The 72,089-nt window shown below is 42.3% G+C and overlaps 1 protein-coding gene across 2 annotated transcripts; it reads left to right on the top strand.

Moving 5' to 3' along the window:
• The first annotated feature begins 14,852 nt into the window (after window positions 1–14,852).
• Window positions 14,853–70,181, top strand: fbln2 (fibulin 2). 2 transcript variants are annotated; one of them, XM_030052642.1, is made up of 17 exons: window positions 14,853–14,921; window positions 17,717–19,706; window positions 38,885–39,014; window positions 40,276–40,405; window positions 41,679–41,865; window positions 45,491–45,700; window positions 47,639–47,755; window positions 49,711–49,812; window positions 55,060–55,194; window positions 57,040–57,177; window positions 58,335–58,478; window positions 59,466–59,594; window positions 61,459–61,584; window positions 62,536–62,652; window positions 64,929–65,057; window positions 66,274–66,397; window positions 68,794–70,181. In XM_030052642.1, the coding sequence occupies exons 2-17, from the start codon at window positions 17,825–17,827 to the stop codon at window positions 69,152–69,154; spliced, it is 4,161 nt and encodes a 1,386-aa protein (XP_029908502.1). In that variant the 5' UTR covers window positions 14,853–14,921; window positions 17,717–17,824; the 3' UTR covers window positions 69,155–70,181. The 2 variants fall into 2 exon arrangements, with proteins under 2 accessions (XP_029908502.1, XP_029908503.1); XM_030052643.1 differs by lacking the exon at window positions 55,060–55,194.
• Window positions 70,182–72,089: the final 1,908 nt, after the last annotated feature.

Genomic DNA, 72,089 nt, shown 5'->3' with positions numbered 1-72,089 from the left:
CACTGCTGTTCAGGACACACTTTGTATTTTGTTCTTAACTTTTGATTCATCTCCTCCTGTGGGCAGAGAAGATTTCCCACCAGTATCCATATCTGACACCAGAATTTCATTTGGGCAAATAGGCTGAATCAACAGCATTTCAATTAGGGAGCATGAGGCGCTCCTCTCTATTGTAGCCCTATTTGTGGTTTAGGCTGACAAGAGGCGAATATTTTTCACATCAAAATCTTGCCTTCTGCAGCTTCAAAGTCATCTGGCCAAATTGAGATTTTGTTTCAGTATCTACTCTGGTTTAAGACTCCATCTTAAACTTCCTGAGGCTAATCAAAGGATAAAAGAATGCAGGTAATTGAAAGAGCCATGGTGTTGTTCATTTTAAGGAGGGCAGGGGGTTTGGATTCTGCAGCTTAGACTCAAAGGTCGATTACCTGACCCATTAAAAGTGTTCCTCTGGGAAACCGGCTGCTCTAGCAGTCTAGACAAAAACAACAAAAAAAAAAAGTCATGTTTTAGACCTCATTTGATCGGCCTGCTGTTCAGGCTGCGGATGGGAGCCAGGCGTTTTTATTCACCACCCCAGACGACGCTGCCAGTGAACTCCTCTCTGAAATCGCCATGCACAAGTGGAGCAACTACAGTCCACATCCAAGCTGCCACAGCCAATTAGTGCTGCAGATTTGGGAAAACAATAGGCCTTTCATAACAAGGCACAGTATATTATTACCAGTATTATGCTTCTTTAGGGTTTTTTTTTTTTTTTTTTTTTTTTTTTTTTTTTTTGGAGCCTTAGGAGTTGCTTTATGCTTCAAACACTGCTGCTTTACTGTGGAAACTCAAGATGCATCTGTGGAAAAGCTTGTATGGTACAGCCACAGTTTCATGCAGTCATAACATCCATTTCATCTGTCTGGGCAGCTTCATCATCTGTGGAGTCTTTATAGAGGCCAGTCAGAGGTCAAATCTGGTTTTCTCTCACTGGGTAATCATCATGTTTATCCAATACAACAGCAAAATGACTTGTAAAAACAGTGCAATAATGAAAGTTACCTGAGGCTGTGGGAATGCAGGTGAAACTTATTACATATTCAAACATTGTATTCATCCAGAGTGGGCTTTTGTTGGAATTTCTGTTCATTCTTGACACTATTAATGTTGTATTCGCAAGAGTCCTTGACTGTTAATGAGACAGATTGCTTTCAAAAGTTCTTGAAGACTTTATAAGGCAGATAATCCTGTAAGTCCCACATTTGTCGGTGCCTCTACTACATTAAGATGGTAGCCGAGCATTTGCTCTAACGCATCTTGTGCTTTAGTTTGAATAATTCAAGCTCTGGCATGACAAAAATCCCACTTAACATTTAGGATGTTCATGCTCTTACAGTTCGAATTTTTTTGGTTTGGTGATAGCACATCAAGGGATGAGACAAACACATCCAGATGGTGCCGCCTGGAGTCTCCTCTACACTCCTGCTGCTGATTCGCTATTTCCCCGACTTCCCTCTCTGTCTGATGTTCTCAAAGACCAGGCAGGAATCTTGGCAAGACAAAATAGAAAACCTGGGAAAAAAAAAGAAACTGAAGTGTGATGAATTCAAGCTACAGAATGTCAAGAACTACAAATGATTTGGAGCAGAGCTCAGACAAGAGGATTTATACGCAGGCTTGCATTTGCAGTTGAATACATGCTGAGTATCGGGAGATTTCCATTTCTTAGGGATTTTATCAAAGGTCAAAATGCCACTTCAAAATGTGTCTATACAGGCTTCATGGTGGCTCAGTGGTCTATGGTGCACACTATGTGAATGGCTTGTAATGCCCAGGGTTCAGATCTGGCCCTTAGGCCTGGGACATGTCATTTACATCTCTGTCACATCTTTCCCTCACTTTAATTAAACTATATATCACATAACAAATGACAAAAAAAGAAAAGAAAAAAGATCAGGTTCATATGTTGACAATAGTTGCATGTTTAGGTCCTGTTACTTGGCTTACACTCCCAGTCTGCACTTGTAAACATCCATCAAGAGTCAGTAATGAGAGTAGCTTTATATGCAGCTTGTAGAAGATATCCAATTTGTTCCCCTAATAGTGCTGACAATCCTCATTAGATAAAAACAAAATAGGATGGTCAAGGGAGAACAAGAGAGGTCAGCATTCAATATGACACCTTAACCCAGATGAGATGCAGAGGCATATCCACACGTTTGAGGTTTCAGTCTGTCTTCATAAACACCAGCTTTATCCATGTAGTACTGTCTCCAAATACATCTTTGCAGATGAATTGTGATAATGGACATCAGTGCTTCTTTCTGCAGTCCCTGTGAGTTCATTCCTGTCAGTGTATCATAATTTTCCCTCCGTGCCATTTCTGGTGCATAACTCATCAGTTCACCCAAAGGTTTTTCTGAGATATGAGCCTGACAATTCTCAAATTAGATTAAATCAAAGCTGCATAAGGCAGCTGATTGGGGCTACTGTTAATACAGGCGACAGCTGGGGAGTATTTTTTACTTTATTTTGCTGGAGACGGAATGTGCCAGCGGAACTATTTCACAGCTATATATTAAGGAAGAAATGCAGCAAAAGGCGTTTTGAGAAACTAAAAAGTAGTTTCAGATGCAGATTCTTCTAGTTTGCGTAAACATAATTTTTCACTTGTATACTTCCTTCATTAAGTATGAAACAGGGATCAAACAGCAAAATTGGTGTGTTCCTGACTCAGCTGCCACCGTCTCCCTGCAGTGAGACCATAAAAGCAGCGCGTGTATCCTGCTGCTTCTGCCATCTCTGAAAAATACCCAATAATGGCCAGCATAAAGGGACAGCCAGGCGCTTCAACAGGGGCTATCAAAGTCAGTGCTGAGGGCTGAATACCTTTAAGGAAGAGATCAAATGAGAAGGCATGTGCTTTTGTTCTGTAAATGCAAAGCCCTGAGAGCCTTTGTCATTCTGCGACATATTCTCTTGGTATTTTGAACTTCCCTTTGTACAGTTCCTCCCTGCTGCATCACACTTTCAATAGACAGCAGACAGGTTAAAAGATCCATAAAGTTTTAGGAGAACAAAAAAGCTGCAGATGGCCTATGTTGGCTATCTATTGACAATCAATAAGGTAAAGCAGATGTGTCCGGAAAACAAGCATTACTTTAGGGGGCAATAACACTTTAAAGATAGGAAAATAAACCCCTAAAGATGTCCGATGTATTATTCTTCCAGCTGGAAATTTGGAGAAAGGAAAGTCTGTAGAGAGTACAGGAAGTCGAGAGCACTGATTAGCTGCTAAGACAGATGGAGTTAGCTGTGTTTCCACATGAGATCCTGCAGATTGCCCACAGCCTCGGCTCCCAGGGGTCTCAGCAGGGCCCGGGATTACACAAGATGGAGAAAATGCTCAAAGGCAGTGTTTCCCAAAGTGAGGACCAGATACCTCCAGGGGTCCTTAAGGAGGTTCCAGGTGGCCTCCCCCAAAAAAGAGGGATTTTTAGTTTAATATCCCTCCAGCTACTTCAATCCTTTGAAGTTATGAGAGGATGATAGAGGAATGTCTGTTCTGATCAGAGGCTTCACTTTCCCCAATGTTGTGTCTAACTCTCCAGTATAAACAGTTGTTTAGTACCATACCAGCTCATATACCGTATGGATCTAATGCCCCTTTTCCACTGCATGGTACCGGCTCAACTTGAATATAATCTGTTTGACTGTACTCACTCTACTTTTCTTGATTTCAACTTCCCCTGCTGGTACCCCCTCACGGTGAAGTCCTGGATGTCACTTGTGGACACGTTGACTAGTCTTTCCCTGCTTCTCTACCAGCGATCCACACAAGTGCTTTATTCTCAAAAAATAACATGACCAACTCGAAATGGCTGCTTCTCATAAACAATATTTGTGTAACAAGGAGATTCACTAGAAAAAAACAAAAGGTTTTACATGGTTAGATTATCAACTACGATACAAGTTCCATGAGTCTCACTTTGGTACTTCCTGGTTGTAAACGCAGCTGTTCAATTTCTCTCCAACCAATCAGTGGTCTGCAGTTTTTTCATATCACCTTTTAGTATCAGCTCAGCTCGCTTGGAAACTCAATGAAGATGGTACCAAAAAAGTACCAGATACTGTCCCCAGCTTTGGCCCAAACAGTCATAGGAGTCGACTTAAGTCAAGCTGGTACTTTGCAGAGGGAAAGGGCCATAATAGCCCTTTTAGTCAATAGGAACATAACGAGGGATGCTGTGCTCTGAATCCTATTTGACGGATTCCACAATTGTTTCTGTTGGCTGCAACCTTGTTCCAGATAAAGTTCCTGGAACCTAATTTTGGCCCTGCTCAGGGTGATGCAAAAACTGGACCACAAACATTTGGGAGAGCAAGTGTCGCTGTCGATCTTGATTGGTCAAGCAGTGATGTGATGACACTGTAATCATTCATTCATCTCATATCATTGATAATCATTGGACAAACAACAAACTGTAAAAACAGAGGGCAAAATGATGGAAACAAGTTGGACAGACAAAGAGGTGGAGGCTACAAGCATTTGGTGAGAAGAAATGAAAAAGTGTATTTTAAATTTTAGTAAGTCATACCCTTCACGGTTGGTTCTTCTTACAGAGGAAACTGAAACAAAAGTCAATCACTGATCTTAACAGGCTCTGAAAAGTTCCAGGCTCAGGAAACTACTGGATTATCCATGGTCGTCAAAAAGAGCCATGAGGGTGATGGGGATCTATTTTGAGGGATCTTGACCTGAAAATATTAGAGAAAAGAAGCCATTAAGAGCACATAGAGACCCAATCTGTAATTGTTGAATGTCACGTCCCATTGAAATGTTGTCACCCCACCACTGGATTTCAGACATTGCGATTTATTAGAAAAAAACTTTTTTTTTTTTTTAATTATTTTTTACATGAAAGAGAGACGTGGTGGATTACAACAGCCTAAACAAAGCTCAGATTTTTAGAGCTCATTAAAAACTTGTTTTCATTCACTGGGTTTTGTGAACTCTGTGTTTGACAAGTTCTTTTATGCTCTGTTTCTCTTATTTTGTGGCATACCCCATCGTCTTCTTTCTCTTACCTCTTGGGCCATACTGTACCTGTTTTTCCCTGTTTTATAACCCCCATACTGGTACACATTGTTTATTTTTTATTTTCCTATTTCTTTTGAGCTCTATATAAATAAAAGTGACTTGAATATAGGAAAAATGTTGATTTTTTTTTTGTCAACTTTGTGTTTTATGTTTAAATAACCTTCCCCACCCCCAGACCTGTCATCAGCCTTTCCCCGGCAGAGCAACCAAGGCAATTTCATTAAGACACGAAGCCCTGGGAAAAGCTGCTACATTATATGGTGCTGAAACACACGTCAAAGCCAAGACTGTTTCTTTTAAACCAACTGTCAGGGATCTTTGCCTTTAACAAGATCAGACCTTGTTACTCTTGAATTTCATTAGGTAACTCTCTGTACAGGCGAACATTTGTGATTTGAGAGGTTTTACAGGCAATCCATAATGTTTTAAACTGTCGCACGTACTTAGTCTTGCCGAGCCTGCCTTGTCAAACCCGAGTGACATATTATGAGGGGTGTATAAAGCCGTCTTCATAATGTAACACATGGTTGGCAATCTGCCTCAGGCTCCTGCCTCTGGTTCAGCAGACATGCAACACACCACTTCCATGAATGAGGACCAATGGAGCTACCCTATGTGTGGAGAAGCTTTGATGTCTATATACATGACTGTCTCTAAATGTAGGTTATTGTGACACTGTTAACTGTTTTGTCTTTAGCCAATAATCTCTACTTTAGATTACCGGTAACAGTTGTAGATTGAGTAGAATCAGCAGAGTTAACTGTGTGCAGCAGGCTCATCTATGCAACTACTTGGTAAAACTGCTAGATATGTTAACGTACAACCTGGATCAATGCTTTAACAACTCAGAGATGATTATACGGCATCCATGGTATGCTGTAATTAGTGTCTCCCCATTTGCAAATAGTGTCACAGCAGCATACAACCGGTAATTATGGCGAAGAATCTAAAACCTCTAATATCCGACCAGGCAGTATATAATGCATAAGTATGCGGAAATGGCAGCATTTCAAGAGTCACACCCCACTCTTTAGGTAAATAAATTCCAATGTAATGCTTAGCTTTTGTCCATTTGCATGCTTGTCTTTAACCACAAATCAGCTCCACCAGACAGAAAACTGAACATGTATCTATTTTGTGTTCAATTAAGGGTTTAATAATCATAATTAATTACAAAACTGCCTTTTGATTTAGATACAAACAGGTCCTGTTCAACTTCCCAACCACCCTGAAAGCTTGCAAGTAGATAGATAGATAGATTTATTTATGGATTAAGACGAATAAAACAGCAATCCATCGGATGACATGCAAAAGTACAAAACTTATTTCCAGCATGGTCCTTGGTGTTACATACAAGAAACAAAATAGACAAGAAACAGACAAAGTCAAGACAGAGGTCATACAAAAATAGGTGGGAACAGAAGACATCCCAATAAAACAAATAAACAAATAATAACAATTAAAAAGCAGAAAAACTATCTAGAATCAAGGCACATTCACCTTCTTCCATAAAAGCTGCTTGACCTGCCTTTTAAAGGCAGGTCAAGCAGCTTTAAATGTTAGGAGTCTTATAGCAGTGGGCAGACAATTCCATGCCATGATCCCAGTGTAGAAAAAATAATTTTTAACTGCATTATTACGCACTCTGGGGACAACACAGGAGCGGATACTGGCCCTAGTGTTATGACCATGGTGTGTGTGGACCATGGTAACACCAGAGCATAAGTATTTGGGAGCCTGCCCATTTACAATGCGATGCCTCTACCTTCCTCTCCATAAGAGGATGAGCATTAGCTGACCAGATGGTTTACTGGCTAACAAGAAGACATAGTCTAAATGCAAAGGTGTATCAGTGATGAAATTATCAGTTCCCAGGCAAAAAACAGCACAGACCATGACTACTGGTAGATAAACTTAATTGGAGGGAGAACTTGCTCATCCACCAGAGAGCACAAGTCAGATTTTACTTCTTAAAGAAACAGATCTTTTGATGTAGGCTGTGTGATGAGACGCTGCTTGTGCGCTACTGTTACTGAAGAGCTGCGGACCTCCGACATGGATGCCAGAGGGTGCGTTGCATCACATAAGCCCTCTTTTTAAAAATTGTTTGAACATGTTGTAACATCCTGGAGCAATGATGTGATAGCGACATAATTTGAATTCACATTTACACACAGTAAACCTTGCAGTGTGCGGCCTACATTACCGACATAATGCATTTTCTCTGGGTTTAGACAGATGTTTTTTGGGTTTTTTTGTGCACTCGTGCTCAGTTTGTCTCCTCATGTGGGATTTTTGATCCGGCAGAGACGGCAGCACACCATGCAAATTGTGCGCATCATTAAGCCAAACACAGACCTAGGTTGGCCTGTACAGCACTGGACATGCAGAATTCATCTGGCCCATTGGGTTTCATTGTGAGTCGCTAACAACCCTAAACCTTATGCCTTGCATTTCTAAATAGTTTGAAAAAGTAATGCACAGCATGCCAAATGAACAGCGGTTATCTGGGGAGTTCAGGTTTTTGCTCCATTAGGAAAAGTGATGCAACATGATCACATGCTGATGGTGTAATAACATGGCTCTTGGCTTTAACAACAGTAGTTTTAACAGAAGACATTGTTGTTTCCCCTTGTTTCCCCCCGTCTTTTCCCTGGCAGGCAGGAACACGACACTTGAGGCTGAGTCTTGTGGATCTGCTGTCCATATGGCAAGAAAAAATCCTTTGTCCTTTCCAAATACACAATCACTGGCCTTTCAATGGCCTTCGGAGGTACATAAAACAATAGTGCAAGGTCAACAATCAGCAGTGTTGTTGATTGGATTGACATTTGCAGGATTAAAAGACGACTAGTTTGAATGCTAGGTGAAATGAAATGAGCAAAGGGGGGTGGATAAATAAACGGTTTTTCACTCACTTGCCAAAGAAGCATTGTTTCATTGTTGCTATTTTAAGCAGGACAGAGATACCATGACTGCTTCAACAGCTTTTAGCAAATCAATATCACTATTCAATAACACTCATTTATATTTTTTTCTATATAATAAAGTAACTGGGTGCAGGCTTTGGAAACTCACAGAGGGAATTTCTCAGGGCAAACAGGTTATATCTGACACACAGCTTGTCCTACAGTGATGACCTTTTAACGATCTTTGGTTTAATTCAAAGCAAAGGTCAAAGTGCTATGAAGTTTTCCACACTGCTGTGCTGCTGTTTTGTGCCGACAGATACCTTGTTGACAGAGGGAACAGATAAGACTACTCCTGGTGGGTTTTTTTCCCCTCTTGTTTTAAGGCTGCCTCTTTGTCCAGTGGCTTTCATGGGCTCAAAGCGAGATGTCAACAGAGGCCAAGGATGCTCACTTTACTTGGCGATCTGTCTGTTCATCACATCTCACAACTGGAATGCAACCCCCTGTCAGCGCAGGGGATTGAATCAGCATCGTTGTGGCCAGCCTATCCGACCACAAGGTAAAAGGTAACAGAACATTTTAGGAAATGTGCAACTCTTTATTTCAGTGTGAAACTCTTCCACTGTAATGCCATGTTGTCATGATTGCAGTTTTACAGCTATAATACTGAAGACACGGGGAACCAGTTTTGGAGTATTGCATAATTTGGATGCCTCCTCTGCATCGAGCAACCTCCCCTGGAAACTAAAGATCCCAGCTGAGTGCCTGCAGGTAGCACATGCATATTTCATGAAATCAGAGGCTGATTAACTGAATGGGAGCAAATAGTTGCATTCAACAAAACAATCCTCCAATGGGGAGAAAGATACTTTTCAGTTAAAATACCGGTGTAATTAACTTACGGATAACGCTTTACATGACCTCAGCTTTTAAGGCATTCAAAATGCCCAAAAAGAGCTTCATAACACCTACGTGGCACACTGATGAATGTTGATTCAATCATTATGTCAGCTCTGAGTGGGTGTTCATACATTGAAGCTAGTCAGTTTACAAATTCAAAATAAAAGTCCTCTTGGAAATTGCTGTTTTAACTGAAAACATGCCATGGGGCTGGGTAATTGAGGTTCCAATCTCCATCTCCTCGAGTGTTTTGACCGTGAATGTGAGTCCCGTGGCTGCTAATGCCATGTTAAGTGTTGCAAAACTGTGTGCAGTTCTACTTCAGACCTACCTATTCAAAGCTCATACTATGAAATTTAGAGTCTCATCACCTTAGATTGTTTACATGGTAAGGATCCCAGTCAGTTTGAAACTAAATCATGACCAACATTACCATCACTCCGAAGGCCTGATCTGGCAGCACTAACTGAGCAGTCAAAACTATTAAACTAAAACTGAGCTAAAACAGAGAAAAAGGGAGGAAAGAGTAACTACCAGGATGAGAGGGACAGTGTTTTCACCAGGCAGAGACTACAGGTGTCATTCATGTGAGGGCGTTTGTCTTCAGTCCTATCCTAAGGACTGATCTGTCAGGCTAGTGTTATACTGTATCATATAAAAGATTTTATAACCATTAGAGGAGTGACTGTAAAAACGTCAGGCGTCCTTAGAATATACAACGCTGCTGTAATTGGCCTTGCCGAGTTTCTGTGATTCAAGCACTCGTTCCATTTTTCCATTGTATATATTGTAGTTAATGTCTCTTCCTTTCTTTCTGTTCAAATTATTTTTCCAAGAAAACATACCTGGCTGAATACCATGCTGACACCCACTTAACTAGACTGCACAATGCACGATATACCACCAAATCCCACATACATGGCATGCAAGCAAGCGTATTTTGTTTTTATTTTTATTTGCTTTAAATGCATGTAATTTTTTGCTCCTTAATTATTATGACTCGTTCGGCTCTATTCCATATACACAAACTTACAAGTTGCCCCTAAACAGCATAACAGTAAAATCCCTGTGTGCTTGTTTATTTCTCCTGTCGGTGGACAATAGGCTATTTGTCTTAAATCAGTCCGTAGAGGATAAAAGCCTCCTAGCATCCTGTTGACTGGCATGTGGAGCAGTCAGAGGACATGTCTGTCATAGCCCTGCTCTTTGTTCACTCTGCTCTGTCCAAACATATTGTGCTGCCAAACAGACAAGTCAGCCGCTAACTAAGTCAGCCTGACACGCTGGCAAACGCAGATTAGGCACTATGACGTACATTTCCCTACTTTGACAAATCTTGCTGAGCCAAATAGCTTGAGATTCGAGACATATTTGGTTAGGCGTGTCACAATTTTGAATGAATTTAAGTGGAAAAGCTAATTCCATTTTGCTCTCTGTGTATACAACCGCCTGAGGGCAAGAAGGTGATCATGGCATGAGGCTTTTGTTTATGCATCCAGGTACCGGTTTTGATTTAACTCTGGCTTTAATGTTTGTACATGTGCACATGAGAGCGATGATATATGAGTGCAAAGCAAATGCAGATGGAAAACAGCAAGGATTAAGTTTGAATAGGGCCCAGTTGAGTCTTTGAAACTCTGACTCTCTGACCATATTATTCTTATAAAACGGGACATTGAAAATATTCTTTTGCATTTGCCTTTGAAAACCCCTTGGTTACCTGACACAGCGTTAAAAGAGTCACTGACACAGGGCAGGGCTGCTCTATCCCCTACGGTGCTGGGCTAATGGAGATTCCAGAGCACGACACCACCCACTTCCCCTCTCTCTTCAGGCTTCACTTTTGTCCTGCTGTATCCCCCAGATAACTCAGCAGGCCAAAGCCCATGTGACGATCACTCTTCTCCTCGCCTATGGAACAATACACAAGAGAAAATATTTTCTCTGCTTCTCTGTTAACGGGAGTTCATGAGTTTCTGTGTCAGTGATCAGTGGTGCTGCGTGGATGCTTGACCAGGTATGAACATTTGAAGTCTCGAACTTCTCAGGCCTTTTAACCTCGGTGTCCTGTGCTCCACAGGAAAATGAAAAATTCGCCATTTGGCCGGTGCCAGAGGTTGATGGTCACATATCCAAGTGATTCACAGAGAGGCAGATATTTTTTTTCAGTCTGCTACAGGTAGTTACTGGACGTGCAAAACCATATTCTTCATTTCCATGCACTCCAACCCTCCCCAACATACTTCATTAGCTGTATATTGAATGAATTCACTTAACAGTTTGAATAAAGTTAGCCTCTAGAGCAAACTTGGTATATTTATTGGCCAATAATTATATATGCCAACACAAACTAAAACCAGAACATTCCAGAAATAAAAAAACATAACTATAACAGAATGTGAGGCATTCAAGACAAAGCAAATCTGAATAGTTTTATGCCATGTTTATATGTGTATGGATATTTTTGACAAAGGAACTTAAGTTCTCTGTTTTTAGAAAAGAGAAAGAAAAAAACATGTTCACAGAGGTGTTGAAAATGTCTGTACTGACAAAAAAATCCCTCAAAAACAGATGTTCCTGCTTGTATGAGGATGCACAAAGAAGCCGAAGACTAACAGGAACAGTTTGTTCACATCACTGAGTTACAAATGCAAATACAAAATATGTTTAAAGACATACTCATAATGTCTGAAACTGTGTGGAAAACTAAGTCAGATGACAAAGGCAACAAGAGTGTCGGCTCAGCTCAGTTAGATCAAGTCCCAGCTGTGTGAGGTCAGCGTTTCCACTATGAGCAGCAAAGAAGCAAAGTCACAGCGGTGACATCATCATTATAAATACCTGTTTCACTGTCTAAAAAAAAAAAAAAAAAACATAAGGAAAAAGTTTTCTGTGACCAAAAACTACATTTTCATGTGGACAGGAGGCCAAAATGGACAGAAAAAGTTTATTTTCAAGGGAAAAAAAATGTCATTGTGTGGATGTGTGGACTTTGGCCGAGTTATGCAATGCATTATTATACTGTCTAACACAATCTGCTATAATGGTCTCCTCATTCAAAACTTGAGTTGTGACACATTTCAATGTGAATGACTGTACAGACCATTAGAATTACAATTTGCAGGATGTTTGCGACTTGCCGACTGTTCAGATGAAGGTGATCAGCTGCCTGCGGATGCTGTCCCTTGGTACAAAGCAAACTGTGATTGATGTGACTCAGCATCCAAACTTAGAGAGAGGGAGTTGCATCATTTTGTGCCTGTGTCCTGTCCTGTGTAATGAAGGTATTGCACCATAAGATGGCCACTGTGCTCTGCCCTGTCCTGCTGTGTCTTTCGTATCCTGTCCATTTCTTGTCCTTGATTATGCTTTCGAGGTAAATGCAGAATTGTATATTTGAGCAGCTGCATGCATGAAGTATTAACACTGGTTGCTTTACTAAATTAGCCTGCCACTGCAAATAGTTGGCTAACTAACAAACCTAAAACTTTAAGTTAGGGCAACTGAACTGAATCTTTGCAACAACTGAGAGTGTTTTACAATTGAGATTGGGGCTGAGGACAGTTTATAGTCACTGTAGTCTTAATTTGGAAACAATCTACCATGTCATAATATTCTCTTTCATGTAAAACATTACTGAAATTACATCCATTACACAGCGGCCTTTTTCAGGTAGCGTTTATCTCTTTTTCTAGCCCAGCCAACGCAGTCATTATCCACATACAGCCAATTTTCCGATACGCTTCCATGACGGCTGCAGAGATGGTTGCTAGGACATTTCTGATGAAACTGCAAAGCCTCTGTTCATTAAACTGTAGAAGGATACCAGTGAGTTTGAGCCCACAGATCCCCAGTGACCCCACATATGAAGCCCGCCTCCGTGGGGCCTCCCTGGCTATTTCAAAGGCTCGTCTGTGTCTGACGGCTTCCCCCGGAGATCACACCGAGATTCCACAAATCTCACCCATGCGTTGTCAATCCCAGTCAGTGTTTTATTGCAGGGCTGAGCCTGATCCTGTTACGCACATGCAAAACGCTGCGCGCCAAAGTTTGTTCATCACAGCATGGTAACCCACTCTGATCTTCTTGTCCTACGCTGTGTCATTTCTGCCACATCCGACAAAACTGCAGCTAAGTGCAACCATGAGGAATGCTGTCACAGCTAAGCACTGCCTATGTTTTTTTGTTTTGTTTTGTTTTTTTGTTTGTTTATTTCTTTTTGTGCATGAAGATACAGTGCAGCCGGCGGATTTAATAAAACATGCAGCGCCGCGAGCAAATTTTGACATGTCCTTCCACTGACCCAGTACTGTGCACCCCCCATGTGAGCCCACCCTATTGTTTTACCTCATCTCTCATCTCCAGCTGAAAGGCAGCCCTCTCCTCTGGCAGTGCCCTATCTGCGATAACAATCAGGCGCAATCTGTTTATCACAGCACCGGCCACCGCTTCACCTCAGGGCCTGGCAGCTCCTCATTAGGACGTTTATATACTATGGTCTAGTGGGGGGTGAGAGGGGAGGGGACAAACCACTGATCAGGTCACTTTGGTCCATGATGAGTAACTCCGCTGAAATCCCTTGCACACCGTATTTCACTCCAAGCAACGCTCAATCCCAGCATTCTTTTGAACTTAAAGGTGCATGCAGGGCAAAATTTACGATGCCCTCAGAAGGGGTTACTTCAAATAAAGGAGCGGGTGCTGTGCTGTTTAAGGCACCGTGAAACTGAGACACGAGTCTGGTCTCAAGTCGTAAAGCAAATGAGTAAATAGTCTTTTTGCCATTTGGTGTTCTGGGGCCATGCTCCCTCAAACAAAAGAAAACAAAACAAATAATAGTAATAATAATAAAAAAACAGTAAATATACTAAGATTACTGCAAGACATGTTGAAAGCAAGAGAAGAGTCTTCCTCAGCCAGATGCTTATGGGCAGATGGGGCTCACTTGAAAGACATGCCTCTTTATCTCTCCAGGGAAAAGGGCTCAGTATGGCATTGGGGCTGATCCCCAGATATAGTGTAATCTACACATAGATAAAGGGATCAAAAAGGTAATTAAAGACAGGCCTGTATGTGAAGGATTTTTCTTTTTTTTTTTTCGTGCAGATGAGCCAGACCACGTCCTTGTGTGGTGCACGGCAACTGGCTGGAGACAGAGACGGCAGCGTGAGAAATGCTGCAGGCGCAAGGCTCTTGTTTAGCCAAGGTTATGGCCTTCCACTTAAGAGCTACATGCAAGATCCTAAAGAACACAGTAGTGGACAACAGCTTAAGTTTACCCTGGGGTCCTTTGACAGGGGCAACAACACGGCTGTAAAGGAAATAAAGGGGGGATGCCTGAGCACAGGGGTTGTGGCTGTATGCATAAATATTCAATACAATAAATAGTAAGCATGTAGGCCAGCGGTGTACTGAAATTTTAACAACTTTATTAAGTGGAGACATAAATCTTATTGAGGTTAAAAACAGGAAAACATAACAGTAGGCCTCTTCAGGATAGTGGTAGGAAAACATGGTGTTTATAATAAGACATATATTTTTTTAATGGACTCAAGGTCAGTGTCTACACCTTTTTAATTAACTAGGCTATTTATAGTAACATGGTATTTGTGGATTGGTATGAGTTTTTTTTTTTTTTTTTTTTTTTTTTTTTTTTTTTTTTTTGGTAAACGTGCATGGAGTACTTTTTTTTTTTTTTTTTTCTTTTCGTTTCATTTTTGACATCAAAACCTGTCAGCAAATCGTGGAGATTATATGCAGTTCAACAAACAAATCCACCAACATCTGTCTCTCCATAGCACCGGGGCCGGTGTTTGTCATGGCCCCGCCAACAGAGAGCCCCCCTCTCCAGCATGAATCATGATGGGAAACCTTCTGCTGGGGAAACTCCTTCGTACCTCCCCCTCCGTCTGCCTTGCAAGGTCCCAGCACTGCGATGGTCAAAAAAGTTCAGACTTTGCCTTGCGACGCACCGTGGACCCTGTCGGCGCTCCTCCAGCCCACGGCAACACATGCAAGTCCAGGTAACGGCGGTCTAACCCGGTGTCTGTAGGCGTTATTATACCGTTAAAGTGCGGGCAGCTCTCTGAAAAAAAAAAAAAAGTCCTTTCGCCTGCGTTTAACGTGCAGAACTCATTGGATACTGTGCTAAGAAGTTTATGAGCAGCTCAATAGTTTTACAATTGAGGCCGTTTTATTGATGCGGCAGTGCGTGCGGCTATCAAAATGCGTTGCAACCCGGCATCAAATAAAATTAAATTACTTTTTTTTTTAGTTCTCTATCCACTTAGAAAGAAATGGCATGTTGCAGTGCAAAGTGTGGAAAGGACACGCAAAGGGCAGGCTGCAAAGACTCCTATAATCTTATATTGTCTAACTTATTGCAAGTTGTTGCAGTTAGTTCTTTAAATACTTGGACATCTTTACATTTACCTGTGTAATAATCCAGGTGGGACAGACTTAAACTGAGGACTATTCCCTGCAGTCAACCCGGTGAGACAAGTACAAAGTGTTTGCAGTGCAAAATGTTGAATTTATGGCCACTTTAACTTACAATACTTTTATTTCATTTCATTTTTCAAATATTTATTATGCTATTAATATACTTTCCCTGTAACATTCCCAGACATCATTTTTTACATTTGCATTGCATCCTTCTACAAACTGTCACCGTGTTTCTTTTTTTCATAAAGGGATCTCAGTATAAATCTTCCTATTTGCCAGATAGAGAGAGAAGTATTTGCAGTGTGTCCATCTCACTTGGCAGAGCTCCTTGACATCGGGGATGAGTTACTGTAGAAATCAGCTGAGTGTGTCTGTCAAGGCGCAGAGAGGGATCCCTCATCCCTGCTGTTATAGGAAGGACCAGGGTTTTTACTGGAGAGGGGAACCACTCAGTTTTCATTCTCTTGCAGCCATCACCTGCCAGCTTCTGTCATGTCTGCTGTGTTATAGTAAGAGTCACTTTCAAATGTCACTTTCATATTTGCAGGGATCCTCACAATCCCCTGGGCTTTAAACAGTCCTCGTTTTGTGGTAGAAAGCGCCTATGGGCAGGCTGAAACTAGTGGTCACCCCAGGTAATTTGTCACAGCAGGAGGCTTAACTCTCAAACTTCAAGGTCTACAGCAAAAAAAAAAAAAAAAAAAGCCAATTATACATCAGTTTTCTTTCTTAAAAGAGCTTTGCTTGTTTTAGCTCAAAGCTCCTCAGTGCAATAACACCCCAAGTTCAGCTATCATTTTAGGCTAAATGGCAGGGATATGTTCCTTGGCGCTGTGCTGTGTACACAAATACTCGTTCTTTTATAATGTGAAAAGTAAATGTCACCGATCTGATGATTTTGGTGCGATTCATTGTGCTGGCTAATATTAATTTGGCATGATTTACACATTCAGAGCCACTAAAGTCATAATTAGTTGTACAATTTCTCTGCAGAGCATGATTTACTGTAGATACACAGTGAAAAGGTGCCTACATTTTGGCTTGTTTTCAATAGGGGCATGGTATCAAACATTTTCAAGGTGTTTCAAACAGTTACCAACAGTTGTTTTTCATAAATTATGACAGAATAATTATTCCTTTTTTTTTTTTTTAAGACAAGTCATTAATCTGTTTTTCAGGCTACAGCGCATCTCAAAAAATGTCCAATACTGATATGTACTTCTATGAGTGTGACACCGAGGCCCGGTCTCCTCAGGGAATTCACTGGTCCCTCCTGTGAATGTGTAATTAGACGATAAGAAAAGCACTGCCGATCTAGGACTCCTGATTCAATGATATTCACCTCAAGGCAAATTGATGTTACTTCCAACACTCGTTTAGACACTTCATGAATATTAGCCCAGGAATAGAGCAATCTATGAGATGGATGCAGGGGAGTTTGTTTACCTGCAGAGACAAAGAAGACAAGCTAGCATACACCGCCACAGGAAAAAATATGTCTAGCATCAGTGGTGATGAATTAGTCTGTCCAAAAACATCTTGGCAGTGAGAGAAACTCTGCTTGTGTTAGTACAGCCGTTTTCTGCGCGTATAGATTTCTACGCTTGATATCACATGACATAATGAATTTACTTTTTGTTGTCTCAAATTAAGCCGAACAGAAAGGTTGGGAGCGGGGGGGAATTTGTGTGAAGTATGCGGGCTTTGATGCTTTAGTGGCTTCGAGTTCCTACAAACAAAACTGGATTTTACTCCTCCCTGATGGTGAAATGAACCTAATACAAGAGCTAATGAACCAACTATGTTGCTGTGTAATTCCAGTCACTCTGGGTCTTAAACCGCAACCCTTATTAAAGCAGACACACTGTTGAAAGTGGCGACCAATACTAAAGAGGAGACAGTGCCGTTTGGCCACCACTCCACTAATTACTTCAGAGAGTGCACTTTCCACAATGTGTAATCAACTGCCAACAAACCCCAGCTGCCAAAGCAACCTGAAGCAATTATCTTCAGCAGTCAATCTCTTAGAGTTTAGAGTCGATTGTAATTCTGATTGTTATGGCAATCTTTTTTTATCCTGGACGTCGTAGAATTTTAAGACTTGGACGGTTTCCATTTAGGAAGTTTCATCATTACAGTGTGCATAATGATACAGGAACATTGCGCTGCAGTTGATGTTAATGAGGAGCTTGTAGTCATAATGTTAGGACTCTGGACGACCATGAGGCTGTAAAAGCAGGACTCACATGAGAGGCTGAGCTCAGCTATGAACCCAGATGTTGTCTGGAGTCAGAGACTGCTTTCTTTATGTGTAATAGGCCTCTCTCTCTCCCTTTCTCCCTCTCTCTCTCTCTCTGTATCTTGTGTCTTTCAGGTTCAGCATAGAGGAAATTCAGGAGAGCAGCAGAGTCCTTGAGAGATAAATTAAAGGCTGTGGACAACTTCTGATTTTCCTCTGATTGTTCTATGTTTCCCCGGTGCCATGGCCTGTCTCTCGAGAGCTGAAGTGACATTGCTGAAGTGTGTCCTGCTCTTCCTCTACCTGAGTGGCTGTTTGTGCCAGCGTGACTGCACCGGAGTGGACTGTCCTTTGCTTAACAACTGCATCGAGGAAGTACTGGAGAGCGGCGCCTGCTGTGCTACGTGCGTGCAAACAGGGTGCACGTGCGAAGGTTACCAATACTACGATTGTGTCAATGCTGGATTCAAAAACGGCAAAGTTCCCGAGGGAGACTCTTACTTTGTCGACTATGGCAGCACAGAGTGCTCCTGCCCTGAGGGAGGGGGCCGGATAAGCTGTCACTTCATCAGCTGTCCGGACATCCCGCCGAACTGCATCGAGGTCTCAGAGCCTGCAGACGGCTGTGTGCAGTGTGAACGTATTGGATGTGTCCATGATGGGCAAAAGTATGAGGCTGGTCACTCCTTCCACATAGACCCCTGTCGGGTTTGTCACTGCCCCACCGAAGGGGGAAAGCTGATGTGCTACCCTGTACCCAACTGTGACCCACGCAAAGTCCATAAACCCATGTTAGCCTCGTCCACAGAGGACAGTGCCACCAATAGGCACTACAGTGATCTGCACAAGTTTGACCATCAAGGCCCTGTGGATCGCTTCTCCACACCACATCGTCTCTCATCTAGTGGGAGTATTCCTCTTTTCAAACCTCCGTTGGATAAGGAGGAGATGGAGGAATATGATTATGATGCGACAGACGTTCGAGAGTCCTACCCTGACTCTCTGGTCTTCCCCACCCAGGCTTACCCCACCAACAAGGTCATCTCTGTGTCCCGTGGTGCTGACCGAGCTGACAGAGCCTCTACACGTCACAGCCTTGACAGAGAAACCAAGCAGGAGTTGAGAGAGCGCTACGGAGTTCATGTGCATCCCACAGACAGAGAGGAAGTGACAGAAAGTCCCGTGACGGCAGTGCAGAGTACTGTCAAGACAACTGTCCAGGAGGACACCACCACAGCTTGGTGGAGAAGCAGCTCAGAGGGTGTAATGCATGCGCAAAGTGGCTCACAGAGTCATATCAGCCCACACACAGGCTTGGAAAGTGCAATGCATGCGGCGAGCAGTTCGGATAGCGTCATATTTCCTCGAAACCGAGGTTCAGGAAGTGAAAAACACCCAGTTTATCCACACAGGAGTTCAGCAACTCAGCAGAGCAGACCTGTGAGTAAGACACATAGGCAGAATGTGTCAGATAGTGTTATACTCCCACTGCACCCGCTAAGAGGTTCAGAGAGTCACATGTACTCAGTTCATCAGGCGAGAGGTGCACAGAGTCAAGGCCAACTACAGAAAAGTTCAGATTGGGTGAATTTTCCACTGCATCCCCAGGCAAGTTCAAGGAGTCAAATGCAATTACAGGGAACAGTCGCACCAGATGATGAAGAAGGGGTTGATGAAGAAGAGTTTGAAGAGGAGGAGGATGAAGAGGAAAGAATAGTAACACTGCAGAATGTTGCTGAGGGAATGTGGCCTGAGGGAAGGGATGTACTATATGATTTACAATCAGTGCAGCTGGAGAGAGGCCACGGGGAATCAGATCACAGCGATCCAACCAGTACCACCACCACCACCACCACCACCACCACCACCACCAAGACCACAGCTGAGCCCAGCACCCGCTCCCCCAGGAGGCCTGAGACCCAAACAACTCCCTTACTCCGCTTCACCACCACAACCCAGCCGCCAGTGCACATCACACCAGATGAAAGACGATCTGGGAAAAAGCCTCTTCAGACGCTGCTAAACCTCCACAGCGAAGACGCAGATATGGAGGAGAAACAGGTGGAAGAGCCAGAGGAGGAGAGGACAGAGGACAGTCCTGTTTTCCTCCTCAAGCCTGACGGAGGTAAGTGAGAGGCACACTGCAGACTTTGAGCTCCGTTCAGAATGGCTGCTCATCTCGTTTTTTTTTGTTTTTTTTTTTTTCTGGATGACTGTTCATTGCTATTTCAGGATGTAACCCATATGTGATATGTGCAGTCTGATCTGACACTGATGCCAAAACACGTGTGAGTAAAAATAACAAAAGACATCGCGTCTGTTTTTGTGCCTCGGCTTCTCCCGCTTGTTTCAAACACGTTTTGGTGTCACCATGTGGCCTTTAGTTTTGACTGAGTTGAGGAATTGCCTCAAATTCCAGTGACGTTTGTTTTTCTTTCCTTTGTTGCGTCTTGTTCTCCATGATAACGCGAGCTCAGATAAGAAGCCATTGCACCGAAATTATGACTCAAGTCGTCTCAGCTGAAGTGAAGGAAGGTTTTCGTATTGCTGTGGCAATGCTCAAAAATGTAAATTCAATGCAGAGTTCAGTTTGAGTGCACAAATACAAGTCATATGAGGGTTACATGCCTTGGTATTTAATTTTGTGTGACATATCCATGTGGGTTATGTGGCTTAATAATCATCATCATCATTATTATTATAATAATAATCATTATGAATACAACTATTCACACTTAATCATCAGATCTAATCATCATCAGGAAATCATCAGATCTGTGTCACGTGTTAGGGCAAAAATTCATAATTAGGACATTTTAATCTGCGGTTTCAGTATAGTCCAAATGCCTTTTCTGCACTACTGTAAACACTTGAAGTCAGTTTTCTTTCTATGCACCACTTTCCCACTGTATTTTGTTGACAATTTGTCGTGCCAAGCCTTACCACTCTCCACACTTTGTTTTCACTGTACTCAGCACTGAGGAATGATCTGATAAAACCCATTTTTGAACTTGGATAGTGTGAAAAAAAACAACTGTGGTTCATCTGAGTCCATGAAAATGCTGTGGTGACATTGTCTTTCCAGAGAGTCAGTGGGAAATATTGTGGAATTGGCATGCATGCCCGAGAGAGAGCCTTGACCCGTAGTGATGGCTGTGTGCAGTCAGCAATGGATAAATCTCCCCCCCAAAAAAAAATCAATCCAAGAAAATAGAAGTTCATCACCTCTAAATCATCACTTTACTGAGAAAAGAAACAAATAGTTATGAGTCATGTGATACTCATGACCTGCAAGTCCTGTTTTGCAGAGCTAACTTAATATCGCAGACGCTAAAAGGAGATGGAAAAGAATTCTGTCATCAGTGAAATTATGGAGCGCTCGATTTTACTCTGTCTTGCATTTTCCCATCATCACCTTTGTTGTGTTCTGCTTTCAGCTGGGCTGTTAGATTTGCTGATGTTATTGTACACTGAAGAAGGATTTTGAAAGATGTAACCCAGTGCAGTCAAAGGGGAGCGAGCGGGCCAAAAAGCAACAGAACCAGTTGGAAAATATGGAAGTGGCTAATATCTGCCGCACTGGACGATTCGACAGCACACAGCAAAAGTCAATATATCATTATGTATTCAAACAGTCTTTGTAAACACATTTTTGGAAACACCACCATCATCGCTGAGGACATTTATGACATCCAATTATGACACTGTCGAATAGTTAAAATCTCATTTCCCACGAGAAAACAGAGAAAACATAATTTCTGTTCCGAGCATCTTCATGGAGATCAAACTAATGAATTATTTTTCAACAAGCGGTGTTTACCAATTTGCTGCAGCGACAGACTGAATACAGAGGATATCTCCAGCTGAGATTGACCAAATTTGTTTGTATATCTGAAGATGATGCATACTGTATAATTGCGTTGTACTCGTCCATAAATCTTGGTTCTGTGTTTCAACACTCAGAATTAAAACGGGCAGCCCTGATACAATACGAGGTACTCTCAGTGTTCACAGTGTCTAATAGCTACACAACATTGTTTTCACAGAACAGTGTTCGCTTTCTCTAGCTGTTTTTAAAAGCCGAGTCATGTTTCATGTAAGCACGTAAGGAATGGAGACACTCGCCGTTCCCCGGGTACCTGAGAGATGAACATAAATAGTGAGCTCAGGGCTCTGTCTGGAGCAGGGAGTCAAGTGCTCCTCCTGTGGTGAACGTCCTGTCAGAGCAGTCTCACAGGCCAGTCACCACCATCCGTCACCTAACACACACACAAGACCTCACCACTATTTTTTTTTTTTCTCTTCCTGCGCATTATCTCCATTTTCCCTTTGGAGAAAGCCAAGCAAGCCAGGGAGTCTAGGTTTTGGTGATAAATCTTCTCTGACTTCCAGCACCTGTAACAGAAACAGGCTGGATCTCCACATTCTGAGCCAATACACAAGACATTCTGCATGTTAACCATCAAGATGTTGCTGGAACTGGTGCAGCCAGGTGACTGGTTCACCATTAGCTTGAAAGACATGATTATCTGGGAGTTGTACTCGACTAAGCCAAGCTATGAGCTCTCCAGTTGGAACCCAGACGGACAGCCCTTCAGCAGACTGTAGGGGTTTGTTACAGCAGGGGTTAGTCATGACCGCTCTGACTGTCATGCAGGTCTTGGGGCTCGTGGCAGCAACCCACCAACAAAGAGGGTTTGCTAGTCTAGGCTTGGATGCCACGAAGCACAAACACCCCATCAGTGCAGTACAACCTGCAGTTCCACAGCACTGGTCGATGGGAACACTGATGAGTTGCTCCTGTACCGCTTGCTGAACAAGGTTATGGGTGTCAGAGGCTTGCTACGCAGCATCATATACTGTCCAGAACATGCACGCACTAGACAGGCCGTGCTGACTGGCTAACTGTGCTTATGTAAATTTTCAGCAAGCTAGTCCATGCATATGATTTGAAAAGAGCTACACCCATAGAGAGTCCAGTAGACAGCTCTGCCAGTGCTTATAGAGGTAGTGTTACAATATCGTCAACTTTACTCTAGCTCTAGGCTATTTATCTCAAACAAGCTGCTGTTGCTGATGCAATACAAATCTCATCATTTGTTGTGCAGCAGGATTTCCCCAGGAAACACCTAAACCTAACACCATGTTTAGCAAAAGCGTTCACAAACTCCGTGTAGGCTGAATCACTTGTGTAACAGCAACTGGCAGTGAAGAGCAGCAACAAATACATTATTTAGATGAACATGTCAGGGATCATTACTTTTAACTTTTGCTCTACATGGTGGAATGTGTGCTTGTACTTTGACTGGGACACTGGAGTTATATGATACATTGCTGGCGCATCAAAAATTTCCTTTTTTAAAGAAGTATGCCGAGAGAGAAAGCGAGGCTACTGTAGCAGATCCAGATGTTGGTGCCCTGGGAGCTTGGATATACAGACAGTATGTAGGTTAAATGGTAGACTAACATATAAGGCTCTGCTCCAAAACAAACATAAGATGCGTACGCTCAGCACATTCGGCCATAACACTCTTCAAATAGAGCATGCGGATGGTAATGTGATCCAGTTCTTCATCTATTAGGGGGCTAGTCACAATCAATTAATCTCTTGATGAAATAATGTAATTACACAGTCACTATGTGCCACATTTGATTTATTCTCTGGCCATTTGCTCATTGATTCAGAATAATAAGGGAGGACTTTTGTGCAGTGGAATGGCTGGAGAATCGTGAGGTTTCAGAGGCGTTTCCTAAAAATGACACCTTGCCCTGTCCTGTGCAGAATAAGCATGAGGATAAGTGGAGGATGACTTATCTTGCCATGTGGCAGGGAGGCTCTTCTTTGAGATAAACCGCTTTCTGCAACACTCTGGACTACAGACAGGTTGCCGTTCACAATCTTAATGTGGAGATAGAGGGGACGGGGCAGGCTGAGCCTCTCTCCAAGCTGCTGATAATGAAGCAGGACAGTAGTTTATCAGTGCTGATGGTGCATAGCCCAGGGATGGCACCAGCCAAGCATGTGATGTTTGACTTCTAGCACTTTACCTGCTGACACAAGTGACCCAGTTTACTGTAAAATGGGCTTCTCTGTTACCTTTTGAAGCACTTGTTTGTCTCATGCTCTCTGTTTGAAATACATCCGCTTATGGCTCGCCATTACTGATTGTTTCTGCAGTTCTTTTTAAAAAAGATTTTTTTCGTATTTTTTCCTTAATCAAATAGATTTTGGCAGAAAAAGGCCGTGGGGATTGGGGTGTTGGAGGAAATGCAGTCCCAGACTGTGTGAATCCAGGACATTCTCAGCAGGCATCTTAGACCAGGGATTTTCAAATCTTTTTCATTTTACACCCCCAAGTCGATTTTCATCAAGCCACAGACCTTTACTTGAACTCACTCGCCTTAGGGACATTGATATGAAGAGATATTTTTTATGTAATTGTTGAGATATCACAACCAAACAGTCACAAATAGATTAAAAGTAAGGCGATTAAAACAGTGTCAAATTAATCAAAAGTGTCAAATTAATCACTAATATGTTTTCTTTTTCTTTTTTCTTTTTTCTTTTTTTTTTTTTTTTGTATTGCAGCAATTTCTAAATTAAAATGTAGTGACATTAAGCTGTTGCTGATTTGGCTAAGGGGCCATCTAGAAGTTCCTCAGGAACACCCAAGGGTCCCTGGACCCCACTTTGAAAACCACCGCCTCAGAAAACTGCACGGCCAGATCAGCCACAGTTTCCTCTCCACACAGCGCGTATTTAACCCCTCATTTGCCGACAGTGATCCATATGATGAACGATGCTCAGACAGTCAGATATCCTAAACATCCTGTCACTCTGAATCAGCGTCTGTTCAGTCAAGTGAGGATGACTTGTTTGTCACGTAGCTGCTTCAAACTCTCAGCCTCTGGACTCAGGTGAGTCGGGCCTGAAGTGGCTTTCAAAAGGATGGTGTCATGATAAATAACACATGATGGGAACAGCTGCAGACTGAGGCCGATGCATGGTTCAGATTTTCATCTGTTACATACCTCCGCTTTGAACTTTTTTTGATGGACGCCTGTGATTCCTGTGAACCTGTGCACACACACAAAAACACTCTTTGTTCTCAGTTTTATTTGCTGGTTCGCAGCTTTGAAAACCAAATCAGCATAAAACTATTCTTCGCTTTTGTTGATATAAACTTTTTTTTTTTTTTTTTATCTAACTTTTTAAAATTTCTGATGTATTTTATAGATTTTGTTTGAGAAGTTAAAAGAGCATTTTATGATCTATGACTTTTCTCACCTTCTGCGATCAAGCGAGGAACGGCTACATCGTAAGATCCGGCGCTGCATACAATGGCTTGTTCTCGATAATTAATGAAGTCAGATTTTTTACACCGGAGAGGAGTAAGCTAACAAATTAGAACAGAGACCCAAGAGAAAACGTGTAGTGAAGAGGTAATATATCACCATGCTAAATACTAGAACAATAATACTGCTTTGTCATTTGTTTTTTGGCTTGAAAACAAGGCTTTTCAGCTTCTGTAGCTTTGTAGTGTAGGAGGAGGAGGGGGGTTCAAATCCAATGCATGGGATTGTTTGTTCTAACAGTGGGCCAGAAAGCAAATTTTGGCAACCAGAAAGCCCAGCCTCTGGTGAAATAATCATTGATTCGTTGGTGTAAATGGTCTTTTGTTTTTGCTACATGAAAGCAAACGGCTGGGTGATGCACTGATATTACACTTTCATTGTGATATGAAACTTATGGTATTTTAGATATTGTATTATGGTCATATGACCTACGTGTTTCCTTTCCTGGTTTTAAAGGCTCCATTACAATAAAGGCATGCACATTTTGGAGCTTATTCGACTGTTGTGGCTGCCAGTGTGGATGGCAATGCAAATATCTTAAGAAAAATAGCCAATAGTCAACCTCATGATGCCGTCACAATATTGACGTCAGTGCAAGATGTTGTGATATTTGATTGGTCCATATTGCCCAGCCCAGCCCCAGAGGAGTGAGAGCATTTAACGCATTGCCTTTAAAATAAAATACACAAACAGCTAAAAATATTTCGCCATCCGAGCAAATGCTTTTTCCTTGAGACTCCACTGTCTCAGCGAGGCCCCCGTAGGATCCTCCTTCCAAGGTTCCAGACGATCCCTCGAGGACGATGGCAATCAAAATGCCAGTCACGCTCCCAGCCTCCGACAGATAGAATAGTCAGGGGATATGCTTCACCCGAGCCGGACTCGTTGTCCACGTTGCTATACTTACACACTGACTATAAATAGACCAAAGCAGTGGCAGCTGACTTTTCACATCATCATTTTCAAGGAATCCTTTTAGACTCTATGAACAGAGCTCATCAAGGAGGCAATTTCTCTCTCTCGGAGGTGTGCTGAGGGAGTGTGCGCGGTGTTCGCTAAATGTAAGACAAAAGTTTCCATCTGTTCACCTATAATCACAGTGCTTCCCCTGGAATATCCAATAGCAAACACCGAGCTGTGTGCGCTTTGAAAATAGGACTTTGATCTGAAAATCTGGAGAGGATCCAAATGGAGGAGTGTGCACAAAAAAATGTAAAGCACACATTTTTTTTTCATGTCAGGATTTGGTGCTGAGTGATGAGAGGGATTATTGACGTTTATTATTTCACCTCATCAAACAATTTGCTAAGCGCGGGGTAAATCAAGCAATACGGTACAGTTAAAACTCAGCTGTGATGCTGTGTGTGAAAACATAAACCGAGTCAGCTGAAGGAATGCTGTACCACTTGTGATGCTGGCTGATGCGACCGTGACTGGATTTATTAGATGCGCGGATATTTGTCTTAATGTCACTCCAGTTGCAGCTCTGTCATGTCGGAGCATTTGTCACATGCATCCGGAGATTCGACCCACATGCAGAGCCGTGGATTAAGCGTGTTTCAAATTCTTTGCGTCTCCGCTCGTTTTGTCCACAGTTCAGGACAGCCATGATTACTGATATCGTCTTATTTGTCAAGTCCAACGCAGCTGTTTATCTTTGTTTCTTCCGTGCTTGTTTCATCACTGCTGTTCGTCTCGGTGGCGTTTGTTGTCAGTTTGTTTATGGATTTATCATCACAGCGACAAACAGAGGGGGCAGCCATTTCTTTGTGACACAAATGAAAGCGTTAATCACTCTGATCAGTCTTGGAGAGACAGTGATTGTTAACTGGCTCGGCTCCATATCGCTAACATGAGCTATCTCTCTAATTCTCTGTCTCTTGTCCTGTCTGAGACTCTCACTTGTCCCACGGCGGCCCTGGCACCAGGCAGTGTACGCTTCAGCTTCCAGCAGATAGTTACTTATAAAAACTCTAATTACTATGGAAAGTCGTTTTTTTTTTTTTTGACGAGTGGTCATCTTTCTGAGCATTTGATCGTCAGCACTCTATTGGATTTACTTCATTAGTACTACTTTTGCTTGACTAAAAAGTAAATAGAGAATTTGAGCATAATGGCACCCACCATTTGCAGTTTGTCCTTGGCTGCTACTCTTGCAATTAAAGCCAATGCCGTTTTATCACCCAAAAGTAGCTTCTTCCAGCTCTGGTGTTGATTAGGCCTGTTCTGATTCAGATTATTCATAATGACTATCACAAAATGGCAAATTAATTAGTGCTGGAGGTTGAGAGGGAGAGGGTAATTTTAGGACAGGCACACAATCTTAATGATTTTCATCCAGAAACAATTAAAGTAGTAATTGGCGACATTTCTACACAACTAAACGTCCATTTTTCTACTCTCCGTTGCAACACAATGATTCAACCTAGTGCCTGTTCATGAAAGCTTGTACATTAGTTGATCTAAAGACCCGTAGTTTGACAGGTTTGGCCTGTTCTGCGCTGGAAGTGATAAGTTTTAATTTTGTTGTTTGTTTGTAATAAATAGTAGAAGAACTGGGGTTTTTTTTCCGGACAAAGAAAAGAGCGCCCCCCTACAGAAACTCAAACCTCTTCTCCAAATTCAAGCTTCATCTCTTGGAGTATTGGAGAACTTTTTCATTGACCTACTGTTAGTTGAGTTCTGTGTTAGACAATAACCTATTTATTATCTGTGTGCAACTTCCCTTCTTCCTCTGCATTGAATTTGTTTTTTATCTTCCCACCTCTACTCAGCACAGCTCTCTGGTGTCTCTCTCTGTACCGGGTTTTACATACAGATTATCCTCTAGATTGTCTTGGATGTATTGGAGATGAAGTAGCTGGATCCAAGTCGCCATACTTCTGCGATCTAATCATCACCTCAGAGGAGCGTTAGGGGCTCTTGGCTTTCAGGAGGCAATTTTAATGTGGAATTAATGAGTTTTGATGTAAATATGGAGCTGAGAGATGTGATTCACTCGGAGACACATGAGCATTTGGCTGCAGTCTCGAGAGTTGAGGCTTTTCGTCATGCAGCTGCTGAATTGCTGCTTTATCTCTGCTGCGGCGTTGGCTTATAACGAGTAGCTTATGTGTGTGCGAGTCTGTGTGCGTGCATGTTCTCATGGGCGTTGTTAGTGTTTTGGTTCTTGTGCTTGTGTTTATTCTTGATTTTTTTTTTCTACTGAAGCACTGCAGAAATGTCCACAACAAGTCAATTCATTTAGTGTGGACTCTTAAAAACTTCATTTTTCTTCCAGTGAGTGCAAAGATCTGCCAGTGGGATGAGATAATCCTATTTGCTTCCAATGTTAATCAGTTTGTTTCCAGAGTTTTCTTGAATCAAGTGACATTTTTGTGATGCTAGTGGACTGATCTGCCCTCGTTTGCCTTGTTTCAACATATATATACTTGGTTCCAGAAAAAATAAATAAAACAAGTGAAACTGCAGTGGAAACAAGTGTGATCATCTCATCTCATTGGCAGATTTTTTTCACTTTAGAAAAAAACATGTTATCCCTGAATATGAGACGAAACAACCTGCTAAGATGGATTTTTTTCTTTCTTTCTTTCTTTCTTTTTTTTTGCAATGTGAAAGCCAAATATTCTCACAAGGATAGATAGCTGAGGACATTCTGGCTGGTCTTCACTTCCTCTTCACTGATTCACTTTGAAGGTTTAAGATTTCGACTTAGGGTTAGGTTTAAGTGTTTACAGTAAGACTGATACCAATTTTTGAAGACTGATACTCATACTGCTGTTTTTGGATTAAAAATTGAACATTGAAGCTTTTTTCAAGACTCAGTTTCTTTGAAAAAAAAAAAAAAGTATTTAGTGTTTTACCCAGAACATTGCTCATGGCAAGGTGTGTGCATCCAGAGTAAAAAAGGTATATTTATTGACTAATACACAGGATTTAAAGTAGTTATCTCAAAGGTGAGAGGACCACTGCCTTTAAGAAGCTGGCAAGGAAAGCATGTTGGATGGAAAAGGGTGGTGGGTACAACCTAAAGCTATAAATTCAAGGGATACTCATTTACTGCAGTGCCTTCCAAAAATCCCAACCAAAACACAACTGTGACTTGCACATCATAAACAAACAGCCGTTAGTTCCTCCCAGATGGTAGTGTAATCATCTCTCATCATCCGAAATGATTTCAACAGCATTTCTTTTTTGCACTTTTAGCAATTACAGCCACTCTCTTCGGGCTCTCAGGCTCATCAGTTTCCCTCTCGTCGGCTTCACACTGTCTGCATTTCGTCGCTGTCAGGTGAAAACCTCGCAAACCTTGCTGCTATCACGCTGGCGTTTTTCATATTTTAACTCCAGTTGAGGGACTACTTGCTCCTCTGAGGGGTTTTAAAACTCCACAACCCTTGGCTTCGTGAAACTTTGTCAAAACAAATTAAACATGCATGGCGATCAAGCTAAAAAAAAACAAGGCTGCTTCTTTTAGCTCATGAGCGGTTGATGTTTTTTTTTGAGATACCAAACCTGGCAACAGCAACATGCGACGGTCCTGAATACTTTGCAGCTGCACGAGCAACGTTCTGGATAAGCAGAGATACTCATGTGCATCCGTGCATCGTGGTAGATTGACCTTTGCTCGGTCAAGCTATAGAGGTCAAGAAGTTGAGGGGAAAGTCCTTAAAAGAGGTCGACCAGGCTCAGCAGTGATCACAGACCATCAGGGTGTCTAGTAGTGTTGCAGATATCACTGACTTGACCGAGGCCAGCAGCGTCTTAGTAATGTGGAGGGACCAGCAAAGGGACACAATCAGAGTTATTTATGATGTTATTTGAAGTTCAGTCTGATTATCAGCCGTAAGATGGATGACCCACAGGTCTTCCGTGTCTGCCTGGGGTTCTGCACCGTACGCCATCCCATGATTTACCACAAGATCTTAAAGCGCCCTGATTTTTTTTCTTTTTTTTTTTTTTTTTTTCCCCCTGAAGTCAGGTTGTGCAAACAGCATTACATGTGATGGATGAGGAGGTTCTGTTATTGCCTTGGACCCCAGAGGGAGTCGGTGTGACGCCCCTGAGCCTCAAACAATTCTTGCATCCCTGTGGCTCTGCTGTCCCCAGATGATACTGCTGTTATGAAGGTCTGCTTCCCTGTAGCGTCGGCCTGACCCGCGCCATGACACCAATCACCAAAACAATAATGCATCCTTAGCAGCTAACTCCATGGACTGCACAGATGACTATTAGGAGATGTGGATTGTACTGAAGATTGTACTTTAACTGTAGTATTGCGGCGTAAAGTACTGTAGCAGGTGGTGCAGGAGGCAACAGGGTGTGCCAAAATTTGTATTGTGGCCCATGAATTTACTGAATCTCACCTGGACCCGATCCCATTTGTGTCAGAGCATCTTAAGGTCTGAGTGAGATGCAAGGCACACAGAAGAAAACACACTTCTGTTTCCATTGCCTCTGGCTCTTTTCCTCCACTCTGAAACAAATCTGAGTAGAATAAAGCTCAGCTGTTCACTGACTGTCTGGGTGGAAAAAAAAAAAAAAAATCTGAGTTTTTTATTGTTATTGTTATTCACAACAATGGAGAGAGTGTCTTAAGATGTCTGCATTAAAAGCTACCGACATAGATCTTGTGAATAATGGATGATATCGATTCTCATCTCCTGTTCTATTTCTTGCATATAACTTCGTTTAATAGCTTTCTTGTACATATCTTAAGTGGATCTGTGAACGCCTTCGCTTTTCAGTGCACCGTCTCCCGCTTTGTTCTCAGCTGATGTCAGAGCCATTTTGCTCTCTGGGCTTGCCAGCAGGAAGGCAGTCCTCTAAAGGAAAGTGGCTGATGATGTATTGTAGCTCCCTCATCTGTTTTTCATTGCGGTTGTTATCTGTGAATGGGGGGAGATACATAGGCATGAGCCTGGCCTTCGTGCTTGTGTTATGACCTCAGTCACACTGCTCTCAATGTGCCAGCGGTAAAGGGAAGCATCAAGCAGCTAATCAGGCAACAATAGCATTTTGTTTCCTGCTTACAGGATTTCAGTGTGAGTCAAAGTCAATAAGCACACTTGGATCTGTCACAGAGCACACACCAAAATAGTTGTTGTTTTTTTTTATGAATGGGGGTGGAGGTAATTAGAGAAACAGAACATTTCATAGCTAATCAAGGCAACTCTCTTGTCACAACACATTTTTGCTAGGAGGGCATGTGAAAGAATGGGAAGTCATGACTTAAGATCTGGATTGGGGATCTGGTTTTGCTGCTGAAGGAATCAGAGGAAAAAAGTGATAACCTATGTCTTTTCAAAACAATCATGCAGTGTCATGAATTTGAGGATTCACGATCAAGGGCAGATTTTATGCCAACGGAGAATGCTCCAGTTAAAGAAGTTAAATAGCCGTGGTTTATTGCACTTGAAGTGCAAAAAAAAGGGTTATCTAGTACAGATATAATCTGTGCAATCTGATTTCAGAGTGGATTGGCAAAAGGAATCAAACCAGATCGGCCTCTCAGATTAAAGGGTTTATGATGCCTTAAAATGATGAATATACAATCTGAAAATGACTTTGCAGCACAGCAAGCATTTTGCGAATAACATGAAGTAGCTGGCCAAATTCAGTACACATAAAAAAAATCAGGATATGATATTATGGCATGGTAAAACTATTATAGACAATATTTAGGAGGTGGTTTCACAGAAATCATACATGCAACAGCTGCTTTTGGTGCTGTAGTGACACAGTGTCAGTTCAGGCCACAGTATCTGTATGTACTCAACAAATTTTCCAGGTGGCATTAAACTGATGACAAGGAAGCCCTGTTCCGTATTTGGCTGAGGAGACACCATGAAAATATTATCCTGAATATAAGACAGCCATACAAATATAACCATAACAACACTGTGCATCATGAGTCATGCTGGATTGAGCCAGTCACAGCTATTGCATACCAGACATACACCTGCATTTAGGCTTTAGTATTGATTAAATGTAGTGTGTATGCGGCGAAGCTTCATTATTTCATCATTTCATTACAGTTTGATCCTCTGTGCTTTCTATAATTAGCACAACAGGACTTTGGCATAGTTGCTGTCAGAGGCCAGTGCTTTCAGATGACACGTTATGACCTCCAGGTCTGCGTTTTTTTTTTTTTTTTTCATATGCCATACAGGTCATATGTCAGGAGGATGTATCTCTATTTAATGCTGACATGTTTCTTTTTTATGGAAAGACATTCAAAATGGATTTACGCCTCATGCCTTCAGGTTTTCAACATTTGGACCAAGACAGTCAATTCAAACTGTCAACGATCGGGATGACTGGCAGATGTGAGGCCGGTTTCAAAGGGAGTCTCAGCATTTTGTTGCCAGGGGGCCAACTCTCTCTCTCTCTCTCTCTCTCTCTCTCTCTCTCTCTCTCTCTCAAGGTCTCCTTTCAAGGCCGTGTCTGTTCCACAGCTCAGATCTCATCCACGCAGATTGTGTCGGCGAATTTCTACCAGAGCGACTTTGCCTGGTGCCTGCAATATTAAGCATAATACAATATGACAGTGAGAGCATCACCCATAATGGGGGCTTATTGCTCAGGTAGTGTCTCTCTGCTAATTAGTTGAGAGAGTGAGTCTCATGTGTCAGGTCAGTCATTTTGCATCAATACGGTGAAATTTACCACAAAGTATTACAGACACTGGCACCCGCTTTTCCAACTGAGATGCTTTTATGGCATCTGACAGCCAAATTTAACAGCCAAATCAAATTCAGATTTTTTTATTCTGTAAGTCATGTACACTTATCAAAAGGTGGAACAAAGTTTGCACATCAAAAACGAAACAGCTGGATTGGCAGCTAGCTTGGATTTGGTGTTTCTGTGAAGGAGTCATGCTGTCTCTTATTTAGAGAAAAACAGCAGCAGACGTTTCTCATGAGGCAGTCAGAGTTGGGCCCAGGGTGCCACTGTGGACAAGCCGGTGTTGACAAGTGTCTGGGACTGATAGATTGCCAGAAATGAAGAGGGCTGATTAGCGGTGAGAAGCCGGATGGCCATGTTGGGCTTCATGGGAGATTAGCATTGCTATGCAAAGAGCCATTATCATCAACAGGAACAGCAAAGCTGATGGCTCCATTGTTTCAGAAATGACAAGCAAAAGATGCAGAATTATTTCTTCCTTTGCCCGTATGGGAGGCCGAGCTCGGGACAAAGAGAGGTCCGTGCTTTCCTCTCCTCTCTGCTTTTTTTATGTGGTTATTTTGATGAAAACCATAAAATGTTTCACACACAAAGGCAACCCTGATTCAGTGTAAAGGCAGTCCTTTCAGGCTTATAGTCCTTTATATTCCCATCTGCTTTACAGATGAGACCTTGAGGCTCTGACTAAGAAGAAAGGGAGAGGAGACGAAATGGCGATGATACTTGCTCTGATTGGACAGGCATGTATCAGGTCGTATGACTGTACATGAAGCAATACTTTTTAAAAGCTATACCAGGCAAGATTTTGATGTAAAAATACAGATATTTTATCAGCCTAAATCACAAAGTGGCCTAATTGTCCAAATTAAATTCTTGCGCTGGCTGTAGGCATGAAATCTTCTTTGCTCACAAGAAGTGATAAATCGAAACATTTCATTTGCCACTCTTGTCCCTTTGATATCTTTTCGTATAAAGGAAAACATAAGGCATAAAGGAACAGTTAACCCAAAATACAAAAAGAAGATACGATGACTAATGCAGACTATGTAGCTGAGGAACACGAGCAACCTGTTGTGTTCTGTCCTAAATTTGGGCCAGTTAGACACAGTTTACCAGTGTTATTTGGCAGCAAATGAGTCCTTGAGTTTTGTGGATTATGCCAGGTGTCCATGTCATTGTTTTTGAAAAAGATTTTCCCATATGCATTTTTGCCTGATTGAGCTTCACAAACAAATACCTATCCAGCCCCATTGTAACGGGGTGCTGGGAAACAGGAAATATTGCTGCAGTCTGGAAACCTCACCAAATCACGCAGAAAATATCTGTATGGATATTGCACAAGTGGTAAATGGGAAAATATCTTATTGTTGTTTTTTTTTGTATATTGGGTGAACCATTTCTTTAAATAATTTCAATACATCGTTCGATTTTCATACCCGCTTACTCCGATTCAGGGTAACATTTTTTGATTTTTTTTTTTTTTTTTTTTTTTATATTTCCGCTTTATTTGGCAGTGACAATAGAGACAGACAGGAAAGGCAGGGGGTGGCAAAGAGAGGGGACAACACGCTGCAAAGGGCCCAGGCTGGATTTGAACTCGGGTTGCTGCATTAAAGGACTTAGCCTTAACATGTGGTACGCGCTCTACCTGGCGGGATGCATTTTTAAAATAATTTTTTCATACCAAAATACAAAGCTCACTGACACCAGTTCATCATGTAGAGCCTTATCAGGACGTTTGGCAGCTAAACTGTGCTTTGGGGTGGCTTGCGGGTGCACATGTTTAGGTGAAGGTTAGGTTTTCTCTCACACATCTCACGTCTCACAAGTCAAGCTGCGCCGACTTGAAGAACTCGGTCCCGTTAAACAGAGAAAGGTCATAGCCAGAATAACTTCAGGTAGTTTTGTTTTCTCACACTTTGCTAGAACTTTGCACCTCAGCAACTTGAGCCTTAATAGAAGTGTTTGCATTTTGAAGGATGCCGGTGTCAATACGCTGCGCTGTATGCTGTCTATAATTTTGACAGTCTCCTCATATTGTTCTGGAGCGGGTAGTAAGTCAGTTGCGCTCCGTGTGGTCTATTTGTTTAGGAAGCATATTGATGAATGACCATCGCTGTGTGTTCCAGGGCAAAGGAGGCTGGCAGCGGTGCCAGAGCGGTGGGAGCTGAGGCCGTTAGCATCCTCACATTGTTCTAAGCCATTACCCGCTTTGGCCTGCTTTTACTATCGCATCGTATAAACGACACTTCCCTGAATGCCCTGAGAGCCCAGTCAATCCCCATACGTGCTCCCTGCACAAATAAACACATCGGAACAGAAACCACTCAGAGCCAGGAAAGATAGCATCCATCATGTTTTATGTCTGTGAAAGTTCAGCAGGAAAGAATGGAAGTCTTTTCTTAAAATTGTGTGGAGGCAGCGCTGCTTTGTCTCGGTGCAGCCCGTGTGTTTGCCAGGGCTGTAAACACCTACTCCAGAGAACGCTCCACAGATGCTCTGCAGAAAAGCGTTTTCGCAGGGTGATACTCGTACTGATATTGAACCGAAGCTGCTGATGGTCAATATTTGGTGCCGATACTCAGCATGTGTAAGTTTTCAGTTTTGCAAAAAAAAGCATTCACAAGAATTTACTTTGGGAATTGGGAACCCGAGAACACATGAAATGTTTTTAACCTAAGTTTTGATTCTACTGGTAAGTTCTGTAAAGCTAGTCCCCTTTAATAAAACTGTTTTATGCAGCTGGAAACATATTCTTATGTATTTCTTTCATTTTTAATTAAGTGAGTTTTCTCTTATTCATTTATTTGTTCATTTATGTATTTATTTATTTTATTGTTACTGGAGTTGTCCTTGTTCTACTCTGGCCTTTTGATAATATGAAAGTTAAATGAAAGACTGTTAAGAAAAGAAAAGAAAAGCATTTACCTCAGGACAGTAAAACCTTCGACGTGGTGACCCGACAAGCCTATTCAGTGGTAAAAGAAACTGGAAACTAAATGAAAAATTAATTTACAAGAAATATTACTAAAGAGTTACATAAAGAAAGAAAAACGAGCAAAGAAAAAACAACTATACAGAATGCAGCTGTGATCAGAGAGAAATGTCCCATCACACTGGCAGTGGATGTTATGACTGGCTGATATGGAAACGTCCTGTTCCTGCAACATTTCTGTCCTGACATGACTGTCCATTCGTACCGAGACTAGTGGCTGCAGTGACTAATTACAGCATATACCGCAGCTGATGCCTGGATGTTGTCGTACGTTTTCGGAGCGCGGCAGATGTGTCTGACATATGTCTCAGTGTGGTGTGAGACAGCTCTGCATTCGGCCAGACAGAGTAATGATGGCCGAGCAGTGTGAGACCGGCCTAATCAGTCCAGACAAACCCCACGGGAGCTTCTTAAGCAGCCTCGGGGATTTTCAGGCAGCCGGGTGGCTCTTATTTTCAGCGTATCTGCCGGACGGGCTCGACCTGGCTGTAGTTTGGGCTGTAGTTTGACTCCTGCACGAACGTCTACGGACAGAAGTCAGCTTCCCGAGCTATAAATAGGCGCGCTTGTCTCCATTGTTCCTCAGGTAATTAGTCGGCTACTTCTGAACGTTAAGCTGCATCTGACCTTCCGGTTGAACCTCATGTTTGGCCTTTGGAAAGCGCTGGAACATGCCTCACATAGCAGTGGGACATTACGGCGCTTCCAAGTTTCCCAGTCGGTGTCAAAAATAAATAAATAAATGAATGCATAAATATATAAATAAATATATGAAAGGCCCCTGTGTGGTTGTGAATGAAGATGAAGTCCAACGGTTTGTTTTGATTGCTCAAAAATCAGACTTGCGCTGGTGTTTTCTTCCCGACCCCTCTTCAAAATGCATTCAGAAGATCTATTAAATGGTATCCGGTTTCTGTTTTGTGAGCCATCTTTCCACTGTCGCGTTTAATAATCCTCTGATTGAGTGAGGGAAACGTACAGTAGACCACACACTGCTGGTTGTTCAGATTAGAAATAGATCCCACGGACGGCGTTCAGACTCATCAATAAAACATCAATAGATATTGTCAACCTCAAACAAAAGTGTGGCGAAGATTAAAGTCTCTCTGAAGAATGTTCTCACTGAGGACGTCTCAAATTATCCTACAATAATAATCTTCCACGCTATGTTGTTTCGGAGTGAAACACAAATGTTTTAAGGGAAAATAAGGGGGCTGCTTTAACTTTCAAGCGTCTGCCTCTCTCAACTCGCCTGTTTTTTGAAGACATTGCTTATAAATTATGCACAGTGAGCTGCAGACAGCCTTTGCTTTAAATGATTGTTTACTGAGCATTAAAGAAATGGCGACTGGGATGAAACTGAATGCAGCACGCTGGAATAAAGGAGACTTAAAACAAAGCTCAAAGCAGAGCCATCTGAGGCATTAGAGGACTCTATTGTTTTATATCTGAACAGTGCAGTGTGCAGTAAATTCATCAACGGTGAAGAGAATTGACAATAAGTCATTCCTTTCTACTGATGCAAACAACACCTGCAATGAACTGCAATACTTTATTGCACCTCTATGTTTGTTGTCATTTGTCTCTTGTGGAGCAAATTCTCTGACATAGCCATTTCAGACATTATTAATAATCTTTATGTGATGAGAATTCACCTAGTGAAGTATGAAAATGCACCGTTATCTGTGTGCGGTGTATGCGTACTCATTCCTGATTGTTTTACATATTAGGTCTTCAAAGTTATTACAATTTGTGCCACTTTCATATTTACTGTTCTTAATCAGTGCAAATGACTTTCGGTGAGAAATAAGAAATGAGAAAAGTTGTGAAACAAAGCTTAGTTTCACACAGTGTCAATATGAATACGCCTGATTTCTATATTACTGTATAAGCCAAGCAAGGCTTATTGAATTCAAAAACAAAAGCTCTTTGTTGATGGCTTTTCTTCAAAGGGCATGCATAGAAGTTTGGTGTGTGTGTGTGTGTGTGTGTGTGCTTCTGAATGTGTGTATGTGTGTGTTTATGTGTGCGTGCTCGGATGTGGCTTACAGCAGCAGTGTGAGACAGCTCGGGGTGCGGCGGGGAGGCGACGGCGGGGGCAGACGAGCTCTCGGGGCTCCACACAGTGCCAGGCAGCAGCAGGCTGCCGTGTAGCCCGTTCATCCACGCAGCTCCATGCAGAGCAGCCACGCTCGCTGCCACACACTCACCAGCGGGGGGCATTTCTCTCTCTCTCTGTGCGGGAGCTGCAGTGTAGCCGCGAATGGCAGTGACGGCCGCGACGGGTGCCGCGTCACCGCTCTCTTTACGTGGGCAAGGCTCGCCTCAAATCAAGCTTCTAATTGGAGCCAACAAAACTGGGATCAATTTCTGGCGGTTTATGCAACGACAGATATGCGAGGTTTAGAAATATGAGATGCATTCATTCAATTATGGGATTTAATGGGTTCCTGGTTTTACACGTTTTGTGCTCATTTCCCCCCAGTTGATGACATTGAAATTATCCCTCTTTTTTCTTCTGTGTAAGTGGATGACAAAATGGAGATGGTGTTGAATAGGAGCCATTACTGGAACTTTATTTTGGTATTCTCTCGTTGAACGGCTCTAAAATAAGTCGGCCGGTTAAAAATGACAACCAATTTAATTTACAGTGCCATTCATAAGGCTATCTAATGTCAGCTTCATTGCCGATTCAGTATTACACCCCATGTATAAGCAGCTTTGTGTGAATGAACGAATGTCTCTGCCCCGCTCAGTGTTTTTTTTTCCCACTTGTCAAACTTCCTGTCAAGGGGTCATCGCGTCTGGTGGCAGCATACATAAACGCCGCTTGACTCGTGCTACTCTCGTTGTCAGCCTGTCACTCTTAATGGTCACAAGCCTACCAGAGCACTGCAGTTTCTAGAGTGAGAACTATATATAGCCTGTAGCCTCCTCCAGACGTTTGTAAATTGGCCGTGCAGCGTGCAAAAAAAAAAAAGTTTCCAATCATAAAACAGACTACTGTTTTCTGTCAACGCAACTGTACCTTTTTAGTCAGCTGTCAAAATCATAAAGAGGCGCCTGTGAGGCTGAGTGTAGTCTACCATATGGCTGACTGCTTTCTGGATTCACTTCACTGTATAGGCTCCTGTCTGCTCCGCTCAGTGTGGCAGTGCAAGGTTGGGCCGGGCGATGCAGACACAGTGGATTTATAGCCGAGCTGTCTTTGTTCCATAAATCTTTTTGTGCTGATGTGTGCATACCTGTGCGTCTGCGGGTTGCAGGTCCAGGTCCAGCTGTTCCTGCTGAAAAGCTGGTGGATAGCTGCTGTGCTGCTGGTCAGAGATGGGCCACAGAGAAGCACCACTGTGACCACATGACACCTCCAAGTAACGACAAGCACTCTGTATGCAGGTAAGTCACAGCCCCCTCGGTTTTTCCCACATTTCACTCGTGGTTCTGCAAAACATTTATTTATTTTTTTTTTTTCGGTGACGGAGCTGCTCTGGAGGCAGAAGCAATCTCATTCGCCGAGGTAAACTTTAATGAGCGGAGCTAGAAGCAGTTGTCAATTAGTAGGAGGGCGACGAACCGCAGGTCCTCTGAACGTCGTGACACTAAATTGGAGTATTTTTTTTTTTTTTCAAACTAACAAGTCAGGATAAAAGTGATTTTCTTCGGGACCCGCTCTGTTTCAGCTAATCACTTTCTGTTGGAGCTCCCTGCTGCAGAGACGTCAAGGCAAAAAAAAAAAAAAAAAAGAAAAAAAAAAGATGTAATGTAATGTAATGCTTCATCTTCCTTTACTTAAGTATGTATCTAGCTATAATATTTCCTACTGCTTGCCTGCTCTCCAGGCTGTCTTTCTCAGCTAGGCTAACCATTAGGTAAGACAGTGATGCTCTCTTATTAGGTATCTAGTCGCTATCCGCCAAGTGTGTACTGTTCAGCAGATCATTCTGTAGTCGTCCTCCACGCGCTGAAATCCAGCGGGCTTTCGTTAAGGCTGCGTCCATCTGTCCCGTCTCTCTAAATGTGAGCTCCAGTGATAATTCAGTCCAGCGCTCTGATGTTGATTGGACTCGGGGTGATGATGCGGCCTTCAGAGAACTGATTGGACTGAAATTTCAAACTTCGCATTCACAAATTATGCTCACTGGCCTTGTGGGGGCACTAGACTTTAAAGGTTAGATTTTTTTTTTTTTTTTTTTTTTTTTCCATTTGTCTGACTTTGACTTAACTTACAGGAATGCATCCTGGATTTTTCTCTGCTGCGAGACGTTACATTGATTACCCTGACGGGGATGTTATAATTAAAGGTCAGATAATGACATTCTGCACGGTGTTATAGGGAAGTTAACTAGAACTTTACTTCTTTTTTTTACTTTGACTTCCTTGTCTTTGGTTTGGTGAGACCATGGTTTCTCCTTTGCCTTTGTCATCCTTGGCTATCTTGCACACAAAAAAAACTTCTGAAGTCTGGGTCTTAGATTAAATGCAACCAGTGAGATTAATTTTCCCTGCAGAGCAGCCGTGCCACTGAGAAATAGTTGGATTATTAAAACTGCAGCCTGCCCTCAGTTTGTGCCACTGTTTTGCATTCGTGATTTGTGTCAGCATTCATTCTATGATCCATATACATTTACGTGTGTGTGTGTGTGTATGTGTGTGTCAGTGTTGCTCAGAAGCAGTGCTGCTTGAGCTCCCTGAAGGACAGCCAGTGTCTGTCGGGCATGACTTCAGCCAGACGGGGAGATGTGTGTGACGTGGAGGCTGAGGGCCAGTGTGCAGACGACTCCTACCAGGCAAGTCCAACATCACCGCATCACGCTTCACTTTGTTTTGTACATCAGCGCGGAAAAAAACACCACCTTTTCCAATGTTCTCTGTATTTTTGTCTTATTTGTAAAGTAAGTATATTCAGTATATTCATTAATTCATTTTTTTGCGGTTCGGTGTTGCACCATGTTGAACGGTTTGGTTTGTTCGGCTTGGTTTAAGTATAAATGTACATATTAATTGATAATTATTAAGCCATTTCAGCTTTATTAGGTGGTATGCAGTCGAGCTTGATAAGAAAGTTTCGATAGAGAAAAGGAAGATGACTGATTTATCACTGAAATCCATGTCTTTACAGCACATGCACATTTGCTAGCCACCAAGATGCCCCATAAAACAAAATTGACTGAGAAATAGCTCCTACTGGCTCGAGAGTGCAAACCTCGTGTCTGTATGTTAACAGAGTCAGGTGGAGTATGACTCAGTTTGGTTTTAAATGCTTCAAGGTGATGAAACTCTAGCGTATAAACACATCAGGCTGAGGTTCCACCCATAGACAGCTGTCAAATATTATAATTCCTTTGCCTCAGCCACAACAATATGGTGTAAAGTGAGTACAGTGCTGCATATTAGACTTTAAACATCAAACAGCCCCTGGATGTTTGAACTGTTTGAACATCCTTGTGTCGGCCAGAGCAAATTTTCAGTCTGAGATAGCTGTGCCAGCGCACTGTACAAGTTTTTATTAAAAGTCAATAAGGTTGTTTGTATTTATTGGAGAAGAACAAGGTGAAATATTTCAGTAAAGAGCTGCCAGAATCTCCAGTTTCTATGCGCATCATTCAGACCTGTGAATGCTTCCATATGGAATTGGGAAGCATGCCCGTTCCTCGGAGTCAGCTCGAAAAGCTTCCAGTGTTTCTCCAAGAGGAAAGCGGGTGGTTAGGCCCTTCAGCCAACTCCTCATGTATTTTCGGCAGCTGAGCTGAAGCGCCGGGCCAGGGCATTGTTGCAGACGGGAATGAGAGAAGATACCGTGCTGGTTCTCGTTGAATGGCTTGTGGTTTGGCTTGAGGCATTAGCTGAAATCCTGCAGCTCTTTTTTTTTTTTTTTTTTTTTTCCTGCACAGGGATGGACTAGCCTGTTTGTCTGTTTGCTGTTATTGCCCACCCTCCTGTCTCTATTTACTAAACAGGGCTGACAGCGGAAGGCCACAAAGAGAGGTGCTGATTAGAGATGTGAAGTGCGCTCCGGTGACAGGCTCCTAATAGGCTCTGATGTTGTGTCTGGGTGGGCAGGTGTGCTGCAGCTGCTGCGCCCTTGGCCTGCGAATGCGGAGTGAAGGACGCGGGTGCAATGCCCATCAGTACCTGGGCTTCCCGTGCGGCCACGTCTTCCTCACCTGCTGTGAGGAACAGGAAGGCCTTGACCAGCTGCCACTGAAGAGGAAGGAGAGGCCCAGACCCACCGCCATGCCCAGGAAAGGTAACCGAGCCGCACAGCAATGTTCCTCTGACATGAGGATGCAATGTGGAAAAGTCATTCAGCAGGCATAACAGTCTGCGTATCATTTACGTGCAAAAACACTCGACTTGAGTTTTAGGCCACGTCCACACAGTGGAGGCCTTTTCATTACATTTGTCCTCATGTCCACACAAAACATCATTTTTCTTGGCTGAAAATTCAACTTTGGTAACCCTGATATTATCAGATTGATTTGACTATGACGTCATGCAGGACTGAACAATTAATAATAATAATAATAATAATAATAATAATAACAATAATAGTAATAATCTTTATTTAGAAAGCACTTTTCAAAATCAGCATTACAAAGTCCTTCACAAAGGCAGACAATGTAAAATAAAATAAAATAATGATTAATCATAATGACCAAGAGCATGGCCAAGTTCACCTTTTGATAAATGTAAAATACAGTATGTCTTTTTTCTGTTTTCCAGATTTGAGGAAGCATGTTTGTTTGGTACAGACCCCAGCAAAAATCACACCATCATCAACAAATTGTTGGATGTTAGCTTTTCAGGGAAAACAAAAAAATATAACGCAAAAATGATCATTTCACTGAATCTGTGAATCATAACGCAATTGCAGTATCTGTAAAATGAATTGTAATATGATTTTTTTCATCATATCATTCAGACCTAACATCATGTTAGGGCAGAAATGCTTCCTCACACAGCTGCAGCTTTCAGCATTCAACAGTTTGTGTTCATTTGTAACTTTCCGTTGGAGTTGATGTTTTTGTTTTGGGGCATTATTAGGACCTTTTTATCTGGACATTTGTATTTAGACTTGCACATTATGTAAGTCAGCAATGCCAGCAAACCACTCCAATCACTCCTCAGCTTCTTTGCGTATGCTCATATATCGGAGATTTTTGTATATTTGCATGTACAAAGACATTTTTAATGACAACACTACTGTGGACGGCTTTTTTTTTTTAAATTTCCCAAAATATCCATGTAGATATGTCCTTAGTCATGTTAGTTAGGCCTGTTGCTATCTAGGTAAGCTGGTTAGCTAGACTTGGTCATGCATGTCACCGTCATCCTTACCTCTTAGCCAACAGTGTGTTTTATCGGTAGAGGTTTAACTCAGCCAATAAGATTGATTCTGTCACCAGAGCAGCACCTGTGAAAAATGCTTTTATAATCAAAACTCCAAAGTGCATAAAACATGGAGTTTGTGTGGCTACTGTAAGGGCCGTCAACAAATCTGACACCGCAGGAATATGAAATAGCTGCGGGCACTGCCATTGTTTTTCATTCAAGTTTGCGACACAGAGGCGGAGTGCAGGCCGTGTTTGATCTTCCCAAAGACAGATGCTCAAGGTTGATTCGTTAGGTGTCACGTTACCTTTCAGAGTAATGGGGAAAGATGTGGGCAAGCTGTGATGAATCAGGAACAGATGGCAGCTCAGGCTGTTGTCTCTCTACTTGTGCCAGCAAAGTTTTCCTCTGTCTCTGATCCATCAAGTACCTAATGCCACTGACATTTACATCAATGGATTTTCTAGCAGCGCAAGGTGGGATGTAAATGGCTCGATGCAGGGACAGTGAAGCACAGGTGAAAAATGATCCATGCACTGGATTGAAGCCCAATAGTCCTTTACTAAAGCAACATGTCAACCAAACAAGGCTTATGTCAGGCAATCGCAACTTTCCATGTGTTCTTCAAGTTTACTCATACTCATACTTAAAAAAAAAAATCCAGCACTTGGCATGAAACACATTGGATGTGCGCTCTCCTACCTGTCTATTTAATGCAACATCCTCCAAATGCCATTGCTTGGAGCAGGTAGGTTCACGAAATGGGATTTGCTCATCTCTTGTTGTTGGGTAGAATTGAAGACTGTGAGAAAACAATGAAGATTACAGCATGGCACCAGATTCGTTAGTGGTTTAAGTCCCTATCTGTTGTTCCTCTGGTGTAGGAAGGCTACCTAAATAGTATAACAGTAGGGAAAAATTATCTAATAATTTAATTTGAGATGCAGACTGATGATTGATGGTACCATTATGTATTTGGCACGCACAGACCCTTGGCCAGCACAGTATTTTTTTTATTTTTTTTTTTACTTTGTTTGTATGCATATTGGATCCAGACACACGATGAGCAGTTATAGTACCTGGGCCACAAAGCTTTATAGCTGGAGGGATTGTCCAATTTTAAGACACTGTATCTAAGTGTGGTAGTGAGGTAAGGTCTGTCTCCCCACTGACTCAGCCTGTTATTTCATTCACAACATCTGAGGAAATCTTCATAATCCCACCTTTTAATGGGCTCTGCTCTAACCATCAACTGCAGCTCATTTTCTTCAACTTTGAAGAGGAAATTTGGTTTGAATGATGTCATTCTGAAGTGAGTGTCAATTAACCTGCTGAAAGCTGTGGAAGGGTTTAAGAGCAATAAAAGTTGTGTAAGCCCTCTCTGTCTCTATCACGCTCTCTCTCCCTCTCTCTTTTTCCCTCTCTCTTTTTCCCTCTCTCTCTCTCTCTCTTTCTTTCTCTCTCGTGGGATGCTTGAAGGCATCAGCCTTAGCTTAGAGTGTTTTATGGATGAAAAAATGGATGAGATGCACTGTAATTATTTCCATGGGGGATATGTTTTCAGTCTTATGACTCACCGCCTTTTAATTAAAACAGGAAACATTTAATCTCCCCTGCTCCTCTGAATTTAAACCCCAGGTAATGACTGTGAGAAATATTTACCTAAAGCCAGCGGCTGGACCTGTTGCTCCTCTTTAATTTGTGGCTTCACTTATGGCTTTTACCCTATGATGTATAGTAGGAGGTTGCCTGTGGTGCATTAAGGCTGTGATGCATGTTTTTTGGGTCAACAGAGGCGGGCAACATTCCAAAAAAAAAAAAAGAAAGAAAAAAAAACAGGAAAATGAAAAAAAGTGATACACAGAGTAGAATCAGAAATGCTTCTTGGCACCAAATCTCTGGTGTTACTGTGAGATTGTTGCCGAGATAACCCTAAAAAAATTGGCTCATGTACCTTCGCCTTTAGCCTTCAAGTGTAGCTTCCAGCTTGCACCGGAGTTAAAATGAACAAATGTGATAAAAACACTGTGATAAGAAAGTGTAGTAATAGAAGCAGTTGTTGCAGGTGGACAAGCACTTCAGACGAGCTGAAAACCTATCTTTGCAATAAGCACCTAATGTCATCCTCTCTCCACTTAATGATTTGCCCACTCTACTCACAGTAATTGCTCTCTAAAAAAAAAAACTCAAAGCGCTTACTCTGTTTCTTTTCCCAGCACCTCAGAGTTAAATTGTTGTTCTGTGATCACAAGCATATTTTAAGGGCATAAAGGCCCTAACCTTAGCACTCTTTAGTTTTGGTTGCTTCTAATATTGATGTTAATTCTGCTGTTGCACTCATTAGAAGTCCTGAATAAAAGCATCAGCTAAATACTCGAAACATGAATGTAAATGTAAAGGAGGAGCAGATGTTGTTTTGTGTGTTTGACTAAATTTCGTGAGGTGCGGTTTCTAATTTGAGAGCCCCCCTCCACCTCTCAACACACATACACACTCTCTCTCACACACACACACACACACATCTCTCTCATTCCTTCCAGTCTCAGACAGCAAGTTCCCCAAGGAGGCCTTCTCCATCCAAGCCACAGACGAGGCTGCCAACGCGGTGGAGGAGCAGGAGGATGTGAACGAGTGTCAGCTGTACCGAGGCCAGCTGTGCCAGCACACATGCACTAACACCTGGGGTTCATACCGCTGCGGCTGCCACCCGGGCTACATACTGCAGCCGGACGGACATTCCTGTGCACCCGGTGAGTCACACTGCAGAGCTTCAACTGGTTATGCTAACATGCATGCGTTCCATTCTCAACCTTCTGATTTAAAGGGATACTTTGGAAATTTTTGCATGAGTTGCAAAGGTTGCATAAGGCTGAGACTCACTGCTTGACGTTACGTCCGTGCAGCCGTATCGCTATTAGTCAATAACCCATACAACTTCATGACAAAAAACTCAAACTGTCCCTTTAAGTAACCTGGATTTGAGTCCACATATGTATTTGTCCTTTCTCAGTTAGAATAACCCCGGCAAGCTCATGCCCCTCCTATGAAAACCTCAGTGAAGATGCCTGGCTCACTACCATCTTAAGCAGGTTTCTGTGACAATGAAAACATCTCACTTCCCTCACTCCTGGTTTTCACCATCTGTGCAAACTGTCTTTACATTTTTATGGCAACAAAAAGTGAACTGTATTTCTGTTTCGATTGGGACTGTCATTTCCTCACATTTATTCAAACCCACTGCCACTAGTTCAAAATGGAAGGGGACAGCTGGTGCCCGCACCTCTTCAAACTTTTTGTCCTGGCAGAGTGTTCAGTATGTAAACCATTTTCCTTTTCTTTTTCCTTTTTTTTTTCTTTTTTTGTTTCATAGCAACAGGGATAGTCCATTGCAATGTATTCAAGGCGCATGTAAACAGCTTAATTTTATGGCCAACATCTTGACCACTCCTTAATTGAAGTATTGCTAACGCCTGGCAAACTTTTTTTTTTTGGTAAAGCACAGATAGTTTTTGGAAAATCTGCAGCAGCCGAAAGGTTAAAGAGGCTGGATTTGTGTCCGAAAACTTTGAATCCCTGGACAAGCTTAGAAAATCTGGGTGGAAAAAGTGAAGAACCAACTGCTGAAGTGTCACTACTGACAAAGTGACCTGAGCCAAGCATTAAATCCCCAACTGCTCCATTGGAGCTACTCAGTGGCCAACAGTAGAAGGCTATGGTTATTATTGTATGAGGCAGAAGCTGACTGCTGCTGGAGAAGAGCGTGCATGCTCTGCATACATTTCCTGGGTTAATTAAGGTGAAATATACATGTATATGAAGGTTAAAATATACAGATAATGCTTTAATATGCTGCACCAGCGATGTCTTTTTCGAGTCATTCAGAAATGGATCCCCCAGAGAGACTTTATTTCAATGAAGCACGCTAAAAAGTTTTGTGGCCATGAATGTGAAGAGCTGACGTCCCAGCCACATAATGATAATCCCATAATGCAAACATAAATCTGATAGCACAGAGTCTGATCAGATAAGAGTTGTTTACACAGGCTTATGACTACAGTCTCCTTCACATTAATAGACATGGGGTTCATGTGTGTTTGTATTTGTTCTATAGTTCCCTTGGTAATATGTTGCAGATGCCTAAACAGGAATTCATTGACAGTGAATGAGGGTTCAAGTAACCGATAAAACTTTACTATTTTTCTTTCAGTAATTTAAATGCAGGAATCTTGATTTTAATGTATGTTCTCCGATGGTTATTTCATTATGATTATGCGGCGGCTAAACCAACAATAGATCTACTGTCATACTTATGGAACTTGAGGAAGTGCCACAGGCTCATCAACATTCCCAGCAACCTCAGCTGAAAGATAACTCCTTCCCAGAGCATGCACTATTAAGAAATATAATGACAAAAACGTACGGGTCAAATTATGTCCTTCCATTATGAATAAGTGGAATATTACTTTTTTCTTTTCTTTTTTTTTTTTTTTTGGTTTTAATTGGTTTCATGCGTTAGGCACATGTGAGTCAGCCTACAGGTTTCATTCACTCTGCAGTTTTTGTTTTGCAGTATTTTCCTAGTTTGAATTTAACCCCTCAGCTCACAGTATTTTTATTTATTTATTTATTTTTTTTTTACATAATTGAGATGTTCCTCCTGGTCTCTGTCAATGTGTTTGTGTTTCCAGTGAGTCCTGATGAGGACAACAGGGTCAGAGAGGAAGACAACTCGGCCATGATCCCAGCACCAACCACTATTACCAGTACAACCACCACCACCCCTGTTCATCTGAATCCCTGTGCAGGTAAGGCTAGTGTTACTGCTCTCCATGTCCTTAGTTACAGTAGTTATTCAGCACCGCACACATTGGAGTTATTCAAGCATTTATTGGAGGCAGAAATCCAGTAAGTTCAAGTGTAAGTTGCGGTTGATTTGGAACCTGTAATCACTTTTACAGTTTCAAGCAGCTTTTGATAGAAAACCAAAAATGACACCCCTTTACCAAACCCTCATGGCAGGTGAGACAAAAAAAAAATAATAATAATCCCCAGAAGCCAACAAGGGGAAAAATGGAAGAAATGGTGTGAATGATCCCCGAAAGAGAAAAAAGCCCTTTCCAGGCTGGCTTGGATGCAGTGGGTGCTGAGTGGGCAATTATTAGCTCAAATACAATCCAGTTAGTTAATTAAATTGAAAAAATGAATCGAATCAAAAGCAGAAAGTAATTGCACTGGTTAATAAAAACAAACAGTCTTAAACCACTAGATATAAGCCAACGAGATTTATTATGAGCGCACATTTGGCAAGGATAAAGTAGCGAAAGAAACAAATAGGCGTCAGATTATCGACACAGTTCATGCCAGACTTTTTAAGATAAGCTCCTCTCCAGGCAGGCTTCAATTGGCTGAGCTAAATTTAATGGGCGGAGCCAAAGAACCAGTGAAGTTTGACTGAAGATGAGTGAAAAAAATCAAGGTATTAAGAGCCAAGAGGACACTTTCTACAACTGGGACCATTTGTTTCACCTTCTGGTGCTGTTCAGATGAGGTTAGCTCACATCCATTTCAGTAGGGCTCATTTCAGAGGATGGGGGCCTTGTTGGTAGACAATGAATTTGCCATCCACGATTAAATGAAAATACCATATTTTGCAGGCTTAAAGATAATGGACCGACGTTGCATTAGGAAAAAGGGAAAGGCCATTAAGTATCTCATTTAGGAATTTTAAAAAGATGTTATTTGCAGATTGTTGGCCTTGATATTCACCTCCCAGTGTGATATTCTTCTCCAGCGAATCCTCCCTTGGCTGAGGTCGTGCGTGCTACGAATTTATGTGCTCTGAGTGATGAGATGATTTGGGGGTTAGAGAGTGTTTCATATAACGTAGGGGAGTGTACGATTCACGAGCCGTCAGTGATTGCTCTCCTGCAGCGCCGCTCTCCTCGGGCTCTCTCCCCGGTCTCTGTGTCGTGTGTGAGGAGCCCAGTCGGACGGACACATCTGGTCAACACATCAGCTCTCCTTTTATTCAAACACGGCGAGCAGGCTGGGCTTAGGAGGGCTGACGTGATGTGTCCGAGTGCTGTCTGGTCGCCTTAAGGCAGAAAAAGCGTCCTTAAGAGTAAAATTGAAACGGGGACAGCCCCTTCAAGGCTTGCGCTCGCACTTCAGCCCTTGTTAATCTGCCAAGTGTGCGGCCCCGCAGCATGTCCATGAGCTAAATCTTTATCAAGTCAGGAGGGCATCAAGTGAAGTCAAATGAGTGTATTTATCCTCAAACTACTGTTGCTGCTTATACAAAGCTTGCTGCTTTGACTGCCCCCCGAAAAAGCTCTTCCTCTTTAAAGTGTCTCTGATTGTTAGTTATAAGAAAAGCCTTATTGATTTATTGATCAGACTTCTAACATCTCACCACATTGCCTTAGCGAGGAATACGTTGGTGAGAAACTGTGGGGAAACAGTTGCTGGCCCGCGCCTCTTTGTGACCATTGAGCTGTTAAATAGGAGGGAATTGATTCACTCATGTTGAATGAGGTGGCTCATGAGAGGCTTGTTCCTGCAGGGTGTGATGATCAGAGCTGGGGTGTGAGGGCGAGGTCCCGAGGAGCCTCGGGGAGCACGGCAACAGGGCAATGAATTACTGGGACAGGACAGGAACAAAAACAAGAGGAGTTTGTAACTGACTGACTGTCCCAGAGGCACAGCCGTGTGGAATCCGGAGATGGATGTGGTCATGCTGCTGCTATTTTCTCCCTCCTAGGAAACGGTCCTTGCAGTCAGCAGTGTACGGTGGTGGTAGGCCAGGCCCGCTGCTCCTGCTTCCCAGGGTTCTCGCTGATGGCAGATGGACAAACGTGCGAAGGTAAGGGCCAGCGCTCCCTGTTGTTTTTGTTAGTGTTTGCAGTAATTGGAGCGATTCACAAAGCTTCTATGTGTCCCTTAAGCCGTCAAGCCTCAAGCTGGGTTTGCACAAGGTAACAAACAGCCCCCCAGCACCAGCTACACTCCTGCGGCATGCACAAATAGACGTACGCACGCATGCACGCTCGCACGCGCACACACATACAGTAAAGCCATTGACAGCAAAACAAAAAAGCAATGGTGCAGTTTGTCCAGAGATCCGGACACTTTTTTTTAATTGGATGCAGTCACTCATGAAGGAGGAAAATGCAGGTCTTGTGACACTTAACAATGCATCGTCTGATTGGGCTCCAATTTCCTTGTGGTGGAGCCCATTGCCTAGAGCACGAGTCAACCATAGCCAATTACTCTACACCCGCCTATAGCTGCAGTAACAAACACTTGCCATTACATCTGTGTGCTTAGCTATCTCACTTCTTAAAGTTGTCCTCATTCCACTGATATTAGACAAGCTGCGCTCAGCCTCGCCCCACAAGAAAATGTAATTGTTACTAAGCCAAAGACCATTTTTACATGAAGGGCCTCTCAGTAATAAATTTGGTGCAGTAGTTAGTAAATTGATCTGCGGATTTGCTACAAAGCTGGCAGATATTTCCCTTTGTAAAGATGTGATATATGGCCCACCTCTTTGGAATTCAATACAAAACCACCTCAATAATTCTCGCCTGTCCAGACTCCTTCCTGCACCAAATTGCACTGTTGGGTTAACCAAAGACGAGTCATCATAGAAACTGTCGAGAGGGAAGAGGCTTATCGTCAACTTAGAAAGTGAACAATGTGATCGTACGCCTGCTTAGGTAGGAGTCTCGCAAGAAGCTTAACATGCTTTCATGTGCTTCCGATGTGTTTAGGGCCTCTTGTTTAAAAAAAAAAAAAAAAAAAAAAAAAAATTCAGCTTTAATTGAGACTCTTAAGAATGTTTTGTAAGTGCAGCCCTCGCTTTGGTGATTTAATGTGTCAGTCACAAGAGGCGAAAGCACTTCTGAATGCATAAGTACTGCATAAAAGTTAGTGTTTCCCCCTCCTATCACTTCATTCAGTGGGCAGGGTGAGGACTTTCTCCCCTAAAGTGTTCCCACATGTTAAATGTGGGTGGGCAACATTTGGTTTAGTCTGGAATGAAACAAAGGAAGCAGCCAGAGTGGGCTAGCCCTGCAAGATGGGATGGAAGTGGAGGGGGGGGGGCGGGGATTCATTTCAACATTTTACTGGGATGTAACTAGACTGTGAAGCAAATTGCACTCGGATTGTTACTGTGCTGTAGCATATGGGAACCCGGAAGCACCGACACCTTGGATGTTTACATGGTACGCCGTTTACGATAGAAACATCAGTGGTTTGTTTGGGACGTGCAAACAAATTCCTCAAACGCTGACGGATTGATGAGTGCGATGTCGTGTTTGCATGATATTCCGATTCACAGTTTTACAGGGCAAATAAAACGCTGCTTTTATTTGGTCCACCTGTAGCTCTCCCTGTGTTTTGTTCTCAGCTGTGTCAGATGTGAATGAATTCAAGGCTGGGGGCGCGCTGTGGCTCCCCTGGAGATTTGTGTGTGAATGAGGTAGATCCCTCCCCTCCTGGTGTGTCAACCAGGAGGGGATGTGCAAAGAGGGCTTTATGCACAACATAAATAGCAAGTGTGTGGAGTTAAGCAGTGCTGTGGCATTATTTCCTCTCATCACCAAACTGTGAATGGATATTATGAAGTTTCCCAGGCACACACACACACACACACACACGCATGAAGCTAAACACCCAGGCACCCAGACAGAGAAACTGAATTCTAATTCAGACATCATAGTGGTTGCCAGCTCCCATGCATGTGGTTGCCATTTTCGCTCTGCTTTGAGATTCACTCATAGCAGGACGAGGCAAAACTGTTGCACGCAGGGGTGGATGTCATCTGCGCTTACGGAGAGCACACTGCAGGAAGATCAGCTTTCACAGTTAATTAAAAGGACGCCAATTATTACATATGGAGAATCCTGGATCAGGACCCTGCAGTAAATAGCAATCAAGGCCTGCTGCATCTCATCTGCTTTTATGCTTCCCGTGGTCGCATTGCTAACATAATCTTTAGATTTGCATGGCTGGGATTCTTGGACAGCGGCATCACTGCTGTCCACAAAAATTTGCGAAAGATATTAAGTCTGATTGACCGCATCCTTTCCAGAAATATGGCCCCACCCACTCAGAGAAAATCCTCACGATCCTATTAACTCTCAGGGTAAAGGGCTTTCTCATTTAGCTTTTTATTGTATTATCCCTCAGGAAGAATCGCCATAATATTGACGTAATATTTTTCTAGGGACTTAGAGTGTATCTGGGGTACTCAATTATGAGTTTATGATGACCTTATTGTACTTAATGGTATTTTTTTATCGTTTATGATAACAAGATACTATTCTCATCACATTCCCTTAGGGTCTTATAGTTTTGTTGAGATATTTTCATGCTATCAGTCTAAAAGGTATTCAAGGATTACCCTTTGTGATGGCCCTTTTCATTATGCATGAATATCCCTCACATTTATTCTATAAACAAAAATAAAGACACATAAATACTTGAGCTCATCTACACCCTGTGAGCGGCGCATCTCCTGAATCGACCCCCATGTCACCGATGATTGAGCAATAATATTCAGAGTTTGTAATGCTCACAGACTGAACTTCAGTCCCACAGGCCTGCATCTGCCTAGGCTCCCACCTCAAACACACAGCATGGTCAGGAGAGCCAAGGTTGACTTCATCAACCTCGGCTTGAACTCCCTAGAAAATGTGATCGTCTGCTGGGTCCAGTGTGAAAGATTAAAAAAGGTGCGTTTTCTTCCTGCGTTTGCCTCTGTCCTTAATCGCGCTGCCTCTCAGACATCCCCCTGCGTGCATGGCCTCGTCTGGTCTCTCGATGAAATCCTGCCAAAACTGCTTCCTCCTCTCTCCATTTGTATTTTCCAAAGCAGGGTCTTTGTTTTCATTGTGAATTGCAGCACTTAATCTCCAACAACAGTGTAACACTGCTGCCTCTGGGGAACAGACGAGGAAGGTGGGGACCTGGAGGCAATAGACTTTCAATTTTTTTTCTTTTTTCTTTCTTGAATGACGCACTGGAAATAATGCCGGCCCCCGAAGCCCTGCGGTAGAAGGAGAAGGCGACTCTTTACTTGGAAACAGCCCCGTCCATCCCTAAGCCCAGAGGATAGGGCGGACTCAGTGCACAGTGTTACTTGCCCCTGGAAATGTGCTGCCTACAATGAAGACAGCAGCGTCTCCCGGTTTGGGAACAAACAGAAAACATTTGCACACGCAGCCCCAAAACAAGTGTTCTCCACCTCTGCACTTATTATACAGCGCGAGTCCTGCAGAATCTACTGGGTGTTATGCAACATCAAAAGAGAAAAATAGTTAATTGTAGTGTGTAAGACAAATGTGTTTCCCACAATTCTACTGAGGCTTTTCATAACACAATAGCTTTTTGTCCCGTGCTGTGAAAGGTGATGCTTGTGTAGTTTTGCAAGGGGAATAACCCGAGGGGCGAAGAACTTCAGGACGTCCCTTGGAAACCAGGTACAACTTGAAAAGCGCAGATCAACTGTTTTTCGTCCTGTTGCTCCCTCTGGGAAGGCGCTCCAAAGCTCAGAGTTCATGCAAATTTTCTGTTGCAGAAGTTGAGAGAGAAATTTCAGCGAGGGACTGCCAATAGACACATGGGCAACACAGGAGACTCTCTGCCTCTCTTGCTCGCTGTTTTTTTTTTTTGTTTTGTTTTTCATCGCTGGCTCCCATCATGCAGATTTTTGCAAGACCTTTATGCCGGTTTTCCCTGTGGAGCGCACCAAATTTAGGCGTGATCTTCAAATCTGGATGACCGCCACACACACAAACATAATAACACACACACACACATGCACGCAATGTCACAGCCTGGCCCTGTTGTCACATCCAGTTAATTTGCCTTGCGATTCATGATAAGGGAATGCAGCAGTTCGATAATGATGAGCCACAGCGCAGCTATGATCCGCTGTCTCGGCACGAGCTCGGCACTGTCATAAATCAACAGTGTCTGTTTACCTGGTGTAGTGCTGTTTGACTGATAAGGGTTTAAGGATTTTCCACTGCTTGTTTTGTTTAACCCATACTGATGAGGCAAACAAAGCTGACAAACACAATGTTACTTTGGTTGGCCAAGATCTGATATTTTCAAAGGAGCAGTTTACCCAACATCCAGAAAAAAAAGATATTTTCCCCACTTATCCCTTCCATGTTACATCTTCCATATCTCCCATCACCCGATATCGCTTGACCATGAATTCATTCGTCTTAGGGGCGGATAGATATAGTTTGCCAGCGTTCCTAGGCAGGGAAATAGTTCCCAGTGAAGCCCCTGTTCATGAGAGCTGTGGGTTATGTTGGGCATCTGTGGCATTGTTTTTGGAAAGAGCTGTCGCTGTCGGAGTTTTTCACATGTAAATTTTTGACAGCTTGAGCTCCACAAATGAATCCCCGGGCACCAGGAGACAGGGAAGATTGTGGCAAATTGAAAACATGTCCAAATCACGCAGATCATGCAGTACCTGGATGGATGTATTTGCACAAGGGGTAAGAGGGCAGATGTCTTTTTTTGAATTTTGGGTGAACTGTTCCTTTAATTTGACTCAGGGTTTACAAAGTGGCCATTGTCCAAAGTTGAAATAATGAGTGGCCCAATGAGTGGCACTTGTGGACACATTTTGGGCAGGTGTTTGTCAGGATAATGTGTTTCGACCCTGCCCACCAAATAAATCTTCATTTAAAATAAGTATCTTGGCAAGGCACACTTATGACAGTATTGTACATAAGGCAAAACTGGCTGGTGTTTTTTTTTTTTTTTTTTTTTTTTTTTTTTTAAGCAAGCACAGCCAAAACATGGCACTTCCTGATTAGCCTCATGCTCCTCGAGGTAAGAATGACTTTCTTTGTTCGTTTGGCTCCATATTTATTTGCTTGCGCCCATCTGCTGCTGACTCATTGGGCTCCATCGCGGTGACAGGAGGAAAGTAGGAGTCGGCCGAATGGGACAAATTATGTGCAGGCTCTGTTCATCAGCTAATCCTGCGAGTCGGTCTCACCTCCAGCGCCTCCTTATTGTCCATCTCCGCCTCTCACTCTCTCTCTCTGACACACACTCTCTCTTGTTCCCCCTCGTGCAGATGTGGACGAGTGTGTGACCAACACCCACAGCTGCCGTCCCAGCGAGCGCTGCGTAAACACAGTGGGTTCGTTTGTATGCGAGCGGCAAGTCACTTGTCCTGCAGGCTACCAGCCGAGAAATGGCGTGTGCGAGGGTGAGTTCATCATCCCTGATGTACGTCATTATGAAGCCAACATAAACAGAAAGTTATTTCCAACTTCGCTTAACGAGTCGATGTGATGATGAAATGCTGGTGATGAAAACAGAAGCACAACACAGTGTGAGCAACATAACTCACCAGAGAAACAGGAGAAACAGGCCACATCACATTACCAGTCTCTTCGCACACTCCCATAACCCACATTCGAAAACCATAGCAACCACTAAACCTAAACATCACTTGCTGTGTATTTCACACCTTACTGTATGCTGTACTGTCACTGTATATTCCAACATGGCCCTCATGTGAGGCTAAGGCTCCTGTTTGGGTTGGACTGTTATACTCAGTTTTGCCCGTTTCTTAGCAATTCAGTTAAAGTTGGAGGATCCAGCAACAGAAATAACCAATTGTACAGAGGTTCAACACCCCTGGCACACACTGCAGCACAATGTAATGGATGCCCATGCATGCGGGGACTATTCTGGTTTTGAAACTCAAAATAATTTGTCCTTAAATGGCCCCTCAGGACCTCCTGAAGCCCAGAAGCCCATGAATGCAGGACTGCAGTGCACTACATAACAAATAACAGAACACAATCAGGCTATTGGAGTGTCTAGGTAGGACTGATTGCAGACACTTGTTTTCTATGAGGCGCGGTAGCAGAAATCTCTCTGTCTTCCTCAGGGATATATTTAGTCGGCTCATTTTCATTCCCCAATCTTTGGGCAGATGAGAGCACATTGCACATTAGCAACAGGAAGATTTACACAAAGCCTCGGCGCAGTGTGTGTAAATGAGAGAAAATGTAGTGTTAAAGATTTTTTTGGTAATCATTTTTTTTCAGCTCAGGGTTTATATCAGGAGGTGGCTGCTGGTGAGTGTGTGTTCAGTTTGCCACAGCAGAGCGGTGCCGACAGCGAATGCCACCCAGTGAAATGAAAGTGTCGACAACACGGAGGGGTAGGGCTCTGAGGCATTATTCTGATCTGTGATTGAGGCGGTGTTAAGGTTTGTTTTCACTTTTTGGTCCCAGTGGTGATGTTTGTGCCCTAGCAGATGCCCGGCTTCAGTGTGTGACAAGATAATCACCCTGAACGGCAGCATGTGTGGGTGGTGAGGCACTTTGAAGCTCCGTGACTTGTGTCATCAGCACTTGGCACCAGGGAGGACTAATCAATGTAGCTAGATAATGAAGGTAATATTTAGCCGACCAGCTAGCAGGGAAAAAACTAATTAGTTGCATGAAAGAAAGTGGAAATCTTTGCTCTGACATCGGAATTGTACCCTTCTGATGACGGCTGGATGAAAAAGCCCAAATTAAGACCTCCCGCTATGTTCCCCCGGGACCAATCTCAGAGGGCCCAATAAGATGTGCTCCTGAGAGCGGGGCCCGCGGTGCAAAGAGGCAAGAGCAAATCTTACACTTAAAGCTGCATCCATCGCTCAAGAGATCCAATAACTGTCATTTAAGGAGTTCTGTTCAAATTCTGTTAATTACAGGAGTTGCAGAAAGTTATGGTTTTATGGCGGCAATTTTTCCTCAAGTTAAACATTGACACTCTGAAAGTTTTTCTGTGATGCTTCACGTGTTACTCTGTCCTTGAGCCACAGTGCCATCTACTGTGCTGTTAACAAGTTGAAAGCCCTGACTCTCCGTGCTGCGCTCATATATGTTCTGTGAATAATTTTGTGGTTTGCATCTGCGAGACTTGACAGCTGGTTAACCCTCTGAGATTTCTTTGGCAGTGATTGCAGCATAGGTGGCTCTGTTTTTCCAAGTTGGCCCTTCACACAGGTTGTGTTTATCCCACAAATGTGGAATCTCTCCCTTCCTTACAGACATTGATGAATGCATGGTGCGGACCCATAACTGTGGTGTTGGCTCCGTGTGTGAGAACACAGAGGGCTCTTTCCTGTGTAACCCCAAACAGAAGTGCCTCACCGGCTTCACACAAGACTCCCATGGCAACTGTATCGGTAAGATCGTCGCTGCCCTCTACTGGCCCTGAATGTAACAGCAGCACTGTCATGCAGCCGAGAGTGGATAAAATGATTAACATTATATGAATATCAAGTGGCTAATAAGGACTGGGGCTATACTCTGTCCTATCATAACAACCTCACTCCTCCTCATCTTGCATCTTGAGCTGTGTGTGGTTGATTCTTCATGAAAAACAACCTCTGTTTCAGAAATCGAGTTCCCATAAATGTTCAGTGGCATTTCCATCCTCTGATGCGGGGCATGACAGAGGTTGACTTCATCCCGGTGTTCATGAAACCACTCTTGAATTTGTTTAGCAGTCTGTACAGAGGCATTATTGTCTGACAATATAAAAAAAAACATCATAAGGGGAATGGTGTTTGCACCCTTGGATGCTCCTGGCCTCATATTCCTTTGTCAACATACAATCATACAGAGCAATCATCTAACCTAATGACCTCCACAAGGTGCCTGCTCATATCATTAGACATCCTCCAAGCATAAACCTGACTGGAAATGTTCATGTCCATCTGTCCCCGTTGGCAAGGTGCAGCTTTCACTGCTCCTCTTTGCCGATGCAGTCTCTGTTTGACTAATATTATGATTTTTCCAGACTGTTTTCTCTCACCGCATTAAATAATTTTGCAAATTTTGTGATTGATGCACCTGCATTTCTGGCACTGTCTGGCCTCTTTGTAACTCTGCGAGCCGCCTCGAGCTGCATAACGTATGAGAGCGGTGATTATCACACCTCTTTCAAATCTGACACATAGTGCTAATTGGCATTCATAATGTGACTCAGCTGTGTTGCTGCCTTTGTAATTGTCATTTAACTACTTCAAAGTTCAAATTGTTTTTAAAGTGATGTTTCCATCATCTTGTCCCCGATCTAAATGACTATATGCACATAATATTGACTCTACAGTATATTGTGCAATCTATTTGATCGTACTGCGCACCAGCGATGGAAATGAGTAAATACTTGACTGCGTAATTGTTCTGTTGAAATTACTGGAGGAAAATAGACATTGTCATGTTTGAGATTGGTCTGTCAATCAGGATTACACAGCTACTTCCTCCATAATCACTGTCATGTGCAATTGTAAATTTTTTCTGGCTTTCTCTCTCTCTCTCTCTGTGTCTCTCTCTGCAGACATAAATGAGTGCACAAGCCTAAGTGAACCATGCAGCCCAGGTTTTAACTGTATCAACACAGTGGGCTCCTATACGTGCCAGAGGAAGGTCATAATGTGCACCAAGGGCTACCACTCCAGCTCGGATGGAGCCAAATGTGTCGGTGAGATTTACTGCTCAAACGCAGCGTGGACACTGGAGTTTGGCAACTGTGGCAAGATAGAAATATAAGATATGGGATATGGTGCGTGCGGTGCCTATAGAATGAGTACAGTAGCAGTAGCTCAGTGCACCATCAGTAGGGAGAACGAGCCCCAGCACCAGCCAGTGAGGGCGTCCAGCCTCAGTTATAGAAAAGTAAGAGGCAGAGATAGCAAAAAAGGTGAAGATGAGAAGGCAAACCAAAAATAAGAAAGAAATGTAACGTTTCAGTTCACTGCAAACACTGATAGCCTTTTGAGCATGGTTTGTTTTTATTAATTTATTTTTTTTTAACTTCCCTATCTCAGTTTTTATTTTGGTATTTTAGCCTTTATGTTCCACTTTCAGGCTGATGTCCTGCTGGTGTGTGGGTTCCACTCCTCCTCTGATTGTGTTTTTGAACTTTAGAAAGATGCAAGATAATGCATCTTTAGAAGGATGCAAGAGGCAGGTTACATGCAATATTTCAGGTGTAATATTTTAACAAAACTTGTGTGAATAGTGTAACCTGCCATTTAAATCTAGTATTTACAAAGCTATGCTGATTAGCCCAACCAAATAAGTGGCACGTTTCCTAAAAGACAAGGTGCATGCAAGGTTGGACCATTAGAAATATTTTATATATATAGCACTGTTAATTCAAGCAGTAGTATTCAGTAGTAGCCTATAATACAGATATTCATTATTTGAGATAAAAATCAATCATATTTTATTTGACACTTGCTCATACACAAAAGAAAGGTGTGTGTGTACAAGAGAGAGAGGGAGTTTGTGTGATAGGAAGAGAGAAAGAAAGAGAGAGAGACACGCACACAGACGATGAGCATGAGAAAGAGATGTGTGTGCACGTGTGTTTGTGTGTGTTGGTTGGTGGTGGGGGTTAAAGGAAGACCCCCTCGGGCTCAGAGTGGGTTGTTACTGAGGTGTTTTATCTCACATGTCTGTCTAGACATAGATGAGTGTCAAACGGGAACACACCGCTGTGGAGTGGGCCAGATCTGTCACAACCTCCCTGGCAGCTACCGCTGTGACTGTCAGACGGGTTACCAGTATGACGCCCTCCGCCAGGTCTGCACCGGTACGTACAGCTCTCTCAGGTCTGTCAGATGATGATGGGTTTTACTTCTAAAAATATTTCTGGAAAGCAGCGCTGCTCTGGAGGCCAACAGACCGCCTTTTTACAGGTCAAATCCTCATTCAGGTCATGTTGGATTTAATGTGAGTATAACCTGCCCAATGGGAATAACAGTTCATGTTCATGTCCTCCTAGTGGCAATTATAAGTAGGACAGGATTTCTCCCACTTACTGTACATGACATTTCAACTTGGAGCTCAAAATTTCCAACCTACAATAACATTTTTCCCAGACACTGTGTTGTCTGGGAAAGCAGCCGCTTGAATTTGTCATGTAAGAGCTTGTTTTTATGAACTCCCAGGTTGAAACGAGTGCAGCATTAGCATGACAAATTGTGGAAGTGTGTCAACACAGGTGGCAAATACTCAGAGATAATACCTTTTTTTTTTTTTTGAGTTATTTTGAGTTATTTTGCCGAGGTTTAATGTTAAGCTCATGAATAAAAATACATTTAGGATATTATGTGCCTTCCAGTGATCAAACACCTCCGAGTTCTATCTGTGGAATGGCGTCTGATATTTTCAACCTCTTTCGATATGATACCTCCCCTAAGCCAAAGGGCATAGGGGAGGTAGCTGTTAGATTAGAGCTTAGCTGACCATCTGGTATCCATGACATTTTTGTAAAAACTGCAAATAGCCCCATGTTTCAACCCTATGGTCCCTAAAAGAAAATATAAAAAGACCCAAAAAGAAGATCTAAATTCATACTGCAATCTTACAGTCTGTGAACAACATTAGGTACATGCATTCTGTGTTCCTTCATCAGAAAACAAAGAATAATGCTCATAATATCCATGTCCTCTGGTATATTAACAAAAATGCATAATCTCATAGTAGGTTTGGTATATAATAATAATCCAGGCTCAAAGTAGCTCTGGATTTCTAATTGTATGAATGGGGAAAAAAAGTCATTGTATTTATACTGGTTTCATATTGATCCTGGTTGCAGTTCATATGTGCAAAGTAGTGAATTACATTCAAAGAGAGTCTCTCCTTGGCTTCGGCCATTGATATTTAACCAATCAGGTCATTTCTGTCACCAAAGCATCTGAGAAATGTTTGCTTAAATAAAACTTCCAGCTCCTGATAGTGCGGAGGATAGATAGACTCTCAGGCTGACATGTCATCAGAGCACAGGCCGGTGATGCTCAGACAACACACTAATGTGTGATGCACCGTCTGGACGTGGCGACGCCCGCGGGCCCTGCGCATGCTAATGTACAAACAAGTCGTCTACCTTTTATTTCTCTCTTTTTCTCTCCCGTTTTGTGTCACATTGTCACTTTATGTACGCACTGATCTCATAAAATTGTTTTTTTACTCTGTACTGAACTGTTTTATTTACTCTTGTGCACATGTAATACTTTCTGACCTTGTTTTACTCAATTGCAATTATCATTTTATCTTTTTTAATTTCCATGTAAGGTAATGGGAATTGCCAATATGTATGGATTGTGCTGCCTTGCCTTGTCATTGTGCAAACACTCTAACTTTTCCTTACTTACTGGTTATCTCGCTGAAAATAGTATTGGCATCTGAAGAGTGGGATGTTTGTTCAAAAACTGATGGTGTTTTGGTGTACGCCTGTTGGTGGTATACAATGCAGCAATCACCAAAATATGGTGTTTTCCAGAGGGGAAATGCATTTGGATTTTGATTTAAGCAATTAAAAAAAAAACTTTTTAGCATGTACTCTTTAACTGATGTACGTTAGTGCATGTATAATTAGCTGACAAGGTGATAAAGTCATTTTGCCCCGGTCTGTGGTCCGTCCTCTAATCGAGAGACTTCTCCTCATCTGACAGATGTGAACGAGTGTTGGCGTTATCCTGGACGCCTGTGCTCCCAGACCTGCGAAAACACCCCGGGCTCCTACCACTGCTCCTGCACCGCCGGCTTCTCCCTGGCGTTTGACGGCAAGAACTGTGAAGGTAAGAAAGTCTGTTAAATGCCACTTCTTTTAAATGGACCATCAAAATACCCTCTGGGGGGGGGCAGATGTTCGCTTTTGGTACAACAGCAGCATCAAAAGGCTACCGCTTGCTTAGTAGAGACTTGGGAGATGATATTTAATGGCAGACCGTTTGTTGTAGGAGTCCTTTCCAAGTATCTGTTATCAGCAAGGACTGTTTTCTGCTGGAAATTAATTTATTCTCTGGCATACAGGGGATGTCTGATGATGCATACATAATGGCTTCCTGGTTTAGGGGCAGTCTATCTTTGGTTGTGTAGAGGCAGGGGAAGAAGAAGAGGCTCCTCTAACCAGGAGTGTGATTCACATTAAGCTCGGCTTGTCACAGGCATTATTTAGGGAACTTAATCAAGCCCCGAACATTCCTGCTCACAAGCCAACGGTGAAACTTTCCATTTATCAGGGTTTATTAGAAGGACTTGTCGGAGCAACATGATTAGATTTTGATTAGTGCTTTTCACGTTAGCGCTTTCCAGGCACTCAAGTCTCTTCTTTCATGGCCGGTGTAACAGTAAACACCCGCAGACACCTTTGTTGGAGATTTAATTGAAGTGGTAATCTGTGAGAAGCTTTCACTTTCTTTCCACTTGGGCGGTGAACGCTCATCACTCTGGTGTTCCTGCGCCGCACCTCCCAGAAATCACCTGTTAATGAAACAGTGTGCCCAGTGCTGCGACTGCTTTCTCCTTGGATTTTTTTTTTTTTTTTTTGTCGATGAAGTTTGAGTTCATGTAGGTGGCGCTCTTTTCTTTCTCTGCTCAACCATGGTGGCTATCGCTGCTCATGCCTAAAACCCAGTTCTTCTGTTTTTCAAAGTATGCATGACGTCCTGTGAGCCGGGAAAGACCTGCATGAAAATGAGCAAAAAATGAAGTTATTTCAGTTCATCTCTGTGTTTGTCCTTCTTTAGATGTGAATGAATGTGACAATAACCCCTGCAGCCAGGAATGCGCCAACATCTACGGCTCATACCAGTGCTACTGCCGCCAAGGCTTCTACTTGAAAGAGGATGGACACACCTGTGAAGGTAAATGAGAGTTTCCTCCCATCCAGAAAACACTGGAGGATGAGCTGAATCCTAAATGGTATCTTCGCTGAAATCTCATCATTTGCAGGAGGCAAATCAAAGTCAAGTTGAGTAAATCAAGACTAGGTATGAATAGAGACTGCAAAAAGCAGAGTGGAGCGATAGACAGTAATGCAATAATTCAAAATAATACAATAAATAAAGGTGAAGAGCATTTTGGATACCAAGAATTACCTGCACAGATAGAAATAGCATGTGAAGAGAATGTGACCAAACAGGAGAAACAGCAAATATATGTAATATCCGTAATACATAAAGATTATGATTTGAAAAGTAAGTTTTGTTTTGTTTTGTTTTTTTTTTAACTGAAGCTGCCAATAGCCCACACTTTATGCCAATATTAAATATCTTTAAATGTGAACATCACTATGCAAAGAAAACACAAAAACAAGAAAGCTATTACTTGAGTAAATGTCTTTTTAATGGCATGTATGAATAATAGAATACTTCAAATGCAATATAAAAAAGATCAGAGAGATACTGTTGAATAATGTTTTTTTTTTTAAAAAAAAAGAAAGAGATAGAGAATAACCTCCTTCATGTCAGAGAGGGAAGACACAAACACGTCGATATCCGATATTCAAAAAAAAAAAAAAGTTCGATATCGGCCCGGTATACGAGTAAAGTGGTGAATCGGTACAGATGTGCAGAGATGTGTCGGAGCAAGACAAGTGGAGGGAGCGACCCGGGGGTGATGAGGCACTCGGCGGTGGCGTAAAACTGAATGGCGGTTGGCGGGAATTGAGAAAAGCGAGACGGTGTGGGAAGCACAAAGGACGAGTTTCAGTCAGGTTTGATTTTCACTCCACGATCCGTGTACTCGGGTTAACACATGGATGGTTTTCGCAGAGCCAGTTTAACAATAACCACACAGGAACACTATCTCTGGCATGAATCCCATCCCAGGGCTGGAAATCAAAGGCCCACGAGAGTTAATATTTAATATTAGTCTCCACTGATAGAGGAGATGACACCATGTTTCCATAAGCGCCACAGGCAGATCAATAACATCATGACTCTTGTCATCTGTAATAGATTTCATGTTGTCTTGGGTGACAGGGCCTTGAGGTAGCTTCTGTCAGTCATCTCCCAGACAAAGAAACACACACACACACACACACACACAAAGCAACACCTTTACATTATTTTCGCTGAATGATCAAGAGGAAATGTCACATTGCATTATTTAAACATGCCGTTGGCTCTCGCACAGGTTTCTGATGCGACTGATTTTTATTTTATTTATTTATCTTGAATCCTCATTAGTCACTGCCAGGCCAGCAACTGCTCTTCCTGGAGTCCACACAAGTAAAAATTACATCACAACACAAAATATCACATCCAAATAATAATAATGAAAACCTAAGAACTAAAGAATCAAGCGACAGTAGCCTTTCAGTAACAATAATTACAACAACTACCCATAATCTATCCGGAAATAATCAAAAATATTGTCAGTAAAAAACCTACAGGCTTAGTACCACTCAAAATAATGTAGCATCATTAAAAACAATGTGCACAGTGAACTAAAAAGATGAAATGACCCAAAAGGTTCCGTGTTTAATATGATATAATCAGCTAAATTATGTGCAGAATATGTCCTATTAGAAGAGTCAGTGGTGCTCTGAGCTGTGAGGTGTTTCTTTAGCCTCTTTTTAAAAACACTTTTGTTTGATAAATGTGTGCTGTCTGACGGCAGACCCTTCCACAGTCTTATTCCTCCGTGCACGACGCGACGCCGCCTTGCATTAGTTTTTGAAACAGGAGGTGAAAAACAACCACCGATGCCTGCCTTGTGTTAAAGTTAAGGCCATTTCTACTGTATGAAAACTGATGGTACAGAGGAGTTGGGATTTTAGACAATAAAATATTTCTTATAAAGCAGAGCAGAGAAATCATGCAATGACTGGCTGAAGGTTACGTGCATCCTGATGATGTTGGCTTTTCTGTTGCAGTTCAGAGCGAGTCGTTCTGGACTGACTGTAGTTTGTCCTGGTCTTTATTTGATGCACTTGACCACACCACTGTACTGTAATCCGGATGAGTAAGAACTGATGTTTGAATAACGTGAGAGGTGCATTGTTGGGGTGAAAAATTTAGCACATCTCTTAATCACTGCCAGCCCTCTCCCCATTACTGCAACCGTTTCTTCAGTCTGCTTGATTGATGATGATAAACTGATGATATTCTTGTGTGTGTATGTGTCGTTTTGACAGATATTGATGAGTGCGCCCAGAGCATTGGGAACCTTTGTGCCTTCCAGTGTGTCAACGTTGCCGGCAGTTACCAGTGTGCCTGTCCTCCCCACGGATACACCATGTCTGCTAATGGACGCACGTGCAGAGGTGAGGTTCACATTCACCCTCCAGACACGGCAGAGAAAATAAATGCTGCAGTCCAAGACTTCTCTCAGAACACCTGATGTGGATTTTACTGTGAACATGTCTTTGTTTTGTTCGTCTTGTTTGCACGTACCACAACAGAGCAAACGTGGAAATAATAAAACAAGAAAACAGACAGTGTGCAGCAGGAGCCAAGAAGGTCACAGAGTTTATCGAGTGGCTCCCTGTAAAACAATAAAACAATAAACAGAGAAATACAAGCAAAGTCAGATGTTTATTGTTCATTGTTTGTTGTTGGATCCACATGAGCCGATGCTGTACCATCCGGTGAGTCTTCATGGGCTCCGCAGTTTCATTAAAAATCTGTTACATACAAATTATGTAATCAAACAAAAATAACACAATATACTAATATAATGCAATGTAATTATACTGTACAGAAACAACACCAAATATACAATATAATAAAGTGTGGAAATAATTGATATCAGCATGCTTCACTTTAAAGTCTGTAACTTCTGTATACCCTCAGTTTCTCATATTTAGCATTATAAAGTGAAGTGCGGTTTTATTTTCTTTGTTTTTCCACTGGACAAGACATATTAAAGCATATTTAAGTCACTGGTAATGATTTCTTTATATGCTTTTTTCCCCTCAAGACTCAGCACTTCAAGCTTGTCTACAAATGTGCATTTTTTTCAGTTTATTTATTTATTTTAATTTAGTTCAGTATATAGGAAAACAAACTAAAATCAGTGAAGAGGACACGGCGCACCATTTCGATCCAACATTTACAGCAGTAATTAGTCCCAAACCAAACTAAAGTTGAATTTAAGATGAAGTAGGTCGAAGTAGATAGTGCACAGTTAATTGGGCACTGACTTCAGTGTTATTACTTTCATAAAATATTTTTAGTGGACTTTATGTTCTATGGAATGCCTGCGTTTAGTGTTCCTGCTCAAGAGATTTCCACGGATGTAAAAAAAAAAAAAAAAAAAAAAAGCAAAGTGTCTTAAAAAGCCTAGGAGTACTGGAGAAGGGGGAAAAAAATGGAGATTTTAACATTTAAATCATGTTTACCGCTTTAACTGTGCAGACGAAGATTGCATTGAGAATGAAATCATAGAAACATAAGGAAGAAATAAAGTTTTAATGGTCAAATCTCTTGCATTTATCTTAATTTGTATTTATTTATGTTTGCTGTTGTTGTTTTTCCCAGATATTGATGAGTGCACTACGGGAACACACAACTGCTCATCTGGCCAAAACTGCTATAACATCCAGGGAGGCTTCAGATGTCTGTCATTCGACTGCCCTGCCAACTACAAGAAGGTGTCGGACATGTGAGTCACATTTTATGACCATATAGTTTATTTCCCTCTTTTGAAGAGTTCCTTAAATTCCTTCCTTCTTCAGTTGGTCCTGTGTGACTCTTTTTTTCCCCTCTGTGTCCATATGGAAATGTAATATGTACATATGGGAGATTTCCATAAATAGCCATGCATGAAACGCTTTTGAAATGCTGCTTTGTCATTAGCTTTTTTTTTTTTTTTTTTTTTTTTAGTTTTGGCTTGATAACTAAGCTTTTTCAGCCCCTGTAGCTGAGTGTCACTGTAAATGGAAAGGCATTTTTGAAAGTCAGAAAGCTGAAATTGTGCCAAATTGTTGGGTGTAATCAGCAATCCTATCAGCCCACAGTTTATATATGATGTTTTTTTTTTTGTTTTTTTTCCTGTGCTGTGTGGCAGTAAAAATTAGGCCTGTAGCTATTCATTTTTTTTTTTTAATTATTGGTTTATTTTTAATTCATAGACTTTCTGGTGACCTCAGTAGTCAGTGACACGGTGTCATTGTTGACATGCTAATAAACAAAGCAATCACAATCAAGTGCAGCAGTCGTAAACACATATTTTGAGCATTTAAAATCTATGAAAGTCAGACAGCTGCATAAAGATTTTAATTGCCAGCCAGCTTTGAAACACTGTGCAGCTTTGGCAGAATAATGAGACAGCATGCAGGTATTTCTTATTAAACGAAGCTCTTGGAACTCTCTTGTAAATGCTTTAAAGTGTATAAAATCTTTACAAAGTCATTCATACACTCTCTGACGGAGTGTATTTTCAGCAGCAGCGACACCATTGAATGACCATATAAATAATATAAGGGCACCGCAAGTGTCAGTGTGTCCCTGCGCTTGTCTTTCTCTGTCCGCGACCACGTGTCGTTATAAGTCACTTTGGCCTTGAAAGTGCATCCCAACAAATCAAATCAAATAATGAAATAAATAAATAAAATAAAATTTCACCTAAAAATCGCACCTGTAGATCCACAATGCAGAATTACCAAGGGTCGAAAAACATAGCTGGACCCATTGATAAGTTATGTCTTTACTTCCATGTTTTTTGAGTCTATTGAACTTTAATTTGGCACAGCACACTTTTAATGCACCTTTAAGCATTGGCTTGCACTCAGGGGGATGTAGTTTACGCAGATCCTCTCTGCAGACGATGCCTGTGTTACGCCGGTGAGAGCTGCTGAACGTGCATGCCCTTGCAGTGTGGCGTGCTGCCCAGAAGGGCCTTGTTAACTCCTGTGAACCTGGGAATCTGTGGCAGGTATTGAGATTGGCTCCTAACCGAACATGACTCCCATCGACCGGCGTGATGAAGTCAGATGGCTTTGATCAGGCCTGTGCTTCCCGCGGCAGCCTCTGTAGTGCTCGCCGCTCTGCGCTCCACTGGGCAGAAACAGCACACAGACCTTGCAGTCAGCCCCCAAGAGGTGTCTTATCAAACTTATCAAGAGATATTTTATTAATCTCACTGTGATGTGGCCTGGCTTGGCATGGAATGACATCCATCATTCATAAGGAGAGCTGACAGCCATGGATGGATCACTAAGATCAAAATGCCTCCTGTAGTACCTGTAGTGATTCATCTGAACGGAGTTTCAAGGCAGTTTTGGCACGACCGAACACATTTTTGTGATGTACTACATTGTGCTTGGCCTGCTTCAAGCTGTGAATTCCGGTATGTGACGGACATGTACTGTGGAGGTTGTGCACATCCGCAGGAAAAACCAAACCTGTCAGCACCGGGGCTTACAATCAAGGTTCAGCTACAAAGAATGGACTAGAAAAAAGTAGAAAGGATGATCAAATTCAGCTAAATTGGAGGCCACTGGATGTTGTAAAAATTTATACTAGCACAGAAAGAAGTGCATAGTTTTTCTGCACTGCTATACAATAGCACCTAAAGTTGCGTGCATCCAAAGTGAACCTTGAATTGGGCATGAATATCTCGAACCGGACCCAATCATGGCTGACAAAAGTTTGCCCAACTTTGGCGTCAACCTGACCAACGTCAGCTAGAACTACAGCCTATGTAGCACCTGCTGCCTTCAGATTAAAATGGATGGAAATCTGAATGTAACTTTCCACTGTATCAGTCAAATTCATTCAAAAATTCAATCTAAAATAAGTCACTTTGATGAATTTCTTCATCAATCCATGTCCATGTCAAGAATGTATATCCAGTACCAGTAAAAGTTGAAATAAGTAGGGGAAAATGTAAAATCTGAAACCCAAGGCTACAAATCTGACCCAACCCATACGCATGAAATTCCTGTCGTGTCCCATTGAGTCCCATTTGGGCAGCCATGTCAAGCTCCAATCCAAACAGTTTTCTTGCTCACCAGCCCTCTCCCTCGCTCTCTCTTGGCTTTTTGTCTCTCCCTCTAGCCGGTGTGAGCGGCTCAGCTGTCCTAGCAACTCCTTAGATTGCCAAAACTCCCCGCTGAGGATCACATACTACCAGCTCAGCTTCCAGACCAACATCGTCATCCCTGCCCAGATCTTCCGAATTGGCCCTTCCCCTGCCTACTCCGGCGACCACATCGTCATCAGCATCACCAAGGGCAACGAGGAGGGCTACTTCACCACGCGGAAGCTGAACAGCTTCACGGGCGCCGTCTACCTGCAGAGGCAAGTACGCGAGCCCAAAGACTTCCTCATAGATGTGGAGATGAGACTGTTGAGGCAGGGGACGTTCACCACGTTCCTGGCCAGGATCTACGTCTTCATCACAGCCACCTCCATGTAAAGCCCCACAGAGACGGAGAGAGGGACTGAGAATTTCATATGGTGCTAACGTTACTATGTGTAATATCTTTCAGCAGTTGTATCCAAGCATCTTGATTGTAATACGTTGCCAAAGGCCTTTCTGTTTTCTTTTTCCATTTCTTTGGCAAGCTTACACGCATGCCATATCCATGAAGCTGCTACTCGTTTTGAAAGCTTCCTCCTGCTGGCATGTTTTACCAACCTTATATTTACCGAAATATTGTCTGCTTAAATGTTGCCAGTGTAATTTGCTTTTGTTCACCACCTTTTATAGTGTGCCTGTGCAAGCTGTTCGGTATGGATCGGGCAGTGGCAAGGTGCTACAAAGGTCACTGCACAAGTCTAGGTTGGTGGTTGGCACTCGGCTTTCCTCTCTTTAAGCCTCTTGCTCTTTGACCTCCCAATTTGAATGTTAATTTTCATGAGAATTATGAATTATTCATGAACGTTTGAAAAAAAGAAAAACAACCTTTCCAGCACTAGAAGTCAAATCGGGGCACTTTTCATTACCCAGCTGTTAATGTGGTTGGAAAAAAAAAAAAATACCGCAGCAGATCCTTAAAATCGGTCATCCTAGCACATTTTTTTTCAGTATTTGGTGTATATTATCTTTAAAAGACTCGATTTGATAAAATATAAGTCTTGAAATCCAGTGCAAAACATACCAGAAAAAATCCACCTCTCACATGGGAAATGTATAGTAAATTCCAGCACTGAGAACACTAATGTTGTGTTTTTGTTGATATATATGTTTTTTGTGTCCTATTCTTTGCCTATTACTGGACATATGTTATTGTGTTACTGTGTTGTAATTATCTCAGGGCAAAATCATGCAATCTTGTACACACCTGACAAATTCCTACGTAGTGTACAGGAATGAATCAGTCTGCAATCACGATTCTCGGCCTGTCCCTAAACAGGACAGCGCACAACATGTACAGTTTCCGCCGCCAGTTTCTAACGTTTCTATCTTGAAATCAATCATTACAACGACCGGACTGTTTCCATTTGCTCAATAAAAGTACAGATTAAGTTCTACCAAACTGTCTGCCAAACCGTCAGTGTCAATTTTTCCACATCATCGGCCACTGTCACATTCAGTGCACTGTGGCGTCTCTGTCGTTTCCATCTATAGTGAACGGTTAGTCAACACCGCCATCTAGTGGTGGGAAAAGAGACAGCCTCACTACCACCACTTGAGTGCTCAGATAAATACTTCAGGGCACCAACATATTAACACATTTGCAATGGTAAGAAGCTCCTAAGTCAGATGTTATTTTAGAAGAAGACCTTGTTTTTAAATTAATACGACCAGTTCTTATCCTCACTCCTTTCATCTCCCCTTTCGCTGCTCCACGTCGAGTGTGTGTCACACCCACCCGGAAAGGGTGTGTGCTGTTGTACCACGGCTCTATTAATACATGGTGCACATCCAACAGATAGCCTTTAAACCGGAAAGCAGGGTGGATAAATCTCTGACATGCCTCCCTATAAATAAATAATAGGGTTTGACTAATATGAGTTTTGGAGGTTGACACCGAAATTGATGCTTTAGGCTGAAGCTGCTGAGAGATGATGTATCACCACTGACATCTGGGCTTCATATTCACGTTTTTTTTTTTTTTTTTTTTTTAGTTTTTGAACTGCATTTCCCAAAGATCTCTAGTCAAACAGTGGGTCCAGTGCCGTGATGTCTTGGAGTTTGAGATTCTGTGGGTGGCACTCTTTTCTTTGTCTGCTAAGCCATGACTAACCGGTTAATTTATTCCAGCCTATTTATTCCAGACAGAAAGGAGACATGGAACACATCACTTCCTGTGTGCATGAGGTTTTCTCCCTGGGAAGACCTACCAGTCACTGGGTGTTTAGACAACATAAAATCTTTTACATTGTTAGGGACTAGCTCAAGTTGAAATCGGGCTGTATCAATCAGCAGGATTATTACTTTAAGGCTTTTAGAGCAGCAATTAAAAGTTTCAGTCTCATATTCAGTCTTAAAATATTGTTTCTCTTAAATCAGGTGAAAAAAATTGCCTGATAATCCCACTTGTTTCAGAATTTCTTTGTGGGAACAAGTATGAATATGTCAAAACAAGGAAGAACAAGGCAGATCAGCTCGATAGGATCAAGAAAATGACACTTAAAGATTAAAGGAACTTCTGGAAACATGCTGATAAGCATTGCAAACACAAAATTTTGGGGATTATCTCATCCCACTGGCAGATTTATATATATATTTTCTCACTTAATAAAAAGGCGATATCAACACAGAGTACAGTACAGGTCTTGATAAGATGGAAATGTTTTGAAACTTTGGACAGAAAATCACAGGACTTAAAGTGCCGAAAGAGAGGCTGCAGTCTTAATGGGGGATGTGGGATTTTAATTAAGCCAGTATAGCTACGCTGGGACCCACTGGGTGACCGCTCTCCTCCCAGCTGAGGCCCAGACACTTCAGCTACTGAGGTGGCGTCCCACACAATGCACGGTGTGATCTCTGATTACTGCGTTTCCTTTAGAAGTTTATCAGGATGGCTAAAAATATCGGATGAGGCCCCACCATGTTAACATCAGAACCTCTGGTAGCTTTAACCTGTTAGTGCCAAAAGTTTTGCAAAGATTTCACACACAACAGCCACGATAACAATGTACTGTGTCTGTTTCGGCACATAAACAGCATTCAGCATCTTAAAACTCTCAGAATTACATGTGTTTTTTTTTTCTTAAAGCCTTTTCATAGGTCATTTTTAATATTCTGATTCTATTATCAGATTTGCTAACTAATGGAAAGATGACAAAAATGGATTTATAGGTGTAATCACTGTTTTGAAGCACATCTAGGCAATGTCAAATAGGGCAGGGGTAAATTTGTCCCCTTGGCCACTGTACAAATGCTCATAATGTCTTTTTTTTAA

Source organism: Myripristis murdjan, chromosome 5 (assembly GCF_902150065.1).
Source record: "Myripristis murdjan chromosome 5, fMyrMur1.1, whole genome shotgun sequence".
Taxonomy (NCBI): Eukaryota; Metazoa; Chordata; class Actinopteri; order Holocentriformes; family Holocentridae; genus Myripristis; species Myripristis murdjan.
The sequence above is the reverse complement of the archived record's forward strand: the minus strand, read 5'-3'. Positions and strand labels throughout refer to the sequence as shown.

Coding starts and splice junctions, on each gene's coding strand:
- fbln2 (XM_030052642.1), top strand. CDS start 17,825: ATGGCCTGTCTCTCGAGAGCTGAAGTGACATTGCTGAAGTGTGTCCTG. Junction 45,701..47,638: donor CGGACATTCCTGTGCACCCG/GTGAGTCACACT, acceptor TTGTGTTTCCAG/TGAGTCCTGATGAGGACAAC. Junction 58,479..59,465: donor GGATGGAGCCAAATGTGTCG/GTGAGATTTACT, acceptor ATGTCTGTCTAG/ACATAGATGAGTGTCAAACG.